General features: G+C 35.1%; 1 pseudogene; it reads left to right on the top strand.

Annotated features, from left to right (window-relative positions):
* Window positions 1-2,960: 2,960 nt before the first annotated feature.
* LOC114610967 lies at window positions 2,961-7,848 on the top strand (annotated as a pseudogene).
* The last annotated feature ends 54,975 nt before the right edge of the window (window positions 7,849-62,823 follow it).

The raw sequence follows: 62,823 nt of genomic DNA, 5'->3' as shown, positions 1-62,823 counted from the left end.
CCCCTCCCCTCCCCTCCCCTCCTCTCCCCTCCCCTCCCCTCCCCTTCTCTCCCCTTCTCTCCCCTCCTCTCCCCTCCTCTCCCCTTCCCTCCTCTCTTCTCCTCTCTTCTCCTTTCTTTTCCTCTTCTCTGCCTCTCTCTCTCTCTCTCTCTCTCTCTCTCTCTCTCTCTCCCCCCCCCTTTCTCTCTCTGCCTTTCGCTGCCTCTACTATCCTCTTGACTCCACTCCCCATTTATTATCTATAAATAGATGATAGTTTATCTATTTATAGAATAGATAAGCTCTATTCTGTATTACACCATCATGTGGCTGGTCCCTCAGAGCTAAGGGATGGATGGGCTCACCGAGTCACCCCCTTTCCTACACCTCACTACACATCTACCAAACCATATTCCCCCTCTCTTTATTTTCTATAAACACCCACAACAGCATTTCCATTCCAATTTATAAAAAGACTTCATTTTTAGCACAAAGGAATAATAGTATAATTTCAGGAAACTTCAAATCTGACGAAGGCACTAGCTACTCCATCCTTTGCTATTATTTCCAAGAAAAAATATAACATCTACATATACATACATACATACATACATACACACACATAAGGGCATGATCCTCGTATTCTCTCTTTCTCTCTCAAATATAGCTAATAGAAGCCTTGATCTCAAAGCAGTCTTATACACAAATCAAGCATTTCCTTGCTTAAGGATCAGTACCCAGAATAATTCTCCAGTGAAAATAATGTAAAAGGAAAATGTTATTCATAGTTGCTCTCTTTGAATAAGGGCCATTTAAGAATATTGAACTTTCAACTAAATGTTTCTGTCGTAGATTTACCCATAGAGTAAGAGTGAAATGCTATAGCTTGTGAGGATTGTGAGAAAGTTCAGAGGGATGCAGCCATTCCTGGGCACTAGGTCAGACAATAATCACTGTTAAGCACTGTCAAATGTTATTAAGTACTGTTAAATGCTATTAGGATTGTTAGTTTCCCATTGAGCTTTCATGAAACCTTTAATGAACATAATTCTAATGCTTTCCTTGATTAAGTGTCAAGAGTAGGCACTTTGATAAGCCCTTCTCTTATGCCTGGCAGCCTGGAGCGGGAAACTTACAGCTAAGCAGTTCCTTTATAGAAAACCAGTTGAGCTTTCTCAACAGCAGTCCTGCTACAATGAATATTTTTCAATCATTTTGAGAACACTCTAGCAGCTCCGGGAACCCTTACAATCACAATCAAAATCTGTTGCAGTTACGACTTCTCTGGCTACTCATTCCCAACTTGGAGAACAGCATCACATTAACACAAGTATGTAGATGACCTCCCATTTATTTCACTCTTCAGAGACTTTCCTGCTCAACCTCAAACCAAAGGAATGGCTGAAGCCGACTACATCACTTCATTTGCAGAAGAGCTTTGTTATTACTGGTTTCTGTGAGGCCTCTGATTGAAGTGTAAGTTACAATCACCACATCTGCACACTCTACCCATGCCACACTTCCCTCTGGCAATAAATTAAACCACCGTGTTTTCAAGCCCGCTGAGTCACATCTTCCCATGCTGAGGGTCCAGTGCAACACCAGATCATTACAAAGTCTATCTGAGGTGGTTTGTCCTTGTTTGCTTTTGGCTTTATTTTACAGAAGAGAAGGCTGAACAAGAAATACAAAGATCATCTCTAAGAAGTAACAGAACTATAGCAGTGATGAAGAGAACTACCTCTGTCCTGGTACTCACATAACAGCAGGGATGGCAGCAATGTTTTTTTGTTGTTGTTTTTCTTTTTTTGTGTTTTTTTTTTGGTTTTTTTTGGTTTTCTTTTTTGGTTTTTTGTTTGTTTGCTTGCTTTTGTTTTTTTCAGGACAACTGAAGACTCCCAGAGGGCTGGAGGGCCAAAGCAGCAGAGAAAGGAGTAGAAGAGTCAAATACTTGGAGTATAAATATAGTGGAGTAGAGAGAATAGAGTTACAAGATATAGAAATGTAGAAGGCTAGCAACTGCCAGAGATGAGAAAATGCAATCCTTGTTCACAGGAAATGTTCAGCCATCGTTTGAGCCTTCAATCCAAGGGACCTGACACTCTATTTCTGACCTCTTATCTTTGTTCTGGGAAGAAAGGTTACAACATTCAGCATTTACTCAGCAACTGCCTAGTTTGGACACTTACTGTTACTTGAAGTTACAGATTCCAATAGCATCCAAAATCTAGAGTCACTGGTGGCTAAATTCAATGAAATAGACCATCAGTTGAAGGGTTAATAGAATTTCCACTGGTACTTTCCAGCCCCCCCCCCCATTACTCCCCCTGGCTTGTGTTTTTTTTTCTCTTAAATACCCTACTCTCCCTGAGTTGGGGGTCGAGCTCCTCTGCACCTTCGTGGGTTATGAGTCTCAGTCACAGCACACTGATTTCCTGAAATATACCTCTTGCTGACTGCATCAAGAATGGTGTCTCGTGAGTCATTGGGTGGCTGTGATCCTCTGAGACTTGAGGGAGGGTCTCCTCTCTCGGGGTGTCTTTCATTAGGTGCATTGGCCAGTAAATTAGGACCACTTTAGTCTCCGAGAACCCACTTGGAGGTAGGATTTCACTTGCTTTGCCCTGTTCTGTTACTGTGTGACTGTCCAATTATCTTACTGTTCAGTTTCTGAAAAGTGCACTTTTGGTTTACAACTATGTTTGTTTCATGAGGAATTGAAAGAGGTGATCGGCAGACATACTGGAGGATCACCGGCTGTATCCCTGGGAGACATCCCAGGAGGTCAGGGACCCCAGGGAGGCCAGGATGACTCCAATCTTGATGCTGAGGAAGATACGGTGGTTCTGGTAGAGTGGAGGAACTTGGTAAATTTCCAGCTGTCTGTTTTACTGGAGTGGTGTTGGCACTCGCAATTGAGACGGGTCTTTATTAGTCTCTTCATGTGTTTGTTTTGTCTGTGTTTATTGTTATTTGTGACAATGGGACAAACTATACTGACCCCTTTGAGCTTGACTCTGGACCACTGGACTGAAGTAAGAACTAGGGCTCATAATTTGTCAGTTGAGGTTAAGAAAGGACCATGGCAGACCTTCTGTGCTTCTGTGGCCAACATTTGAGGTGGGATGGCCACCAGAGGGCACTTTTGACATGACCCTCATTCTTGAAATTAAAGCTGTTGTTTGTTTTTCAGGAAGGACCAAGGTCTCACCCTGACCAGCAGCCCTACATCTCTGTTTGGCAAGACCTGGTCCAAAATCCCCCTCCATGGGTAAAGCGATAGATTTGGAGACAAAAACCAGGCTCCGGAATCCTGGCTCTCTGAGAATCGTAACATAAACTGAAAACAAACCCTGCACCTGAGTGTAAACATTCGGCCCCTCTGGTTCCTCTTAAGATTCACCCCCGATGTCAAGCCAATGTCGAGGAGCCTCCCGAGTGGTCGAGTTTTCCTCCTCCCTACCAACAACCTCCTCAGGCACCACCAGCTCCGGCCCCCCCCCCCAGGTTGTGGAGGGGGGAGGGCCATTCTCAGGGACCAGAAGCAGAAGAGAAACGGGTCTTGAGGGACCGGACTTGACTGTAGCATTGCCGCTGCGTACCTTTGGGCTTCCGGTGGACCCACCAGCTCTTCAACTCATGTAGTATTGGCCTTTTTCCTCTGCTGATTTATATAATTTGAAAACTAACCATCCCCCTTTTTCTGAGAATCTGGACAGCCTAACAGGCCTGGTGGAGTCTTTGTTTTCCAACCAGCCCACCTGGGATGATTGCCAGCAACTTTTACAGGTTCTTTTCACTACAGAAGAGCAAGAGAGGATCCTTTTAGAAGCCTGTAAAAACATTCCTGGCATGAACGGGCAACCTACACAGCTCCCTAATGAAATAGATACTGGATTCCCCGTCAACCAACAAGACTGGTATTACAATGCCACTGCAGGTAGGGAGAGGTTGATGATCTACCTCTGGGTTCTAGTAGCGGGTCTCTGAGGGGCAGCCAGATGTCTCACCAATTTGGCCAAGGTGAGAGAAGAACTACAGGGGCCCAATGAGCCACCATCTGTATTTCTTGAGCGATTAATCGAAGCTTATAGACACTATAATCCTTTTGATCCAACTTCTGAGGCCCAGGGGGCAGCGGTGGCTATGGCCTTTATAGGACAGTCAGCACCTGATATTAGAAAGAAACTACAATGTATAGAAAGATTGCAGGATTACACCCTTCAGGACGTAGTCAAAGAGGCAGAGTAAGTGTACCATAAAAGGGAAACTGAGGAAGAGAAGCAAGAAAGAGAGAAGAGAGGGAGAGAAGAAAGAGAAGACAGGCAACATTGTAGGCAAGAAAATCCTACAGTACAGGACAGGTTTAGATAGACAGGTAACCTGGGCAATAGAGGGCCAAAGCTGGACGAAGAAAAAGGGATACAGTGACACCTACTGGACAAGGATCAGTGTGCCTACTGTACAGAGTAAGAACATTGAGTCCGAGACTGCCCCAAGAAAAAGAAGCAGGACCCCTAAGGTCCTGGCACTCGAAGCAGATGACTAGAGGAGACGGAGCTCAGACACCCTCCCCGAGCCTAGGGTAACCCTGAGAGTGAAGGGGACCCCTACAAATTTTCTGGTGGATACCGGAGCAGAATATTCAGTTCTGAAACAACTACTGGGAAAATTAAAAAAAAAAAAAGGCCATAGTTATAGGGGCCACTGGGCAGAAACCATATCCTTGGACCACATCATAAACTGTTGACCTAGAAAAGGGACAATTATCCCATTCCTTCCTGGTTATTCCCGAATGCCTTATGCTTTTGTTGGGAAGAGACTTACTGGCAAAGTGGAAGGCACAGATTAAGTTTGCTCAGACAGGACCAGAGGTGATCTGGGGAACCCTCACCTCTATGATACTAGCCTTGAAACTAGAAGAAGAGTACCGGCTTCATGAGCTTCAAAAGCAGCAGGAAGCCCCAGATATCAGTGAATGGCTAGCAGAATTTCCAAAAGCATGGGCTGAAACTGGAGGTATGGAGATGGCAGAAATAGTTCCCCCCATTGTGGAGGGACTGAAAGCCAGCCCCTCCCCTATTGGGATATGATAGTACCCAATGAGTCACAAAGCCAGGGAAGGAATTAGACCTCACATTCAAAGACTGTTGCAACAAGGCATCCTGGTTCCCTGACAGTCACCGTGGAATACTCCTGTATTGTCTGTAAAAAAGCCTGGTACTAGTGACTATAGGGCTAGTACAAGAACTGAAAGAAATCAATAAGAGAATACAAGATATTCATCCAACTGGACCAAACCCATATAACCTCCTCAGTTCACTCCCCAGAAAGGAACTGGTATACCATCCTAGATTTGATAGATGCTTTCTTTTGCCTAAAATTACATCCTAACAGCCAGCCTATCTTTGCCTTTGAATGGAGAGATCCTGACACTGGATTGGTGAGAAAATTGACTTGGACCAGGTTGCCTCAAGCATTTAAAAATTCACCTACTCTCTTTGATGAAGCTCTCCACAGGAATCTAGTCCCCTTCAGGACTGAAACCCTCAAATAACCTTGTTACAGTATGTAGATGATTTACTTTTGGCAACATCAACTAAGCCTGAGTGCCTCCAAGGGACCAAGAGACTGCGGGCAGAACTGGGTGAATTGGGGTATCAAGCTTCTGCTAAAAAGCTCAGTTGTGCAAAACTGAGGTCACTTATCTGGGATATACCCTGAAAGATGGGAAACGATGGCTGACAGAAGACAGAAAAAAGACTGTCACCCAGATCCCTGTCCCAACCACCCTGCACCAGGTGAGAGAATTTCTAGGCACCACCGGCTTTTGCAGGCTATGGATTCCAGGGTTTGCTACATTAGCAGCTCCTCTATATCCCCTCATGAAGGAGGTATGGGAGTTTATCTGGACCCTTGAACACCAGAAAGCCTTTGACATCAAAAAGGCCCTGCTAATGGCACCAGCATTAGCCCTACCAGACTTGACCAAGCCCTTCAGTGTATACGTGGATGAGAGGGCAGGGGTCACTCGAGGGGTCCTGACCCAAACCTTGGGGCCATGGAGGATACCAGTGGCATATTTATCAAAGAAACTGGACCCAGTTGCCAGTGGGTGGCCTACTTGCCTAAAAACCATCACTTCTGTGGCCTTACTTGTCAAAGATGCTGACAAATTTACTCTGGGACAACAAATAACTGTTGTGGTGCCTCACTCTCTTGAGAGCATTATCCAGCATCCCCCTGACTGATGGATGACTAATGCTCGCGTGACACACTATTAGAGCCTGTTGCTGACTGAAAGGGTGACCTTTGCACCCCCCCCAGCCATCCTAAATCCTTCCACCTTTCTGCCCGAGACTGATGACTTCTCTTCTGTCCCTCGCTGTATTGACATCCTGGCAGAAGAAACAGGTACTCAAGGTGACCTGAAGGACCAGCCTTGGCCAGGGAGTCCGAACTGGTATATGGATGGCAGTAGCTTTGTGGCTGAAGGTTAAGAGATGGCAGGAGCTGTGGTGGTAGATGGAAAACAAGTAATCTGGGCCAGCAGTCTGCCAGAAGGAACTTCTGCTCAAAAAGCAGAACTTATTGCTCTGACACAAGCTTTGTGGATGGCGGAAGGGAAGTCCATTAACATTTACACTGACAGAAGATACGCTTTTGCTACTGCTCATGTACATGATACAATCTATAGACAAAGGGGACTGCTGACATCTGCAGGCAGAGACATCAAAAATAAAGAAGAAATATTGAGGCTATCCATTTACCTAAGAGAGTGACCATTATCCATTTTCCTGGACACCAGAAAGCCCAGGATGTCATAGGTAAAGGAAATCAGATGGCAGATTTAACTGCCAAAAAGGCTGCCCAGGGAACAATGATATTGGCTACCAAAAGTTTTAAAGGTTATTTTGACACCAGAGATACTAGCTTTATATACACTGCTGAAAATTATCAAGTGATGAATAAGTGAGGTATAAGACAAGAAAATCCATATGGGATCTGAGATACAGAAGAAGGCAAGCTGGTTTTGCCACAATAGGAAGGTAAGAAATATGTCACTAATCTACACTATCTGACCCATCTGGGAGCCAAGAAGTTAAAGGATGTGATAAGATCCTCTGAATATTTTGTTATAGGACTGTCTAACTTGCCAGAAGCCATGATCAAAAACTGTAGAACTTGTGCCTTAACCAATGCAAGACCTTCTATATATACCATGGGAAAGAGATTGATAGACGACCATCCTGGAGTTTACTGGGAGGTGGATTTTATGGAAGTCAAGCCTACAAAATATGGAAATAAGTATCTTTTAATTTTTATAGACACCTTTTCAGGATGAGTTGAAGCCTTCCCCACTAAAAATGAAACTGTCAAGCTGGTGGCTAAGAAGATCCTGGAAGAGACCTTTCCAAGGTTTGGAGTACCCAAGGTAATTGGGTCTGATAATGGCCCTACCTTTGTTACCCAGGTGAGTCAGAGACTGGCCATCCAGCTGGGGATTAATTGAAAGATACATTGTGCTTACAGACCCCAGAGCTCAGGACAGGTAGAAAGGATGAACAGAACCACTAAAGAGACCTTAACTAAATTAGTGTTTGAGACTGGTGGTAATGATTGGAGAGCCCTCCTTCCTTTTCCTTGTTCCGAGTTCAGAACACTCCAGGGCGATTTAAGCTTACACCCTTTGAGATTCTGTGTGGGGGACCACTGCTGCTTACTGAGGCAGACGGAGTGTACGATCCTGATGTTGTTCTTTCTAAATCCTTGTTTGCCCGCATGAAAGCACTTGAGGTGGTCCAGCGCAAGGTCTGGGAACAGCTGAAAGGGGCCTATGAGACTGGAGACCCAAGTGTGCTGCACTAGTTCCAAGTGGGAGTCCTAGTCCAGTCTCACCAAGCTGGTAACTCTGAGCCACATTGGAAAGGACCATACCTGGTGCTCCTGACCACTCCCACAGCAGTAAAACTAGAAGGCATTTCTGCTTGGGTTCATGCTTCCCATATGAAGAGAGCTCCTGAACACTGTCACTTGGCAGTGGGAATTAGTGAATGGAATGTCCCAGAGTCATGGCATAATGACTTCAGATTACAAGACCTAGGATGCTCTAACAAATGGACCCAATGTTCTCTTCGAACAACAGATTCTTATGCCTGCCCTAGCCATATGACCAAGAGTGAAAAAATAAGGCGTGGAGAGATAGAAGATTATTTTTGTAAAGCCTGGGGTTGTGAGACCACCAGTCAAACATTTTGACATCCCTCCTCAAGCTGGGACTTGATAACTGTAGCTTGCTATAATTGGACCTACACTGGGTGGATTGATTGTGTCACCCCAGTGTCCAATCTATAACAGTCTGCCTGTGAGACATCTATGTGTAACTTGCTTAATATTATTTTCACTAAACATGGAAAAAATAAGAGAGAGGGGTAGATTAGAGGATTCCAATGGGGGCTCCGGTTTTATATCAGTGGATATGATCCAAGCTTGGTATTCACTGTCAGACTCAGAATAGAAAGTCCCCCTTCCCAACCAATAGGCCACTACAAAATGTTACCTGAACAAGACTCCCTGTATTAGTGACACCCCCAAAGCCACAAGATAGAAGAACCCCTCCCACTATGGTCCCTGCAAGGTCACCTTTGACCTCACCCCACTCTTCCCAAATATTAGACAGAGACTGTTAAATCTGATTCAGCGAACATTTACTATGCTTAATGGGACTAATCCTAATATGACAGAATCTTGGCTTTTCCTTGCCTCAGGGCCCCCTTATTATGAAGGTATTGCAATATCTAGAACCTTCAATAATACCACTAGTCATGATGCTTGTGCCTGGAACAATAAGAAAAAGCTGACACTTACTGAGGTCTCAGGGAATGAAACCTGCCTTGGAAACCCACCAGATGCCTATAAACATCTATGTACTGAAACTCTTAGGAGCCTGAGACCCTCTGATACCAGGTATTTACTGCCTGAGATTGATAAGTGGTGGTCTTGTAGTTCAGGACTAACCCCTTTTGTGTCAACTTCTGTTTTTGATGATGCCAAAGACTATTGTGTACTTATACAACCAGTCCCCCAGGTCTATTATCATCCAGCTAATACTACTGAAGATGAATTTGTTGTTCATCTGAGGTATTTTCGGAGAGAACCTATCTCCTTGACCTTAGCCGTGACTCTGGGACTGGGGGTGGCAGCTGGTGTTGGGACAGGTAACACCGCCCTAGTACAGACCTCTCAGTAGTTTTATAAATTAAGATCAGCTATGGATGAATAATTAAGGGCTCTAGAACTGTCCGTATCCAAGCTTGAAGAATCCTTAACTCCTTATCAGAGATAGTCTTACAAAATAGATGGTGACTAGATTTGCTGTTTTTGAAAGATAGAGGGTTATGTGCTGCCCTCAGAGAAGAGTGTTGCTTTTATGTCGACCATTCAGATGTAATTAAACACTCCCTGGATCAGCTAAGAGAGAGAATAGACAAAAGACAAAGAGACAGAGAAGCACAAAAAAAGATGCTTTGAAAGCTGGTTTAGTAAATCACCATGGATGATTACTCTAATATCTTCCCTTATGGGGCCTCTTTTGATTTTGCTTCTGCTTCTAACTATAGGTCCTTGTGTTTTAAATAGAATAGTTACCTTTATTAGAGAAAGAATAAGCACTGTTCAGATTTTGATGCTATGCAAACAGTATCAAGCCTTACAGGGTGTAGAAAATTAATAGAAATTTAATTCTATGATTACAACTATGTACTAGAAGAAGTGGCTAATGAAAGGTTTATAGAATTTTTACCCCTAGTAGACTAGCAGATAGACCAGAGCCAAGAGAGCAGGTCAGCTACTTCTGGGACTTTGTGTTCCAAGAACTTGGCTGACCACAAAGCAGATGATATGGTTGAATAAGATTGAGTTCTTGAGTAGAAAACCTGTACTTCCCCATGATTGTTCATTGAACCTGTCACACAGTGAATAATAGGCTGGGATTTCCACTGGTACTTTCCAGCATCCCCCCCCCCACTTCCCCTGGTTTGTGTTTTTTTCCTTTAAATACCCTACTCTCCCTGTGATGGGGGTTGAGCTCATCTGCCCCTGCGTGAGGTATGAGTCTCGGCCTCAGTGTACTGATTTCCTGAAATATACCTCTAGCTGATTGCATCAAGAATTGTGTCTCATGAGTCATTGGGTGGCCATGATTTTCTGAGACTTGAGGGAGGGTCTCCCCTCTCGGGGGGTCTTTCACACTCTTATTAACTACAGCCATAAATCTGTGGTTTCTAAGATTATGTAAAGTCACAGCATTTAGGACCTGTAGATGAAGACTCTGGATCTTCCAGTCCCATCCATGGACACTCCATACAAGAGCCTGATAACTACTGTCTCAGAATTTCTGCTCTTTCCAAATCCATTGTGTCTACCCTGTGCAACAAAAGATCCCCAATTAACTGGTTGGTAGAATATTTTATCAACTAAGTAAAGATTTAATTATTTACAGACTACCATTTATGTAAACAAAATTCTTTTTTTCTATTTCTTTTGTCAATAAAACAACTTGAATATTTATCATGGCATTGGGGAACCTGGCTTTAATCCCATTACTCAAGAGGTAGGAAACACCAGTGTCTAAATTTGAGACTAGCCTGATCTGCATAGTGAGTTTTCAGAACAGACAGAAAATCCTAGGAATAGTGCCTAGAGCCTTGAGCGTGGGACTACAAAGTGCTTTAGAACTCATGGAATGAGGCCTACCAAATACAGAGGCATGACCCCAAGAACCATGCGTCTTAACAACTTCATCGTATTATAGAATTCTGTTCTGCTTGTCACCCTGACATCCCTCTTAATCTAAGAATTATATGAAAACTCTAAGGGGGCTTCCAGGACCTCACTGGCACTTATAATAATACTGCTAGATCTCTCTCAGGCATTGGGGCTAGAATAGATTAATGATTCATCACACCTAGGAAAGAACTTAGAAATGAAGAGTGTCAACTATGGCCACAACCCTTAGAAAACATGTGGAAAAGCAAGATTGTTATTAGTTAAGACTCTTATTAGTTAAGGTATGGACCTTTTATGGTCAGGGAACAAGAACATTGGCAGCACTGGCTGACATGACTCTGACTGAGGCTGGATTGGTGATAATTAATTCCTTGTATTCATTTTTCCTCTCAGCTTCCTGTTACGATTTATAAAAATTGCTGATGAGTGTGGGACTGCTTAAGGGTATTCTGGCTCATGGCTGGGCATGGGCTTAGAACAGCAAGACTCTATGTGAGAACCAGCAGGCATTCACCACGCCCCCAGAACCCAGAGTCCTGACATGCAGTCTCATCTCCATAGACATACACTGTTCAGTCAAGTAGGCCATTACTGCTCCTCCTAAAGTGCACAGGTAGAGGCGCCTAACTAGAGGCCTCAGGGCCTAGGGATTTACATACTAATGAAGGCCAGAAGGCAGAGCAAATTAAGCATGCCTCCCCAGATCCTCCCCCATTCTCCCTCCCTATTTAACTCTGGACTGCCCTGAGTTTTACAGGGATATGCCGAGATCCATCCACCATACTCCATGACAATAAACCTTTTGGAACCAAGGACTTCCTTGTGTCATTGGGTCCTGCCGCCGCCAAAGCCTCCCGGCCACCAGAACCCTAGACCTCCTCCTGCATGTGGGACCCACAGGTGTGGAAGGCCTCTGGGCCTCCACCGCAGCAGCTATGTTTTTTCCCACAGATGAGTGTATATGCATACTGAGGATTTAAAACTGAAATGATTGCTTTTCATATAGAATTTGAAATTTGTGATTCTTTTTAGATTCTTATAAGATTATCTTAAAGATAAACAATAATCAATCCTTTCTTTGTAATAACAAACTATTTCCTGCCAGTAAGAGAAGCTGGCTGAGAAAACCACCTTACTTTCTCACAATTTGCCAGTATGTAACAAGTTGCTTAGTTCTGAATGTACGTGGGTCCTTGGAAGTATTTTTTTCTTTACCTGTACTACTTAATGTTATATATTTTAAAGGTATTTGGGAAAATACTGTATTTTTGTAGTAATTCACTAGAAGAAAAGTAGAATATGATTACATTGTAGTTTTATGCTGCATGAAAGGTTCTGTTATATGAAAGCTTTGGGAGAAAAAATAAAGCTGTTGGAACTGTTTTCCATCTGTCACATATATATGTATATGTATGTGTGTTTGTGTGTGTGTGTAAAATTTGTGTGAGATTGAAACCTTGTTCTGTTCACCAAATCTGTATGCGTGTGTATATATATATATATATATATATATATATGTATATGTATGTGTGTGTATGTGTGTTTGTGTGTGTGTGTAAAACTTGTTTGAGTGCTACTGGAACTTTCTCTATCCACCAATGGATATCTGCATATCTGTATCAAATATTCATATATGTGAATATATACATATATATATACATATATTTGTATATATGTATGTGTGTATGTGTTTATATGTATATGTGTGTATGAGGATATATGCGTATATGTATTTGTGTGAAGATATATGTATATATGTATGTATATATATATATATGTGTGTGTGTGTGTGTGTGTGTGTGTATGAATATGTGTGTGTGTGTTTGAGAAATGTTTGGAGCCTGCTTGCTGGAGCCATAATTGCAGTCTTATTATAAAAGACTTAATAATGACAAATATAATTTTACGAATTCTTGTAGGATCATTATTAAGAAATAAGAAATCATCTGTTTGTATAGCATCACTACAGTATAGTGCATCTTCATTAATCTGAAGAAAATCTGACCATTAGGGTGGGCTAATGGTCAGGAATTATATATTAATTTAATTTAATAATGACAGGAAAGGCATATCAATAGCAGAAATCAAATCCTGAAAATGTCTTGCCTTCAACCTTGCCTGCAAGGGCTCATCTATTGCAGTTCACAAAGATTACTTTCTAGCTTTTAGCTTCTCCTTCAGGGCTCCTGCAAAAGTTCAAATAGGATAATGACAAAGTCAAATACTGTTTCTTGCTCAATTGCTTTAAGACTTTGTTGGTATCGGTGGTATTCTTTTGAAAGACAGCTTAAAAAGCAATAGATTCCACTTAGTGAAATGAGGTCCAGAACTGTTTGAAGGACCAGTTTCTCTTGTGTATGAAGGCTAAAGTGTGGTAGTTAGTAGTATAAATGTAGGTTTTTAATCCATAAACTCATATGATTGAAGCACTTTCCTAGATATTAGTATATACAATTTAATTGTATACTGTAAAACAGAAAATAGTAAAGCTAGAAAGTTAGTAAAATTCATGTATTTGCTTCAACCATTAATTTAACAAGTGTTATGGATCATATATTATGTAGTAAAATATTATTTAAGTAATAGTATTAAATTTTTCTTAATATTACTTAAATTATTTAATGATATTTCTCTATTTTAAACCTTAACATTTTAGGGCCATAAGAACTATTGACATTTTATTACAGGAATGAATTGTTTGTGTTGCAACTGTATTTGTAAATATATAAAGTTTAATTTTATTCATACACACTAGAAATGCTTTCTGCTTTGCTTTTCCTATTAGCTTATTTTTTTTCATTTTATTCATATTACTCATAGCTCTTCTGTGGACTGAGGAAATGATTCTAAAACATCCCATAATTAGTTATCATGAACTTGAACTTCTCCAGTGATGGCTTTTTATTCAGTGTTGGACAGAGGTACAAAATTTAAAGATTTATTTAAGTAATTGTTTATATCTTTATTACTTTTTATCTTGATGCCACATTTTCATAATTATTTGAAAGATAGAGCAGCAGTACCAGATACTGGAAATTAATATCCTTTACATAATCTTCCTATAGTGTCAAATCTGTCCATTGTCATTGCAAAATGTAGATATAGCTTTATTTCATGTTGCTGATTATACAAAATTAAATGTTTAATAAAAATAGAGAAACTTCATCACCACAAACATCTCCCTCATTTTAAATCATTAAAGTCATCCCTTTGCATAACATCTTGCATGGAATCCCCAAGAATATCCACAGCTGATATGCATTCTATATCATTTATTTTGTCCTCTCAAGAATGTCATCTTCATTGAATAAAATAGTTTGTAACTTCGGGATATTCTGACTTTGACACTCAAATCAAAGATGGAACTAATAAAAGCGAAGTAGACAAATAGTGGGAATGGATCTGAGTGTCCATGGTTCTCCAACAAGAATGGCAGAGGGTAGCTGCCAGCATAAGCTGAAGTAGATAGATTAGTAGGACTAAAGACTGTGCAGAGGATAGCCACTAGTGTTAATCTTAAAGTGATTCTGACATTGTCAGCCTTCGGGATCTGTGGTGTAGTCCCTTGAGTTCCGTAGACATTTTATCCCATCCTTTGGAACATGAGTATCCCCTTGAAACTCGTCATAATCTTAATCATCTTTCTTCATTTCTAACAGCATTTTGACCATGGGTAAATAACCTTTGTCTGAATGACCTTGTAGTGGGAAGTATTTGAAAAAAGGAGCATCCAGCTTGCTCCCAGCCTGGCCGCTGTGTTCCCACTCTAAGCCCATTTTGTCTAGGCAAGCTCTCCATCAGCGCCAGAGCTACCAAGCTGGTTCCATCGGGCTGTCCTCTATAACTTGCCCCGGTAGCAACCAGCCTCTGTGCTTTCAGCTCTGGTTCACTTATCCCTGGAGCCACTAGCTCCTTTACAGCCATAACCACCCAGTTGTTGGTGGACCCACCTTCCAGTAACACAGTAAATCAAAACTCTAAAGCTTAAGATTAAGGTAATAGATTTATATATCAGCAAATACTCAATGCACAAGAAGCCCACACAATTGGATTTGTTATCCCAATTATCTAATATTTTTATGAATAACTGTGATTGGTAGAGACATCTTGCTTCTCCTCTCTCCTTTTCTCTCTTGTTCTTCTCTCCTCCCCTGTCCAATGACAAGGCTCTCTGTGCAGATACATTGGGCATGAAATTTCTGCCACATGACCTATATTGGATTTGTTCTCTGGTTTATACTTCATTGTTAACACCATCAAATAGCAATAATGAAAAGGAACTATCAAAACAAAATAGTATACATATGTACAGATTCCATTACTGAAAATAACACTGATAAGGAAGCTAAGTTCTACTGATAGTCTATTCTTTGTAGGATATTTTATACACTTTCCTTCCAATTTATACATAAGCAATAATAAAAACAAAGGAGACGAATGTTTATATTAGCTTCCATCATTTCAATTGTAGACAGGCAATTTCCGTGTAAATATGATTGGGAAACAAGTAAGTAAATGCATCCATTATTTTAAAGTTTTCTATCCATGAGACAGCTAACACTGGAGTCCAAAGATCATCCTATTGCCAATATCTTTAAGCCCTTGATGTTTAAAGATAGAAGAAGACCATGCTGCCCATGCAACACTTCATTGATGTAGCAGTGATACTGTAATATAACTCTCTATTGCATGCTAGGGCCAATTCAATATTCTTACACTCATGAAATACTTGCACCATTACATTTTCTGTTTATTGAAACGTCACTTTCACTAAAAATATCTCAGTGTTACCATTGGAAGCCCTGGACAGCTGGGGACTTTTGTTTCATTCACAGCGTAGATTGACAATGACAGTGCCCTGACTTAATAATTGACTGATTTTTTTACTGGGACTAGTTACATGATTTGAAAAGCTGTCATTAAAGGGGATATAAATGTATCAAAGACCTAAAATTTTTAAGAAAAGACAACCTTCTGCTTATCTGAAAAAAGGTAAATGTCCCTTTTAACAAATTGTAGTTGTTTAAATTTTATTGATGTATTGTTACTGCATGCTAATTGACTCTTTCACACCATTTTGTCTTTGAAATGGCTTAATTCCTAGGAATGTAAAAGGTCTGCATTTCATATTTTATGTATGAATGTTCCTTAGGCAATCTTTAGAATATTAATACTTATGTATAAAAATCCATATATTAATAAAATGAACAAAATTATAAGCGAGTTAACGCTTTGTTGGTTGATTGTTAATTTTAAAAGGATTTTCTCTTTAATTAGAGATATGGAATATCAGCCCAGAGAAAACTTCTATTTTGTTTCAGAACACTGTTTGTTTAGTGGTTAAGACATTAGAACTCTATAGAAAATAATCAACACAGTGTAATTCCAAATGTAGACAACATTAATATGCTGAATTGTCTAAAACCTTGAATAAATGAATTTCAACATTAAAAATATAATGAAGCTAGTACTTACCTGGAACCTCCATCTCTATTGGGTCATTTATATAGTAGTTTGTATAACACCAGGGGAGAAATGCGGTCATCAATCTTATCCAAATGTAAACCTTGTTAGCTACAATAATGACTGACCTGACAAGGCATGCCTGTTTTCAATAATAATATAATCCTCAGGGAGATAACCAGTTACTTTCAGATTGAATATAATGTCTGATACATAAGATGAAACCCAGACTTGATGCCATTTTAGTAGCAAGAACTTATGTCTGAATAGGTCATAGGATCTATTAAAGAACCTGATAACATTATTTTGCTTAATATACATGGTATTAAGTCTTCTAATGACTCTTCATTATATTTATAAATTAATATATCCTCAATTCTTATCACAAAAAAATTCTAATTGCAGTATGACTAACACAGAGACTCAATTTTGGACAAGTTTCAAAAAAAAAGAAAATTAATTGCAGAATGAGCCATATATAGCATACCATCTTTATAAGGCTATGAGGTCTTTGAGTAGATGAGAAAACAGAATGTAAGAGGCAGATGTGGTAGGTGACTATAAGAAAAACATCATCATATGGATGTGTCAAGACCTTCACACATATAAATGCACAGCAGTTGCATAAGGCCTGTATAAACACAAGCCATATCTAATGCCAGCACAGAAAAAGGAGTTGATCACAAAGTCTCACCCTTTTCAAGGAGCTATTGGAGAAACTTTTAATAGCTGGAAAAAGGGAAAGTCAGTTTTCTCTAAAAATATAGTGCTTGCTAAGTGGAAAATGATTCAGTAGAAGATCACACATCCCAGAATATTTGGTCAGCACAAATGATTTGGATGAATTAAAAAAAAAGAGAAAGAAAGAGAGAAAGAGAGAAAGAGAGAAAGAAAGAAAGAGAGAAAGAGAGAAAGAGAGAAAGAAAGAAAGAGAGAAAGGAAGGAAGGAAGGAAGGAAGGAAGGAAGGAAGGAAGGAAGGAAGTAATTTTGATTGTGTAGAGTCAGAGAGAGGTTCTGGGAAGTTTTTAAGGTTGCACAAAATACAATGTAAGAATCTCCAAAAAATCTAAAAACATAAAGGTTTTGAGCAGATAGGTAGAGTTAGCCTTCCTTAAAAGTTTCACAAAGTATATTTATATTTATATCTAAACAGGATATGGGACCTAACTATCACATCTAATTTTTTAAACACTATAGTCATGGTAAATTCAATTAAACACCTGTTTTTTAGTTTATATAATGAAAAAATGTAGAAATGTATGAAATGACTCCTAACATAATACACTGGAGGTAAGAACAAGCTTGATGCTAGGAAATGAGGGGTACTCACAGTTCTACTTGCTTATGGTATTTACTTTATTTGTTTGGTTTGAAAATTAGACGTGGGCATTGGATTTTATCCCAAGATTAATGAGAAGATCATGCTGTTATGAACATGTCAATACTTTTACTAGATTTAAATTGATGGTAGTGAGTGTTGTACTTTTGCGGGAAAAAAAATGGGTTGTAGATGAAAGAAGGAAAGCAGCCTTCAATCCAGAGCCTGGCAAAGAAAAAAATAATTGATTTAATGGTTATAAGAAAATTATATTTCCCCATAATGGATCTGTTAAACAGATTAAAATAGTTACTGGTCATTTGAAATAGGGATTTGAGAGTGGAAATGAATACTTTCAGTTAAAAAAAAATGTGAAATGTTGTCAACATTATTAAGAAAATTATATATTTCATCTAGTAACTCAAATATTTTAAGCCGGTTTTCGCTTATTGAGAATAGTATATTTTATATATCCTAATTATAATTTGCTCTGACCTTACTTCTCCCAGTTCTTCCCAGTTCCTGTCCCCTACCCCTAGACCTACTCCCTTTATGTCTCTTATTAGAGAAGAACAGGCTTCTAAGAGATAACAACCAAAAATGACAAAATAAAATATAATATGGTGAAGCAAAAGGAATCACATTGACATTACACAAGACAACTTCCCAACAGGAGAATGAGAGTCCCACAAGTGGTTAGAGGATCTGGTGTAGAGCATTTAGGCCCTCCATTTGTTATGTCAGTCTCTATAGGCTCAAATGCTCTTTACTTCATAGATTCAAAAGGCCTTCTTCTCTTGCTGTCCTCCATCTGCTCTAGAACATTCAGTCTTTCTGACTCCTCTTCAACAGTTTTCCCTGAGCTCTGAGGGAGGGACATAATGGAGACCTCCAATCTAGACTTTCTCAGAATAATATCTAGCTGTGGGTGTCTGCATCTTTTTCCATCTTCTGCAGGGGGAAGCTTTTCTATAATGACTGGATAATGTGCTGATCAGAATAGTGGAATATTATTAGAAATCATTTTATTGATTTGCTTTTAACCAGTAAGAAGGAGTGTTTGGTTTTACTCTAGGTCTCTGTGCTATCTAGTCTCTTTTGCTTGGTTAGCCAAGCAATGTCAAGTGAGGGTTTCTTCAGGTTGAGTGACCCTTAATCAGACACTAATTGGCTACTTTTACAAGTTATGTGTCATCATTGCTCTAAAATATTATACAGGCTGTACAGACTGTAGGTCAAAGTTTTTAATGGCTTGGTAAGTATCTACATTACTCTTTCAGTAGCCTGCAGAGTAATTTCTTGTACCAAAGTCACTAGAACATATAAGAGAGGCCTACATATAGGTACCAGCTTAACTTCTCAATGAATCAATCTTTTGTTATTCTAGACAATCAGGACCACATTATCAGTTTGCAGAGAGTAACCTTTTTTCTTCCAAAAATCCTGTACTTATTGGGTATTTCCATGGAAGCCCGTTGACCAACAATTCAGCTAAATGCAATGTAGTTCCTCCACTGGAAGACTTGCCTAGATACAAGAACTGGTCAGTTGAGACTCTGTATCTCTCACTGCTAGGTGTCCTTGTTAGAATCACCTTCATATTTTACATAATTTTTTCCTCTCACTACCTAGGTAAAACAATATTCCTTACTGTACTGTGTTGATAATTTCATTGACTGGTAGGAAGATTAAATGAATGTCTTAAGATCATGTTAAGCACATATTTACTCTAAAAATTTAACTTTATTATTTCCTTGCATAATATAATACTCAATCAACCAAGTGTGAAAGCTTTGTAAGTTTTAATTGCTTTCTTTACGTGAAGCTCAAGAAGGAATTGGCAAAATGCAATGTTTAATAGATACTAATATCCCTGTATTCTCAGCATCCTTAAGATGTGTTTCAAGGTAAAAATTGAGAAAAGGTATGAGATAACAACTGTACTTTCATATGAATCTCTTAAAGAAGAGTGGACTCAATTAGCCTGATGCACTGAATTCTAGAACTGGTATATCTTCTTTGGAGACAGCACTAACCTTTTATCTGAGTAAGGTCAGGTAGAGTAGTAAGTGAGGATTTTAATAAAAGTTATAAATAACCAGAGAATTGGAACTCAAGAAGTCTCAAATATAAAATTGAACAATTAATTTTGTCTCTGACCTCACGAATGTTGCCTATTGTTAGTATGGGTGAATGGCAATTGTAAAAATCAACAAGATAGGATTGGCATAATCTGGTCCAATGTGTGCAAACAGTATCTCATTCAAAAAGTGTCTGAAATCAAAGAGATCAGTTTCTCAAGAAGCAAAGCTTCTTGCTAGTCAGAGGCACAGCACACAGACACAGATCAGTAACACCAGACAAGAGACAAGTCAGTAATCACAGACTACAGTTAGATGGAAGACATGAGGGGTGGGGAGGAAGAATTGAAATTTGTGTTTGCTTTTGGTGAAACTACCTTGCATGACTTTTATTTTTTAATGCAATGTGGACAGATTTTTTTTTCATACTCTGATGTTTTCAAAAGTTAAGAACTCTTTTAAATTCACAGTGCATTTATGTAATTTATACCATGGAGAAGACAATATTCAGAGTGACAAAACATGATAGGCAAGACAAACAGGATCCCCAGGAATGTTGAGCTCAGGACAAAGGCAACCTCTGTCACAGCTGGTTGAGGCACTGCTTCTCCATTTGGCCTTATATTTTAGATCTGTTAACATGTGTTGGAACACTGGATGCTTAGAAAACAGCATCAAAACAGATTTTACACACAATCTTATAACTGACATCTTTAATTTAAACTTTAATGTAGATATACTGTTTATTTTTAAAAATAACTATATTAAATATATATAGAACAAAATTTTTCAAATCAATCAAAAAGGATATTTAAATGTTTTAATGTAGCTTTCTAATGAAACACAGACTAAATATAAATAGAGACATGAATTATAATGATTTGCCATCTACATTATAGTGGTTATAGGTTTTCAGTGCTTACTGGTAAGCCTTTGGTCACCCACAGTTACAAAATTATGTGACTCTTCTTTAAAAAATTAAGGATCTACCATTAATGAGATATCTTCATGATTTTTTATAAAAATTGCATAATAAATTGATCCATCACTTATATAACTAATTTACAAATATGCATATATTTCCAGATCAAAACCTACAGAAACACACCCATATCAGTATGATATAGAAAGAGACATGTTCTGTTTAATTTTTCACAAAGAGTCTAATCACTCAATCAAATTTTCCACATCTAGCGTATATATGGAAAGCCTAATAACACTTTTTTTTGGCTAATATCCACTTATAAGTGAGTATATCCAATGTATGTTTTTTAAGGACTGGGTTTCTCCACTCAGGATGATATTTTCAAGATTCAACAATTCACCTGGAGTGAAGGAGCTGAAGGGGATTGTAACCCCATAAGAAGAACAACAATGTCGACTAACTGGACCCCCAGAGCTCCCACTGACTAAACCACCAACCAAAAAGTGTACATGGAGAGACCCATTACTCCAGGTACATGTGTAGTAGAGGATGGACTTATCTGACTTCAATGGGAGGGGAGGCCCTTGATCCTGATGAGACTCTATGTCCCCAGCATAGGGTAATGCAAAGGTAGTGAGGAAGGAGTGGAAGTGGGGGGGAGAACCCTCACAAAGGCATGGGGAGGGGAGATAGGATAGGAGGTTTGCAGAGGGGAAACCAGGAAAGCAGACAACATTTGAACTGTAATAAAATAAAGTAAAATAAAATAAAAAAATAAAATAAATAACTGATGCTTCCTTCATTTCTTTGCTAGCCAGTTTATCAGTTGTATAAAGGAAGCCTACTATTTGCTTTGAGTTTCTTTTGTATCCATTGACTTTGATGAAGCTGTTTAGCAGCTTTAGGAGTTCTCTGGTAGAAATTTCAGAGTCCCTTATGTATATTATATTACCTTCTGCAAATAGCAATATTTTGAATTCCTCTCTTCTAATTTGTAGCCCTTTGATCTCCTTTTGTTGTCTTATTCCTCTGGCTATAACTTTAAGTACTATATTGAATAGGAAGGGAGTGAGTGGGAAGCCTTGTCTTGTCCCTGATGTTATTGCTTTGATTTAACTTTCTCTCCATTTAATTTGATGTTGGCTACTGTCTTGCTGTATATTGCTATGATTATATTTTGGTATGTGCTTTATATCCTTGATCTTTTTAACACTTTTAATAGGAAGATGTGTTAGACTTTGTCAAAGGCTTTTTGGGCATCTAATGAGATGATCATGTGATTTTCTTCTGTCAGTTTGTTTATATGGAAGATTATGTTGGTGGATTTTTGAATATTGAACCATCCTTGCATCCCTGGAATTAAGCATACTTAATCATGATGGGTGATATTTTGGATGTGTTCCTGGATTCAGTTTACAGTGAGTACTTTTCCCTGCACATATATAGCAGAAGTGAAGCTTGGTCTTCATGTGAGTCCAGGACAACTTGAGTGGGGGGCTATTCCAAAAGCTACTGCCTGTACATGGGATACGTTCTTCTAACTGGTTTGCCTTGCCTGACATCAGTGGGAAAGGATGTGCCTAGCCTTACACAGACTTTGTGTGCCAGGGATGAGTATAGCATATACCCAGAGGGCCTGCGCCTGCTCAGAGGAAAAGGGGATGGGGAAGAATTGTAGGAGGGGGTGACTGGGAGGGTGGCAGTGAGTGAGATATAAAGTAAATAAGTAAAATGATAATTACAAAAAAATTTAAGCACTTTCTGATATTTAAAACAAATATTTCTTATTATTTTTAAAAAATGATTATAAAGCTATATATCACGGAGCATTCTTAGCAAAGTGAAACTAAATATACCCTTTTAGGGTAGGGGGAATATCTTATCTTACAGAGTACGTTCATTCCTTGAGGGAAATAAAAACAGTCACTCAAGAAGCCTGGAATTTCAGTAGGGCGAGAAATTGAAGCAGAAACCACAGAACTCTGTGTGCTGGTTTGCTCTCAAGCTCAGGTTCAGACTTTCTTATACTTTATAGTCTAATATGTACAGAGGTTGACTCAATGCCCTAGACCCACTACATCAAGTCTCATTCAATATTATGCTCACAAATGTATGTCTTCAAGTTAATCTGATGATGATATTTTTAATTAACATTTCTAGTTCAAATTAATGTTTCAAGCTATTTCATGTTGACATCCAAGACTAGCCATCACATATACACTACAAAAACCGTCAAAACATATTAAAACTTTTGACTCTAAAGGCATGTTATATTCAAGTTTTATTCAATGTATCTATACTTACCATTGCGTTCATTGTTGTTGTTGCTGAAGAAAATGTTATAAGCAATTAGAAAATTGTCATCATGTTGATGTGACCTAAAACATGAGTTCACATTTCTTAGAACAGTATGCTTCATATTATAGATGTAGAAAATATGCTTCATTCATTTTCATTAATTCTTTTAAAACATTTACAAGCAAAATGTTTTGAAACTATTTTTCTCTTCTACTAAATCTTTTCATAAAGGAAACATTCCACTAGTGACAATAATCTGATAGTTTAAATAAAAGCACATTTTGAAATCAGTAAGAAAAAGTGAATAAAATAATGTAGAGTTTTTTTATTTGTCCTATCAGAACCTTCCTTACATAACATATGCATCCTATAAACATACAATTAATCACTGATTAATTAATAATTGATCATACAATTAATCACAATACATGTTTTCATTTAAAAACACATTAAAAAGAACACAAGTAGGCAGAAGTAATGTCAAAATAATGACAAAGGATATGATTAATTTTCAAATATCCAGGGTAAAAATGATGTAAAAGGATCACTGATTTATTCTAGTTTTTAAAAAGTAGACCAATAATTTTAATTTAATCCAAAATAATTCACTATAATTTCTTCAATTTTTTTCAACATCAATACATGTAATCATAAACTTTGAATTCACTCACCATGCATGCATACATATTCTTGGTGGTCTTATGATCAAATTAAAAGTAGATTGATTAACAAATAATAAATGAACAAAGACCTCATAATGAACAGTCTGTGCAAGGTCTTTCACTAACAAAAGATATTTTGTTATCTTTTGTTCCTATTTAAGGTTTCATGTGTCACAGTTATTCCTGACACTCACTTTTACATTTTCCCTTAACACGTAAATACTGTTGCTTAAAGAACAGACATGAAGTACTTTCTTTGCTCCTTCATTGCTAGCACAGTTCTTAATGCATTGTATCATAGAGCACCAAATATTTGTTACATTTCATGGTAGATATTGTTTAGTATCAATGGCAGGAGACTCATTTATACTTATTTAAATGTCTGTTACTCATTTTATTTTAAAGGTAAATATTTGAAATCAGACAGTGAGCACCAACTAAGCATTCCAAGGAATTTGATCAGACTAATCAAGTAGATACTAAAACGATCTATGTTCCTTCAGAGAATCTCCCATAGCAACACATGCAGCAAATCTAGTATTCTTTGAATTCACAAATACTAATATTTTTGTAATGTCTTCATTTAGTTAATAGATATTCAGATAATATGAAAGAGCATCTTGTTTTTTTTTCTATCATCTCTGCTTATGATAAAGCAGTGTTTAAAGAAATGGTTATCTGTTGTGGCTGCTATTAAGGAGCTAAAAACTGAGAGAGTGATTTAAAAACAAGTGTCTGAATTTTCTGCCTGTAAAATGACATTAAAAAAATAAGCTTAGAAGGTGAATTTTTGTATATAACTAAAAACAAAATATAATAAAATGGTTTGAGTTTTACAATAAATAATTCAAATTATTCGTGGTATGCACTTCATCAGTAATCATCTTATTTGAGAAACAATGTTAACATTTGGATAGTATATATCTGAAGTTCTTAAAATTAGAAAGATTTGTGATATTATATTTTTCCTGTATTTCATACTATCATCATCTGTGTGTCATAAGCTATCTTGTGGATGAGGTCAAAGATTTATGAAAAAAGCCCAGATCTTATTTCATATACACAAGGCCTGAAATCAGCTTTATACAGTATTTTCAGTACTTGTTTTTTAAATTCAATTCATCTCCTAAAATAATGTATGATTCTATCCCACAGGTGGCATCAGTTTGAGGCCAAAATAATTTCTTATTTTGAAGAATTTTCAGACTTAAGATTTTTCAATTGTAATGTTATTAAATGAATTTATTGACAAAAATGAGTATAAAAACATTTCTGGTTTCTCCTGTTATAAACATTTTGATAGATAAATTATGTGCTTTTTAAAAACAGTTGCAAATTATTTTGCTATGTTTAATTTTTATCAGTTTTTTCCCAATTTTTCCCAATTCAGCATTTTTTCAAAGACACAGATTACATTTGGTTATCCTGTTTCTTTAGGTTATTTCTGGCTGTGATAGCTACCCATATTTCTTTTATTTTTAATGCCCTTGAGAGTTTTCAGAAGGGCTAGATAGGCATTTGTTGATTGCAACTTAATTAAGATCTGTGTGGTGGCTATCTCATTATTATCCTATTATCCTAGAATTATGTGTTTTTCAGGAAGAAAGTGGTGTTAAAGATGAAAAAGGACAAATATATATATGCACACACACACATATGGAGACCCAAACTTAGCACAGGAAAGACAAGTTGATACAGAAATGGGGAAGTTGAAGTGAGGATAAAGGACACTGAGGAGATTTGCAAAAGCTACAAGGAACCATATTACTTTGCCTTCACCTAATGTTATATAACACAAATAAAGTTATGTATATGCATAGGTATATTCTAAATAAATTGTTCCACTTGGGTCACAATGCTTCCATACCATAAAGTATCTTTCAGAACCACAAAACCCTAGTGTCATGAGGGAAAAAAATCTCTTTTCAATTTGTTGACAAGGGTGTCCAAGAAACTCTTCAAACAATGTAGACTATAGGTTGAAGATGAGTCCTGTTGCTGAAAACATAACACACACAAACACAGGCATTGAGGTGTAAAGGAGACCAAAGTCTCCTACCTGAGTACTAGCTTCCATAATACTGGAAAGTTCAATGTAAACTTTCAAGACAGAAAATCATTCAATAGTTAATTCTACCTAGCTATGATACCTATAAACCATAAAAATTTTCAGTGTAGACAAATATGACTGGTAGTATATAGTGGCCCACAAATCTATGTGGTAGCCAACAGATTTTGGACTTAAAGCCTGCTAAATAGAAGGACAGTTGTGTGTAGTATTCTAAATCTATCCAGTTATTTGTGACAACTGATGTCATGAACCCCAGATGAAAACCTACTATGACAATTTCCTAAGCACCTATAAATTCTAACTACATTCAAAATACTACTCTTATACACATGGGTAAATGAAGCTCTCACCTCTTATCAGAGAAGTACAGACAATTACAGGAAGACACAACTAGTCAAAATAGAGAGCAACTGACCATGTTAACTGTATTAGAATGACTTACAGGCTATGATAGGCATGCTCCAAAACTAGCTGTCATCTGAAAGAAAAGCCAGTGTGTCAATAAATGTGTACTGGTTGTCTCAGCAGTCTCGATCTGGTGCTGGAATCCTGAAGGATTCCTAGAAAGCTGCTGATCATCATTCTACTTTATATTGACAAAGTAGATTCTAATACCTGTGACGAAATGACAGGGTAAATCAGGATAGATGAACCTGCTAGTGAGAGTAAAGGAAAACAAATAAGCAAACAGTGAGAACTTCCTTTATGTCTCTTTATGGGTACTGTCATAAGAATGTATGGCTCAGGTGATGTTATTCCATCTCAAATGATCCAATTGAGAAAAACTGCTCATTGGTATGCCCAGTTGCTTATGTTTTAATTCATTACAGTTGTACTCAAGTTGAAAATCAAGAATAGCCACCACAGATGCTCAAGCCAAGCTGATACATATTAGCATAATTTGTAAACCTAGGGCTCAGGGAACATTAGAGAAGAGTGAAGAGGAAATATTATAAACACCATAGGATCATTAAATGTGACAGATTTTGTCTTCTAGATACAACAGGGAAGTAGCACCTATGAACTCTAATGAATGAAATTCTTTAAATAGACATGAGTAATACCAGCACCATTGGCATGCCAGCATGGATCGGTCCAACCGTTGATGAAGGACTATAAGCAATCAGAAACTGTGGAAAATGGAACCATTTGCTATCTTCTGACACAAGCCTCCTAAATAATTATTCAATTCCAGATGGTCAGCCATAAATATAACTGTTTTCTTTTTATTTAATTTTCACAGTAAGAAAATCCACAGCTAATTTTTCACTTTTGATTCTCCCTGAAGTACTTTTTATAAAGAAGAATTCTTAAATGTTAATAATGTACAACATACTACTATCATTCAGTGATCTTTTTTTCTTGCTTATTTAAAACTAATTACTGTTCTTAGTATCACATAGATTTTCCTTCTAAGTCATTTTCTAGAAACTCTACAGATCATTATTTTACACCTAGGCTTATTATTAATATGTGAACTAATATGTATCATCTGTGAAATTCGGCAAGAAAAACACATGCAATTACCCATCTTTCCCTACGATTTGCTGAAATGTTAAAAAGTTAAGGCCTCTTTTCCTTTAAATATTATTGCTAATAAATTTATAAAGACAACCAGCTAAGTCAGTTTAGTATTGTTTAATGTATATAGATTTTATCATATTAAATATGATTTTAAGTTATATTGTCAATATATTTATTAACAATTTTTCAAAGATGTTCACATTTACTGCTAAGTGAACAGTGATAAATATTAAAACTCACATATTGTTAATACATACAATGATTTTATTTTCCTTTTGGTGCCAATTTTTTCTTTGTTTACTGAAAATATTTTTTCTTTTCATACAGTATATTCTGAACACAATTTCCCTTCTCTCTTTTCCTCCTGAAATCTCCCTACTTCTTCAAGCATCTATTTCTACACATTTCTTTAGAAATCAATAATGCTAAAAAATAAAAATTAAAATTAAAGAGAAAAGAAAAAAGCAAACAGTAACAGAGAAGACAACACACACACACACACACACACACACACACACACACACACCTGTGCCCTCTCCTTCCATAGAAACACAAACTAGGAAAAAGGAAGAGTTAACCTTCCTTTAACCTAAGTAACCTAAGAACAAAGTAACCTAAGAACAAGTAACCTAAGAACTGCTCAAACAAAGCACTAATGGAGTGGTTCTCAACCCTCCTAATGTTGTGAACCTTTAATACAGTTCCTCATGTTGTGGTGACCCCCAACCATAACATTATTTTCATTGCGACTTCATAACTGTAATTTTGCTATTGTTTATAAATCACAATGTAAAGATTTTGGAGACAGAGGTTTGCCAAAGGTGTCCTTACCCATTAGGAGATAAATAGCATAAAATTACTTTTATGTTGGCTATTAACTCTTCCATTGGAAAAAAAAAACCTAATATTTCTGTGCAAGTGGTTAGCATCAGAGATGGCTGCTGGTTTATGTTTGGGGCTTACGTCCACTTCTTCTCTCAGTAGTAGGACTCTGTCTAGTTTGAACCTGAACAGCCTTGTACATGCTGCCTCAGTCTCTTTGTGTTCATATGCATGCTTGTCCATTTTTGACTGTGATTCTTCATTTGTTTTGTTTTGTTGTCTGGAAGACACTGTTTTCTTTGTGTTTCCCATTCCACTTGCTTTTACAGTCTTTCTGCCTCCTCTTTCCCCTGAGAGTCTTCTCACTTAGTCATGAATGGAAGGATTGGATGAATATATATTCTTAAAAACTTAGTGATCTAAGCTCTCTCTCTCTATATATATATATATACATTGTCCAGTTATGGCTTCCTGTATTAGTTTCCATTCACAGAAGGAGGGAGCTTCTATGACCACAGTGGTTGCACAATGCATACAGAAGAATGTCATTAGAACTCATTTGATTATTATGTTTCTTTAGCTAACAGAGCATTTGGTTTTTTTCTAGGGCTGTGGCCTATTTAGTTAGTTTCATGTTCTTGGCCATATGATTATTGCTAGAGATTCATTATCAATAAGTGTCTTGGCTTTTATGAATTATCATGATTTGCACCAAATGTATAGTATATTGTTGAAATTAAATATAATATTAAAATTAAAAATTGAAATATTACCCAGGCACATATGATACCTAAGGGTAGCATGGAAATATAGGGAGATTTCTGAACAAACAACATTTTCTTTCTTCCAAAGTATATAAGTAATAACTATACTACTTACCTACTGCAGACTATCAAGTTGTCTTGAACCTATTTCTCCTTTTCAGTGGAGGTGAAGATAACTTTCATTCTTCACCTGATGAAGAGAGATATTGTTATGAGTAACACAGAGTGATACACATGGAGACAGATTATACATTCTTCTAGACCAACCATATACTGGCATTATAATTTATAACAAGTTTTCTTTATTCAGTAGCTGAAAAGGAATATTAATACTTTCTGTAGGATTTCAGTACCTGGAAGAATCCTAATGACTTAGCACATTCATTTTTCTCAGAATTTATTTTGTTTTAAAGATAGAATAGCTTAAATCATGTTTTCTTCATAGATTACAACTGCATTTTATCAGGGATATGTTTTGGAGCTTTATGTTTTCAACGAATTCTACTTGGTGCACGGTGACCTCTTTGTTACTTTAAATCAAGCTGTTCCTTACTTGGAACAATTATTACCTATTTTTGGACTTATTCTTATGTTCCATTAATTACATTATTTTGTTCAGAAGTAACAATTAGTCAGAAAATATTGCTTTTATAAAATCTATTCTTTATGGGCTTCAGGGTCAGGTTGACCTGCATTTAACTCAACCATTCAGTAACTGAGCCATCTTGGTCAAGTCACTTAACCCTTTTTAACATCCGTTTACACAGCTATAAGCCCCTTACTTTTAGAATTGTAGTGAAGAAAACTATCATTAAGTTTTGATTAAAAACATGTCTAATATAATGCCTCACGTATTTTAATCAGCTTTCAAGATGACTGTGAGATATTTTTAGGTTTCTGTACGGAACAATCACTTTCTAGCTTGATAATATGCTCCTACATATTCTGTCCTACTATAGCCAGATTCATCTATTTGTGTGTTATTTCATTTTAATAAGTCATCTAAATGTCTTCTTTATAAAGAGATCTTTGCCGACCAACTTGCTGAGTGAAAGCCTCCATTTATTGTTTCTTCTGTTATGCATTCAGTTTCTCATTTCGTAAAACTTACCCTCCAGGAACTTTGTTACCAAAATCAATCTAAAAGTGTTTTTATTTTTAAAAAAAATGAAGTTTTATGAACAAAATAATCTTACTATTTCCCTGTTTGCTTTCCTTGTTAATCTGCTCTTTTTCTTTCTCACAACAAGAATCTTCATGAGATAAAGCAATTGAAAAACAAGATTTCAGGAGATAGCTATATCAGGCTCCTGTCAGCATGCACTTCTTGACATCCACAAAAGTGTTTGGGTTTGGTGACTGTATGTATATTGGATGGATCCCCACGTGGGGCAGTCTTTGGATGGCCTTTCTTTCAGTCTCTGCTTCACACTTTGTCTACATATTTGATCCCATGATTATTTTGTTTCCCTTTCTAAGAAGGATGGAAGCACCCATGCTTTGGTCTTCCTTCTTCTTGAGATTCATGTGATCTGTGAAGAAGTTTTCAACCCCATAGGAAGAACAATAATATCAAACAACCAGATGCCTCAGAGCTCCCAGGGACTAAACCACCAATCAAGGAGTACAAATGGAGGGACCCATGGCTCCAGCTGCATATGTAGTAGAGGGTGGCCTTGTTGGTAATCAATGGGAGGAGAGTCCCTTGGTCCTGTGATGGCTTGATGCCCCAGTGTAGGGGAATGACAAGGTAGGGAAGCAGGAGTGGTTGGGTGGGTAAGGGAACACTCTCATAGAAGCAGGGGAGGGGGGTTAGATAGGGGGTTTTGAGGGAGGACTGGGAAAGGGGATAACATTTGAAATGTAAATAAAGAAAATATCCAATAAAAAATTAAAACAAGGTTTCCAGTTAATAAACCTGTGAACTACTTAACTGTAATATTGTGTGTAATAAACCTGTGAATTAGAAACTGCAATATTTTGTGTATTTTAAAACATCAATGGCAATATGATAGGACATAATCCATTGGTATGTCATCACTATTTGTGTGTATGGTGCTAAAGTCTTCAGATGTTCGTATGCAGATTTAATATATATATATATATATATATATATATATATATATATATATATATATTCAAGTGAATTCTATCTGTTCTAGTCTTTACATAACCCCTTCATTCATGTATGCATGAAGTCATCTACCTACCCTGAAATAGTCTCATCACAAGGCTCTCTGAATTAAGAAAACGGGTTGTCAAATAGTTAACAAAGAACACGCTGAATTTTCTCTAAGATTTTTTTCAATCTGGTATAACAGGGATACAATACAATTTTCTTCTGTATACTTCAATTAAGTATCTTGGTAAGTTCACAGATTGTCTGTCTGCAGGTGGTATAAAATACATCCAAAAATTAAAAACAAGCACAAAGTAATTGTCAACAAATATTCAATATTTCAGGTTGGAAACAGTTTGAGGAGAATGAAGACTATTCTAATTGTTTTATAAAAAACACTTTTCTTTTGTATCCTGCTCTTCTCCTTTCCCCATTATCTTTCTTTGAGGCTTGTATGAATGAATTTTAAAATACCACCCACTAGCTCACCAAGTCCTCAGATTTCCATTTGAAATTCCAAAGGAGTATCTAGAAAAATTTAGATGCAAAGAGAAGAATGTACCTTAGGGAATTCCCCTGAGCCATTCCTGTTGAATTCCCTGTGCTTACAGGGTTTTATCTTCATGTGTAAGGGTCTGTGATTCACTGAAGAATGACACCTGGGACTCAAACAGTATGTAATGCAAGAGTGTTTTATTGTGCAGAAGTCCAGCATTCTGGGGTCTCCCATTAGTAAGATAGAAAGACAATCAAATGAGCTCACAGGCCTGATTTAAAGCACTTGAGGGGATTCTGGGGTAGGTGACCTTTATTTTACTCCATCTGTAGGGACATTATATTATTGTGGCATGGGGGCTGGAAACTGTTGTCGAGGAGGTCTGGAAACTGTTGCTGACCCCTTGCTTCAGGCCAGGTAGCTGGTCAGCTTCTGATGACAGGATAGTTTCTGAAGCGTAGGATTTTTTCTTGTAACTAACTTCCCTGGACATGCCCAGTTCTTAGGCCTAGTCTCCTGGATTGCTAATTTGAATCCTGCCATGGAGTCAGCCTGTCTCACTGAATGATCCTACACAGACTATCTTCTGACTTCAGAGAACACATTCAGAATGTAGATGCCATTGAAGTACCAATTCTCTTAATGGTAATTTGTGGTCCTTTACTTGCTTATATTCAATCTGTTGCCCACAACTTCAGATGGCAAAACCTGGAATCTGATCTGACATCAAGATGCTGAGTGTCAATTGTATCTCAACTTCCCTGATACAAATTCATCCTCCAACTTGGCTTCTTCTGTTTGGCAGATTCTTCTGAGTTTCAACCATTTTCTATCTAATCCACAGCTGAGGATGTACATCACATAGTTTGCTATAAGTGATCCTTAGCCAGAGTAGCTATTTGCATGCCTGTTTCCTGCCAATGATGTCTGTACTCATTTGTGATGCTATATAGAATATTATATATATACAGAGTCAGAATTGTTGCAAGTGCCATAGTTGATGTAGAACTGTGAGGGCCCAGTGGGGGTGGTTAGTAAAGGAGCACTTGAGAAGTTATGCCAATTTCAACCATAGGCAATCTACCAAGGGAGAAGAGCTTCTTCGCTTCAGTTCCAGAATGATTGCTGACTTTTCTATAGGGATTAAACATTTCTGATATTCACTGGCTCAGTATGGATTTTGCAGAAGGTGGTCTAGACTCTCCATTCAACCCATGTCTGAGATTATCCTAGTAAGAATTTTTAATGAACTATAGATTTATAATAGAGAAAATTTACACTATCACTGCTTTTATGTGTTTGATTTTGTTGATATAACAAATAAATATTGTTTTTCTTTCTGTATAATTTCCTTAACAATTTTCCAACATATATTTAAATTAGAGCTTTCTCTTTAAAATGAGGTTTTATTTTTCATTTAGGATACTTCCTACCAAGTTACTTACAGTAAGTACATTAGAAAAAAATTATGTAAGGGGAGATCCCTTGCCTGCATGCCATTGCTATAATTTCCCACTCATTTTTTTGTGCTCCTATTTTCTCTGGTTCATAGGAATAAAATGTCTCCTAGAGCATACATGTTTAGGTTTTCAACATTACAAAATCAAAATACCCATCTATTGCATTTAAGTATTTTATTTTAAATTAGGATGGTTCTTACTGAAGCCTTGTTATGTCAAGCCATTGTTGGGAAAGCAATAGGACTAAGCACAAGATACTCACACAATTTGATTAATTTATTGTTGTTGTTTTAGGGTTTTGATATTTCACCACAATATATGGGCTTCTGATGTGATGATACAGAGATAACAATAAAATACCATCACCACAAACTTCATCCTGTTAACTTCCCTGTCACCTGATCTTAAAGATCTTAAAGTGAATTCCATCCTTTTTTCACATAATGATGAAATGAATATATATATATATGTGTATATATATATATATATATATATATATATATATATATATATATAGTGTTAGAACTCAAAGACTTGCTTCATCATGATCCTGAGAATACATTCCATGCAGTGATATATTTTTGCTGTTGTCTAATTGCTATGATAAATATGTCTTTATATTATTCATATACACTTGAGGTATTCAGAATTTCAAGACAATGATTCTGAGCTCTACACTTTCCAATTCAATAATTATGGAAGTTATTTGGAATATTTTGAATGAAAATTAAGGGGTTAGGCAGAAGCATGAATGATTCTAGAAAAACGTACACAAACATATATATGATCACTAAGTGGTATGTTATATGTAATGTTTCCAACATACTTTAGAAATCTATACATGATTTAAATAACAAGAAGTCATACAATTTAAGAAACTTAAAATAATTGACTAGTTTACATTCTGTGCAGTCAAATAGTGATATATTATACAATAATAGATTTTCCTATGGGCTTTTGTTTATAAAATTATAAAACACTTTAAAAATTGAATTTGAATCTATAGACAATAAACAATCATTTCATCCTAATTTATGGAATATTACCATTTAAGAATTACCTCACTAAAGATTAAATAATAGTGATGTAAGGCAATGGAAAGGGTAGCATTGCAATGTGTAATATTTAAAGTGCATTTGCATACAAATCAGGCAGTTTGTCACCTAAGCATGTTCAGCTTGTACACAATTTCCCCTGTCCAATCCCCCAGGAGAATCCTGAGTTAAATTTACACTATGGAAGTGTGCATTTCATTCTGAGTAACTATATTGTTTGAAATACTATTTTTAAGTTTTAAAGGTGGTAAATTTCTTTTTAAGTCTCAGATCACTGCATAGGGACTGTTCCAGAATGTTCGTTAAACCATTATTATTCTACATTTCACAATGGAGCCTTGACTTCAATTTTTTTCTTTCTATTTCTCAACCTTCACATTTATCAGCCTCCTCTCTATTTTACTCCATTACCAGGCTCATCAATATTTGAGAAAATAATAGAGATGCTGTTGTTTCATGTGTGCAGCTTAGAATACAGCATCATTCATTATTGTTGGTTTCTTTGGGGGTTTCATTTTATATTTGTATACATTTTTAAGAAGTATAACAAAACGTCACTTGCTGCTCAAGGAAAGGCCACATATTTCACAGTTAGAAATTTGAGGTAAACGACAGTCTTTATTTTATTAGAAGTGTTTACGCTGATAATTACCACTTATAGTGATGTTCTCACCATTTATCACAGCCCCATGACTCCACCATACTAGTTGTGCCAATTTTCTGATAAGAGATTCGAAACAAAACCAAACTATATAAATCTTTCAAATTGTCCATGAAGATACTTTACATGAAACTATAGGGATCATTAAATTGACGATGACTATACTGTATGCCTAGACATAGCTTAAATCCATGGATCTATATCACGTAAGAACAGGAATTAAATATGCTACAAAAATGGTAAGCACTGTGCAATATTCTCCATTGTCAAGGAGGAGAAACAAAGTGCCTGGAACGCTGAGCAGCCTCCATCAGGAAAAAGTTTTTCTGACAGAAATATGTTTGTAATAGGCAGAATTGTAACAAAATGAATTGATAAGTACTGTGGCATGGATAGAATTGCCAACTAAAAGCTATAGCCATGGTCATACATTTCTATATATGTGACATTTTGAATTTCATTTTCAAAGATAGACATACATCATTAGATTGTAACCATTCTGCATTTTACTAACTTCAAAGCTCAATCTAATATGTAGCCTATGTAAAATTTATATTATATTAATTCCTAAAAGGCCAAAATTCTTTCTAGTTCTATTACTTGCATATAACATATACTTTTTGACAATTTAAATAGATGATGTTTTCATAATGCCTTAATTTTATGCACTGACGTTTAGGACATTTCTACCAGATAAGAAAGGCGCTTAACCTCTTTTCTAGGTCTTTAATTTTAAAGTTCTTATATTGACGGGTTACAATATGCTTAAGTATAAGTTGGTATAGGTAAGAGAGTTCCAGGGAATTTATATATCTTTGTTATATGATTCTGTTTTCACAATTATTTTCTTCCACCTCTATGAGTATTGCCTTATCCAGTTTGCTAGGCTATATACACTACATCTTGTATTTACTTCTTTAAAATGTTGAAAATCTCAGCGTAAGTCTCCTTGGAATCTAGGGCCTTTTGCAGACATCTTTCCTTTTATATTTTTCTTCTACTGATTAAAGTTTGATTTATTCATGAAGATACACAAATTCTGTCTAAATTTAATTTACCACAGCAGTACTAGTATACGATTCATTTCTAAGGGATATTATGATAATCAAACACTCTTTCTCAAGCAAATGGTTTCCTCCTGACCATAAGCTCAAGCTAAAGTATAATACTGGTCAATGAATTTAAACAATATCTTACTTATAGGGGTAGAGGAGGTAGCCCCATGGTTAAGAATTCATACTACTCTTAGAGAGAAATAGTACAAATCCAGCACCTAAATCAGGGTTCACAATCACTATTTCTGTAGCTTAAACACAAAACTATTGTCAACTGAGGATTTATGAGTATAAAAAATTGTATTCTTCAGAGAAGAACATATCAGTTGGTTATCCAAAACCAGATGATCAGCCCTGAAAACATGCATTAAGTAACATTATACAGGCTGAGCAGTGAATACTTATGTATTTAGGGAACATGTAAATGTATGTATTTAAATACAGACACACATACACACACACATACACACACAAATGTATATACATATACATAAATGTATATACATATACATTTTTGTATACATATACAAAAATGGTTATATATATATATAACCATTTTTCTACAAACACTGGCAATTCCATTACTCACAGAATTCTCTACACTGATCAGCTTACTTGAAAAGCTATATTTCTCAAAAAGAGCCAAGTTATTGTCACTGCAGTTGCTAGTGATTTCTGTTTTGTCACACACACACACACACACACACACACACACGCACACACACTACCATTAATGAAAAAGGAGGCCATATATTTAATAAAGAGTAAGGAGACGCATGTGAGAGGATTTGGATGAAAGAAAGGAGACTACAAAATGATGGTATTATGAATCCCAAATAAAACAAATAATTTAAAATACTAAGTTAAAAAATAGGTGATGAATATTAATATTCTCAAATACTTCAGTGAAGACATAGTAAAGAATGAAGTGAAATTTAACAAAACTCTCACATATATTTGGAATTAGAGAAGATGTTCTCATTGATGCAACTGGTATTAGCTGATTGTAATAATTTCAAATTAATTTGATATAAGATATCAAACTAATATTAAATTAATTTGGTAGCTGAAAATTTTACCGAGTATGTTTTCAATAATTTAGCAACTAAAAATTCAAATATCTGAGTTAAAATGTAGGATCAAGTCAACAATAGCAGTTCTTAGTTGTGAGTTCAACTGAGAGTTCACTTCATGTTACTGAGAGCCATATGAATCATTCTGCTGCAGACAGGCGATCCCAAGGTCTCATCTGGGCCTGAGTTGTGAAGTGCATCTTCAGAGTGGGTTGCTCAGTAACAATGACTCCCAAACTGCCAGTAAAAGGAGAGTTCTAAAAGGAGACAAAATGGAGGTCACTAGCAGTTGCAAAGAGAATAACTTGGCTCTTTTGTGAGAAATATAGTTTTTCAGGTTAAACTGATCGATGTGGAGAATTCTATGAGTTATGTGAATGGCAGTGTTTGTAGAGAAGTGACAAAAGATTTGAAATCTTCATCATCTCTGCCATCCTGAGAGTCCAGCACTTACTGCCTGTTTTCTCTGGGTTCCAATCATCTAATATATGGCCGGTATATCTGAGTGCTCCTGTGAATGAGGACGCTGGGTCACTGAGTTGGTATTTGCCATGGCAGATAGGTACAGAAACTCTTCTGTGTATCACAAGTGTCGATGAGGTTTTGTTGTTATTGTTCTTACTGTTTTAAGTGGTATAAAAGAAATTCTGAAAATTCAGGCTTCTTACATCTCTTCTGTTCACTATAGAGAAAAACTACAATTTTAGAAAACATAATCAGGTAGCTGTTAAGAGTAGATGTAAAAAATACGACTGAATTATTATACTTCAAATATGAGTTTGCTAAAATAAGTTGAAATAAAAATGTATTTCTTTCTTTTTACAGTTATTAAACATTATTGAAGGAAATGGGATTTTTCATTCTCACTCCCATTAAAAAGACAAAATTATTAGAGGCCTAATAAGGATCAAGATTGTGTCTCTGTGTGAACATCTGCAGAAATTCCACCGTTTGCCTCTTTGGATAGTAAAACTGAAATTCTTAAGATAACCTGCACTATTTCAGTCATTAACTTATATGCTATATGTACAAAGCATCAAATAAGATTTAAAAATTTCTGAATAGAAAAAATTTACAGAAAACTTTTAGGTATTCAGTTAAATATGTCTCAAACAAGTTGCACTTATTTTTGCATGATCTGTGTGAATACCTTTAATAGATAACATAACTTTTCTGCAGAAATTAAATAAGGTATTTATATACTTATATGTCTATAGTTTATTGAAAAGATTCCAAATTCATCACCAGGCTAGCTTTGAATTCTAGGTAATCTTTCTGTCTCAGGTTGCTTAGACTATAGACATGTCTGACTCTATTCTGAATTTTACATTTTTGCTTTTAAATATGCTAAGTGCTAACTAATAAAGGTGAAAAGGAGTGTTCATTTATGTGTTCTATTTGTCTTAGTAAAAGTGATTATATTTGAACAGTAATATAGTAAAAGTCACACTAGCTGTAAAATAAAATGATGACCAAGTAAATCTAAATTTTATTTAAAAACAAATCAATTTGAGTATAATAAGTCCAAAGTGATAAAAATAAATATAGTTTCTTATCTGAAGTTCAATTGTCACAGAAATTTCAGACTGTGTTTGATAATTTTTGTCTAGGACGTCAGTGTACCAGATTGGGAGTTGCTACAGTGCAGAGGCGAGCAGGAATAGGTGAAGGGTGATTAAGCTGCTTACGTTTATCAAATTTGCCTTGGGCTGGACTGCAGTTGAAAACTTACAACAGAGACATTTTTTATGTCTAACATTAGCTTACGATTATATTTTTAAATGGACAGAATATCAATTAGCCATTTAGCCTCAATCTTTATCCACAGTTATTAATACCTTCATAATACTACTTACATTCTGAAACAACTCATTCCTACCAAGTTAAATCAAGAGAGACTTTCTTTACATTACACTTTAAATTCTAAGGAGCTAGTCTATTTGATCATTATCAAAATATTTTGTAACTTTTATTTTATAAAACTTTTAAAAATTTGTTATAAAGTGAAGAACATAGTAAGATATACTTTACTTTTTTGTCATTTAGCTTATTTTTAGAAGAAGTTATTCCTTTATGTTTATTTCCAGATGTTCAATTTTCTCAAATATAAGCCTTAATTGTTTAACATTAATATCACATGTGATTCAAACTATCACTTAATACTTTGCTTAAAACCCTTTACAGAATTTACTTTGGTATCTTTATTATACAAAAATCAATGTACATGTATAAACTAGTTACATTTATTAATTTATTAATCAAGTGATACATTAATTAAATAGTCATAAGTATGGATTATAATCTATAAATAAAATGTCTATCATACTTTTTAATCAGTTGAGCAGCTCTCCTTGACACCATCAATATAGCATTAAAAGGATCAGGATATTACATTGGAGAAGGTATGTTTTTAAAGTGGATATCACTTTATGAATAATGTCAGTGAACAAATGAAGCATATATATACATATTAATTTAGATAGCATTCTATTAAAACAAAACATGAGCCAAGAATAGATCATAGGAATATATGTATGAGTTACCTTTAATTTTATATTGGAATAAAAACAACTCACTTAAAGATAACCAGTAAACAAAAACAAAATTGGAGTCAGGACTTTAAGAAAATCTGTGGGGAACTTTTCAAATTGTAATGATTTCCATTGTGTGACTATGTTTTGCTTCCTAATCCAAAATAGGTCAACAAGTCTCAACTGTAGAAAGTTGGAATAGAGTAATAGAAGATACTAGAATAAAGCAAGCCATGAGTCTGGCTATGAAGACAGTAGTGGACATTGAAACCACTGTGGCAGATGAAGTCAGTGCTAATGGATAGTCACTAGGAATATTGGAAAGTACCTAACTTTTGTTAGAAGACTCAGGAATGATGTTAGTCTAGATGGATTTAACCATTAATTTTTTTCTTAGAGTTGAATATGTGTGAATTTTCTCAAAAGAGAAGAAAAATCTGGAAATTTAATGATTTATACAGGCAGACTGGAAGTTTGAAAAATTGAAACAGGGAAAGAACTGAGACAAACAGGCAAGAATGGAGAGGATGTCAGATTATTTACACAAGAAAAACCATCATGTGTCAGGTTTTCTTGAGTATGAATAACAGATTAAAAACAAAAAGACAAGACAATCACATTTGTATAGACTGAATCAAATCATATGATTTTCATAAATCTACTAGTGTTTAGGCAAATGAAGCATTGTCAATTGTGAGTTTCTCCTATAGGGACTGTGATGAAAAGATGACTGTAGACCCCTCTGCAGGCTATAGTTAGACTCTCGCATGGAAATCTTTCCTATAGCAAACACCCCTATGGGAGACACTGTTATTGCCCAAGAAAATGAAATTGATGATGTTCATATAGTTCCCCTTTTCACTTTGAACTTTTGTTCAACTGTGGATAGTTTCGTGCTATTTAAAAATGAACCTATCTTAGTATATTTATTCTGGCATCATCCAGCAGAGGAAAGACTTTACTATTTTAATTACACAGAAGAAGATAAATGTGAGAAGTATTTCTGAGGATACACATGTATGTTTGTATTTTCATGTGTTTGTAAATATCTACAGAACAATTTCATTTTAGAAGTTACATAGACATTGCTATATAAATGGTTGAAATGGACATACTTATAAATTTATGCTATATAAAGATATGATTGGTAGATACACAGACTTACATAAAATTATAGGTAAAATAAACTATAATGGGTAAAGTATGGAGAAAAATTATCCAGGAATTCATAAGTATTTGTCTTTTTATAAAAATCACCAGAAACTTTTTTTTTATCTTTTGTAAAACCTAAGATTTTCATAACTCAGAAACAAAAATTCCAAATACACACTCCAGAGGTTTTTGGGGCACTATAAATTTTGTTAGATGTGATATGCATGGAGGTAATATATTATTTCCTCTTGTGGTTAATAAGTTTATCTTAAAAATAGTATAACTAGCTTGATACTGAGCTGTAACATTAACTATTTTATGTAGAAATTATGTAGTTTATATAACAGACTCTTTAAATTGTTTGCAGAAACAATTATTACCTAGAGCTTCTCTAATAGCAAAATAGGATGTTCTGCACTGAAAACATGGATCCTTTTCAGTCTCTAGAATGCCAAGTAGTGTAATGAAATATGTGCAATAGTAGAAGTAGAAAGTCTATTGTAAGGTTTGAGAGACACTTAGCTTTATGAGTTTCAGCTGGAACGTGATTACTAGAAATCACTTACAGAGTCCTAATCTTGTTTTTACCAATAACTTGCTTGGAACTACAATTTTTCATAACCTTTATGCTTCAAAAGAATTAACTGCAAGTTATTTTAGTGGCCTTTAAAGAAGCCAGAGTTTTCTCCTTTAGTACTATGCTTTAAACAAAGAAAAATTGTAACAAGATTGCTACATGTCTTATTTCATAGGTTTCTATAACCCTTGGCAATAGAGTATTAACAGTCTGCCAGAAGTCTTCAAGTTGAAGATATTAAAACATGATTGACATAAATCTGTTCTGAAGTAAACAATAAATATGTAGCTTCTGAATGAGACCAATGTATGTAACAACAAAATTCATGACCAGTAGGATTTGAAATTCTAAATTTCTTCTTCTGGCCAACTGGAAATTAATTATCATTCAGTTGATTATTTTTTAAAGAAATTGTATTTTATTTTTAAATATGTCTATCTTTTCTGTGTAGGGGAAATAGTATGGGTGTGCAAGAGCAGGCACTGGTGAGGTCAGAAGAGGCATAGTACTCCATGAAGGTAGATATACAGACAATTGTGTGTGCTTACCCGCTTCCACCCCATTCTAGAATGCTGAATGATTTGATCATAAACAGGCCTTGGGCAGGGAACTAGAGTTTCTTTGAATTCATGAATACAGCTGTTTATCATGTCTAGAAGACACTGTTCTCTCCTGTCTTCTCTAACCTTTGCCTCTTAACAATCTTTTCATTCTTTTTTTTCCAATTTCTTCTTCAGATTTGAATAAAGAGTGTGATATATATGCCGTTATGGTAGGTGGGAATTCCACAGTCACTTGTCTTTGAACTTCAACTAACTTGGAATTTGTCTACGTTAACCACCATACTCTACATGAAAACAGTTCTCTGTTGAGGGCTGAGATCTGCACTAATTAATGGAGGGATTATTTAGAGAACTGAGAATTGTACATCACACTGAACTATACTATTAACATATCAAAATATATATTTACTCTTATGCTTACATCATAACATATTAGGATTTGGATATATATGTATGTACATATATATGCTATTTTATTGATACATATATACACACATATATATACACACATATATATACTATTTTATTGATATATATATATTTAATATATATGTATATATTTAAAATAGTATACATATACTATTTTATTGGTATATACATATATGTATATATGTATATATATGTATATATGTATATACCAATGAAATGGCTTTAAATTAGTTTGCACTAATGTGGACATCAATATATCAAAATTCTATAAAAAAAATCAAAACAGAAATAGAACAATTAACACTATTAAAATTTAAATTTGAAATAATTATCAGTAACAATAATGAGGAAAAAATAGTAATTTAGTAATAAGTAAAGGCTTTTCTAGACCACTTGCCAATTCTAGGAAACAGAGAAGACACTGGCAATATATAACTGAAAATTAAAATCAACATTGATTCAAACAGTGATATGAGTTCCTTTTGATTTTGATAAATACAGTAAGAAGATGTTTTACTGTTTCCCTGCCCAAGAACTAAAGGTTACAAAGTAGATAAAACTCTTTAGTTAACAAATGCCCTGATTCACAATATTTTTGTATTGTAAAACTACACAAAGAAGGGCAATACATAACTTAAATACCTATCAATATCATTTTAATTCTACTGCCAGTCAAAATATCACTAGATATACAGATTAGAAAGCTTACATGAAGCAGGTGGTGAAATGGCTCCACAATTAAGAGCTCTCCTTGCTCTTACAGAAGACTAAAATTTGATTTCTAGCATAGTGGTTCAGAAACATTTGTAACTACAGTCTCTGGGTATCTGACACCCACTTCTGATCTGATATCTATGTACAGAAAATTTAGCAGTTTATATTTAGTGGTGAGTTCTTTACCCTTTTTCTTTTCTAGCTTGACAATGTGAGACACACATTTTGTACCCAGAATGATGCCTCCACATTGGCAGCTGATCTCATCTTATCTATCCATGTAATTTGTCCTAATAGCTTCCACCAGCTTAACTAGAGCACCCTTATCTTCTGAATTAACCTGTGTGAGAAGTCAACAGTGGTACACATCTTCCTGTAAACCAGCCGTCCCAGCCTGGTCCTTCCCTTGATGATACAATAGGGAACTCTTGTGTTTCACACAGTGCATGTAGGAAAACCACCAGCTCAGTGGGGTCTGCACCATGGGCAATCACCACCAGCTGACCAGACTTGTTCTCCACTAAGGTATTGACTGTATTAATTCCTGCCTGAAGGACAGGCAGTCCCCAAGTTGGGACATTACCTTGATTAGCAGCTGTTTTTTCAGTATGGACCATTTACTTTTATTTCTCCTGCTATGTCATTGGCCTGTACTGTTTTGAACTTAAGTAGCTGAGTGGTGCTTGCCAGTCCATACTAGATTTAAATATAGATATCTTTGATTTTGTTTTGCAGATGAACCTAAAATAATTCTCAATCCAAAAGATATTGCAAGTTATTTTATGTAAATTAATGTAATGTCCTCCATAAAACATTTCCAAAACCATTTCATTTAAAAGAAGATGAAAATATAAACATCTACTTTAGAAATCATATCAGTTCTTAAAAGATACCTGTTCAAGAGGACTCTTTAAATACATATAGCTTCAATGGTAACTCTGGCAACACTTCAAAAGAAAAACAATGTCAAGTTTATACTCCTCTTCTTCAGCTTCTCCTGGGAAATATAATGAAAGTTTAAACAATCTAAGAACAAAGTGAGGATCTATTTTCAGCATTTTCTTTGTTTTATAAGCAGCAATAAATCTTTTATGTAAAAGAAAAGCATAATTCTCAACCCCTTGGCTGAGATCAAGTGTAAAGAAGAGAGCATAATTTCTTTGATGGAAAATTGTACACAAAACTTTGATAAAAGGATACGAATAGAAACAAAAGAGAACATATGAAAACTGTGCTTTATCTCTGTTATTCAATGTTACTTTAATGTATGAAATTCAAACATTTAATTCTTATACTATTCTGCATTTATTAAACATGTAAGGAAGAAGAAATCATGTGATCATTCCAATATATGGAAGGGTGAATTAATTTAATACATTTTGACGTAGATAAATTTTTAATATGGCCATAGGCTTCTCAGACTCTGATGTATGTGTTCAAACAAACCTTAAACTTGATGATGCTATAGAGAGTTTTGAAACAAGTAAACTATGAATACAATTTCATCTATCAGAGATAGATGAAAGCAGTAGTTGAACAAAAATGATTAGATGACTAATGAAGATAGGAAAGAAGAGACTAGATAAGTCTTTGGGACTATAGAACAGTTTGAGGCTTATACCAGAAGCAGGAAAGAAAGTTCAATTCATTTCTGAAAACAGCCAAATATTGCCAATGAATTGCAAGTGAAAGTAGTGTGACTTTTCCTAATGTTTTAAGACAAAACCCCACTAAAGCTGAAAATTAAAAATCAGGTTTCTGACACCCTGTGAAGAAAACCTATATCCTCCATGTCAGGTTTTTATTACATGTATTAGATATATTACATGTCCTACAAAGGAGAGTGCAAATACAGCCCATCCTACAATGAGCTATGCGATAAGTTTCCCCACACTTCTGGAAGTTAAACAGAACAGCACATATTGAAGGCAATGGAGTTGTCACACTCTGAGAAAACTGCCTTTTGGATCATAGTATCTTACCTGAGATACACAAACTATATCAGCTATTAAGTTCAACAGAGTTATAAGTTACTGAGGGACTGCTTCTTAAGACTATAAGTGTTATGATAATTGATCATTCAGCAAGAAAAATAGGGTAAAATTTAATCTATATAGCAAATTTTCACCATAGCCTAAATTTTAGAGGCTTTTGAAACTATGTTAAACGAATTTTTCAGCTACAATTTTAAGTCAAGTTTATATTAAAAGCTTTGAAACTTCTTTAATTAGTTCTGAAAATAAAACTATTACTCTTTGTGTTTATTATTGTAGTGGAGTACCTAGATAAAGTAACACAATAAGAAAATATGAGTTAATTTGAAAAGAAATAGGCATGTCATCATATTAAATGATACATATAAAACATTCAGAAGGTTGAACACTAATAGAAACACTAATATAAAAATATAACTTATCTCTTAAAATAATCATCCTGTTTTATATATACCAGCAAAAATGTTATATTAGCCTAAACAATTCTCAATTATAGTATGCATTTACTAGGGAAAATGTTTAATTATATAGAGAATATTTCTCTACTATTTGGAGAAGTCAAAAGTCAAATAAATTCAGTAGGATATGTGACAATCACAACATTGAAATGTTAAAATTCTAACACTAACAGTTCCATGCAAGCTGACCTATTAAAACAAGACAAGTCCAACAGCAAAGCTCTCATTAAAAGTTTCAGGAAACCAGCTTAACCTAAAAATTTTTATACAAGAGGGATATTTATTACTAATGAAGCATTCATGACAAAGTGTGATAATGCAGATGAACTCTCATCAGAGATGCCAATGTAATATTTGCAATATGCACTACTTGTTTGAATATAAACTTAGTTGATCATTATAAATATGAGGGAAAAATATAACAGTAGGCTAAAATGTTTTTCAATAAAAGGCCAAAACATTTAATATGACAAAATACATAACACTTGATTCATGTAAAATTGGCAAGTATATGCTACATGGAAAATTTGATATTTTCAGAAAAATAGCACTAAACTGAATATACATGTATACTATTTGTAAAATATAATTTCATCATAGGACAAAATGTACATTATGAAATAATAAAATAAATAAATATAATAATTTTTTGGAAATAAACATCCACAACTAACTCATACTATAAAATTTCATGATAATATGTATTTAGGATAAATCATGAAATATTCATTATTTATAATAAGGTTACTCTTTTTTGATACTATTCAGTATCTTTTATTCTCCTAACAGAAACATATGGCCCAAACTATGATTTCTTATGTGTAATAGTGATTAGAACACAGGGAGATGGTTTATATATTAAGGCAGCATGTCACTGTTCTATGCTTATCCTATGAGTTATGTCTAGTCTGTAGAACGAATTGAATTTATGATTTATGAGTTTTTCATTCAATTAACAATGGTTAGAATTCCAAAGTCATGTCTAATTTTATCTTTTTATTTTAGTTACATGTATTTTTTAAGACATTGTTTGGTGAAGTAAAAACATCAGATTTGGAAAACAACATGAATGAGTAGATATTGCCATGAGAATTAGTTAACATGTTTTGAAATACTGTTTAACTTTCAGAGTTATAGAACATAAAATGAGAAAAATGGAGCAATTTTAGGCATGATGGAAATATATAGCTTCATGTATATATGTTTTACCTAAGCATAACTTATTGAATTATTGTTAATTACCTACTTGTCATTTCACACATTCTTTATTTAAGTTATATCATAAACAACATTTCAAACAAACATTGAAATTAGTTAATATATTTGATCCTGTTTTAGTTCTGCCCCAACCCCCACAGGCTATGATGAAATATCCAACAATAAATATGGAGAGAAAGTGCTTATTTAACCTCAATCATGATGGATAAATCACAGCAGCAGACCCTCAGGCAACAGGTCACTGTGTTAACAGTCTAGCTGAAAGCCAAGAATACTGTAATCAGCTGATGGTCTCCTGCAAAGGAGAAATAATACTAAAGTATTATCCAGAATATTAGGCCTGGGAATAGTTTCACCCACAGTGTGCAGATTTCTCATCTCAATTAATTGAGAAAGACAATCTTTGAGGAATATTCCAACAGGCTTGTTTGCAAGAAGTTTCTAGATCTTATCAACATCTGAGATTAACAATCATAATTCCCTTCACCAGTTTTTGTCAGCTGGCATTCTTGTCCTTTCACCATATGTAGAGTAAATGAAACAATTTTTTCATGATTTTTATATATATCTATATATCTATATTTGATGTATATATGACTCATGTGTATATATGTATATATATTTTCAGTTTTGATTGGTTCTGCTCTAGATGACTGTGCTATTCAGTCTCCAGATTCTGGACATCCAGGCAGTGTAGGGAATGGCCTGTCTTTCGTGGTGAGGGCCCCAAGTTAAACCAAACATTGTTTGGACTCCCATAAATCCTGAGTCATCATTGTCCCCTGACACATCATACAAGCCAGACAGATTGTAGGTCAAGGGCTTTGTGGCTGGTTTGATTTCCAAGTTTCTCTTTATGTAGGCTGCAAAGTACCTTCTCATTAATGACTAGCCTCTCACTCCAAAAGATTATGTCTATCTAACTGGGCATTAAAATATTTCAAAACCAAGGGATACAGCAACAATATACCACCATTGGTGTTTCACAATGCATTCTGGGTAAATTTGTATATCAAACTTGGAATACTGATGAGTTTAATGTACTGAGTAACTGAAATCGATATGTTGAATATAAAGAGACAAATGGAATAGAAAAGAAATAATAACAAACACGAACTATAGATGAGTATAATTAATAGAAATAGAATGTTGAAATTTATGAAGACTTGATTTATAAAATAATTATTTACATAATCTAAAATGTATTAATAAATATAGAAAGGAAAACATCAACAGTAGTATAGAAAGACCAGCAGGACACTACCTTAGTCATGTGACCAGAATTCTCATTTTTCCTAGGAGTAAAAACCATAATGTGACATACTTTCCAAGTTGAATCAATCTTTGATAAACCTTGTCTTGACCAGCACATAAAGCACATATGACTTGTTCAGCACATAAAGGAACCTGTCACCAAGCTTGATGTTCTGAATGTATTCATAAGACTTACAAGTTGGAAAGATAAAACTTACATGTTTAAATTCACATTGGACCTCCACAGGCATGTGTGTGTGTGTGCGTGTGTGTGCGCACGCATGTGTGTATTTGTATATGTGTGTATACATGCTTATACACATGAATGCTAACACACACACACACACACACACACACACACACACACACATACCACAAATAAGTAATGAACTGCAATGAAAACAGTTTAAAGACCTTAAGAGAGTACCCCAAAAGAAGATAATATAGTCCTAAATTGAAGTGTACACTATTAAGGTAATGAATTGCCAAGATTAAATGTGGGATTTAGAACAACAGATCAATGTTAATTTTGGTCTTGATAATTATAATTTAGGTTTTACATAAAATGTTAAGAATAGTCTTTACATTTAAAGCAGCACATATTGTACTAATTAAAAATAAGTGGCATATGTCTGATGTATTTCAAAACTTATGTCTGCCCATCTCTTTGAGAATTTCCTGTAGCAAACTTGAGTATCAAACAAATCTCTTATTAAGAAAGAGCTAAACAATGCCATCCTCTGCTACATATACACTGACTGGCACCATCGGTAGGAGAGGCCCTTGGTCCTGTGAAGGCTCTGTTTCCCAGTGGAGGGGAATGCTAGAGAAGTTTTGTGGAGGGGGCTGGGTGGGTAGAGGAGCACCCTCATAAAAGCAGGGGGAGGGGATGGAATAAGGGGGTTCTGGAGGGGAAATTGGGAAGGGAATGACATTTGAAATGTAAATACATAAATATCTCATAAAAAATAAATGAATGAGCTGGATATTGAACATAGCTGTTCATGACAAATGGGTTTTGTATACATGGCACAAGTCTAGGCATAGCTGAAAAGAGGATGCAGTAGAAACTATTTAAAATCCAGAGCCCAGAGCTTCTTCCCTGCCATTTATGTTCCTAAATGAAAATCACACTCACAGCCCTTAATTTTTAATATGACATAAGTAGTACTATAGCTGGGTAGCTACCTACCCTCCATGCTGTTAGAATCTACCTACCTAATGATGAACCCAAATTATAAATTACTAGGTACTATTTTTCATCTGGGATGCTAATATTTCAAATTAGGCAGCTCACATGACCACGTTTTCATTATTCCTACCACATGGAGACTCTCTTTCTCCCTCCTGAATGCTCTTCTTTCTCCACCACAGCTCCCTTCTCTTGCCTCCTCATCTTGGTCACTTTTCTAAGCCCACTCAAACCTTAATCCCACCTTTGTCTCTTCCTCTCAGATATATAGGCTGTAAGCATCTTTAGTCACCAATCAAAATTAAATTGTGAGCAGGGTCCCAGGAGCTATGTGCAGACTCCAAGTCTTGAGGATTCACACTTAGCATTACAATAAATAGTAAAAGGCAAAACGTCAACAGAGGGGAATACACTTGAAGATATGTTCCCCATATCTTGAAAATAAACAACAGTTTGTTCTATATTCTTAAATAGTGTTGGACGTGGGATTTCCCAGCCTACTCTGAGTGGTATCACTTCAAGGTGGTTCTGGGGGACATTGAAAATAATACTAAGCAACCATAAGGAGTAAGCCAGTTAGAGATGTTCCAGGGATCTGCTTCAGTTTCTTCTTCCAGGTTCCCAACTTGAGTTCCTGTCTTGAGTTTCCTTCATTATAAACAAAGACAAAATAAATCCTTTCCTCTCCAAGTTGCTTTTCATTGTGGTGTTTATAACAACATTGAAGGACTAATAAGAAAACTATCTAATTATGGGGGCTTTTCAGAACCCTACTAAATTAGATTTAGAAATCTTTCTGCATTAATTTCCTCAGTATGCATTGTGACATCAAATCTTTAGATCGAGATAAGTATAAGCAAACACATGCTTAAATCACTTAGCAAAAATGACATAGTGACATGACCATATGTGTATGTGTCAATATCCATGTACTTTGCATATGATTTATGTTAGAGAAAGTCACCGATTTTATTGACTATCCTCTGAAGTTGCAAAAAGTGTATGGCTACTTCAGAAAGATCCTGTCTGGATAAGAGAAAACAATTTCTTTTATTGCCTGCCAGATATGTAAGTTAAATTCCATGTACTCATTTTCCCCCTCAAGAGAAAGTGATAAATGGCCTCTTTGGCAAATTAAGAAAGATCAAGGAATGGCACTTTGTAAAGCATTATCCTGCTGTTTCGACTCAAGCTCTGGTGCTCATATTTGTAATCAGATTCAAGTATACAATTGGACAGAGCTTTGACTGGATGCATAGCCCTACTTCATATCAAGAGGTTTTGTTTTGATGGATCATGTACTGTCAGCAAGCCCATCTGGTGGCATATGGAAATAGGGTAAAAAAAATTAAAACAGCCACATAAGTTACAAATCAATGACTAAACTGCTTTATCTTTCATTGGCATAATAAGAACATTGAACTCATTGCTAGAAGATAAAAATGATGGGTGATTTCTTTCTCTTTCACCTGCCGAGAAATGATAATGTGATTAGCAAGGGGGGTGATATCAGCTCTCACACAACTCCTCTGTATAGTCAAGTCTATTGCTATTAAAATGATGACATTTTGAGGAAAAAACAACAGTGTATCCATCTTCCCTATTTTTATTGTCACTGATAAAAAATGACAGTATAAGTTTGCAAAATTATACTACTCCTTTAAATCTCAAATTAAAACCTCTATTTAAAAGTTATTAATAAGATCTTTTAAAATTCAGAGCTGTGTTTAAAATTTGTGGTAAATATATTGTTGCTCAAGTATCAATATTGCACATAGTAAAGCACATTTTATTTGATGCCAATTTAGTAGCTAAAGCATGTGATTACAGTAATGTATCTGTATTTGTACTGTCATAACTGTATGGGTATATGGATAGTGCATAGGAAACTACAACATCATTGGTAAACTGTACATTTTAAACTCTATAATATGTAGATGAAACTCTTCCCAAGGGGCTTGGATAAAAGTAGTAATAATACTTTAACTAAGGTGATTCACTATTCATGAAAGTCTAATCAATTAAATAACCATTTACTCATCAATATCTTTGAAATTTCATTGTATACTTACCATAATATAGCTAGAAGTAGAAGAATCTTTTTTTAGGGATGATATCTAACTGTAGAAATAAAGCATAATTAAAACTATCATCACTACATTATTAAACTATTTTTAAAAACAACAATCCAAGACATGATATCGTCACTGAATTTTGAAATTTGTCAAACTGTTTATGCATGTAACTAATGTTCAGAAAATGATGGTCATACTACGACATCATGACATGATTCAATTAGAAAGAATTCACAGTAGTTTACATGGACCCAAAATACAAGAAGAATTTTAATACAGAGAAAGAGAAGCAATTATTAACTAAGATCAAAATAATCAAACATCTTTAATAATTATAAAAAATAAAACAAACTTGAAATTTAACTTTGTAATTATAGTTATCTTGCAAGAGGCAACAGTCAAAACAGAAAAGAATTCCAAACATTTGGCAAGTATCTACTCAATAAGAAAAAAAGTTTAAAATAGCCTACCCATGTAAAACAAAATCAGCACCCTTTTTCCATAGAGGATGAAAACAGAGTATTAAAATTGTCCTCCCTACACCTCTATGATAAGAGGTGATGGCAAACTGTGTACATGGAATTTCTGTTACAGCTCCTGAGAGCTTTGAAGGATTCCAGACCTTAGCTTAACTAAGGACATGATGGAAATACCATTCAAGCCATAAATCTCAGCTTGTACATAATACCACCTGCCAAAATGAAAACAAAAACCTGTTATATCAAAGTCTATAGATCTGGGAAGTCTCTAAACGTACTTATTAATCTTATTTTTTAAATTTTAGGGGCTTTTATTTCATGTTAAATGTTCATGTTAACTGAAGTATGCCAACCTACAATATGGTCTTTGTACTTAAAAGGAAAGCATCTGTGGTTTTACTATATTTTTATCTGGTAAGTTTGTCAACTCTGTGATTATGAAAGTGAGTTTTTGGTTCTCAGAATGGAAATGCATTCTGAGAAATGAATTGTGAGGCAGTTTCATCATTAGGTACACATCATAGAGTGGCTATAATATCATTTTGTGAGGAAAATCTTATGAAACCACTATTACATAGGCAGTCCTCTTTTGACACAAATGTGACATTATACATAATTGTATACTATAATAAGTATGTGTATGCATTTTTGTTATGCCACATGTATATATCAGTTATATGTGTTATATATATTTATAGTTGTGTCATTGTGTCAGTAAGTTTTCCATCACTATGACAAAATGCCTAAAATAAATCAACATAATAGAAAAGAAAAAAAAGCTCACCCTGAGAAAGGATCCATGCTAAATTGGGATCCTGAACACCAAGTGTAGTGATCAGCTGGCTAGTAAAGACTATTATTGGCTTGAACACATGTTTAGCAATCTCCTCTGGTTACTGTCCCAACAACATTTAAGAACAATCTTGTATCTTTTAGAAATAAAAAAGCTTTACAAAGTAATTTATTTTAAAAATGGTAAGAAAATATACTCCATGCGGTGTATGACTACCTGATGGCTACTAAAATCATCAGTTATGATATAGACTATAATAATGCTTAATTTTTAATTTATAATTTTTATAACATAAAGTTCATAACAACTATATATACTGTAGTTTTAAAATGTGAGATATATACATTTAAGATATATATGAGAGATATATACATTTAAGTATGATTAAAAGAAAAAGCTTAATTTCATAGTCTTCTATAGTATAGGCTTTAAAGTCCTGAAAAACATTTAAATTAGAGTCTAATGGAATATTTTAATTAATGTTTCCCCTTTTTCTGATAGCTAAAGCTATAAAACTGAATCATAAGAAAATATACCAAAATTTATTATGTTTCACAACTGATCAGTAAATTAAGGGAACACTGAATATTTTCAAATATTTTACTGGCTCCCTCACAGAAGTGGTATACAGGCATGTCTTCCATACACAGCTACAATTAATGAAGTCCCAATTTGTGTTTGCTTGCCAAGACTGCATATGTTTAGATAAAAGCTTACCTACTGATGTGGTAAGTATGTATCCTGAACTCAGCATGGGTCTGTGACACAGTGGTAGCATCTACAAACTGCTGGGTAAATGAACCTATTTGTGACATTCCACACGAAAAACAGAAGGAAGGAAAATGAAATTCAAATAACTGTTCACAAACAGAAAATGCTACTGTCTGAGGCACTGACTTCTCTCTGAAATTTTCGTACAGAGATTTCAAACAAAATATATTCAAGCTAAATTACACTGAATATGCAAAATAAATTGTGATTTAAAATGAAGATTGACTGTCACTTTGTTTTTTACAATGTGTCTTGTTTTAACATCAGAAACAGTGATATAGTTGAAATATCATAAGAATATTTTATTTAAACTGATGAGGAGTGTGGAGTAAGAGGATAAAAATGCAGAAAGGGGAAGTAGAAGACGAAAGAACAAAACACAGGGAGGAACACTTAAAGGTAAAGCCCATCAAATGGGTCACAAGGAATCATAGGAGAAGATACTAAGTCTATAAATGTACATAAAATATATACATATATGAAAGAAAGCTAAATTGGAATTTTCCAATAATAAGGAAGACAAAGGCCCAATTAGATATTTCTTGTCACCAAATCTCCAGTTTGGTGAGTGGGTTACATCTAATCAAGATGTTGGTCAAAGGTGTCCCCATTAAACCCAAAACAAACCACACGAATGCCAAGGTAATATGTTTCCCTCTCAAAACTGATGCTAAGTCCCTATTGCTGAAAATAACATCCACATACCTCACCAAAGAGTCAAGCTGGTGTCTAAGAAGAGGTTCTACAGAGCGATTGTCATTCACGGTACTGGAAAGGACTCTACACACTACAAGAGGAGGAAAGTAAACAGCAACCCAGCTATTAACATTATAGATATTGGTGTCCTGCCTGCAAAATAGCTAGTGCAAAAGTATCATGCAAGGTGAGGGAGTAACCAACCACTAAATCTCTGGAATTAAGGCTCACTGCATGAGATGAAACTCAAACACTGCCTGGGTAGCTAGGAAGTTGAGACTAGATAGGCCATGGGTCTAGAGGAAACCCAAATACTATTGTTTCTCTGAAGATATGTAGCAATAAAATATCTCCTAGCGATATGTTGCTATACTCATAGACTAATGTCATTCTCAGATGTTATCACAGAAGCTTCCTCTTGTAGATGGGAACAAATATGGAGACCCACAACTGAATAATGGGCAGAGATTTAGTCTTTAGAAAGTTCAGTCCTAAATGGGATGGTTCTATCAATTTCCTCACCATCAAGACTGAGAATTCTGTGGAAAAGGACATAGAAAGATGGTAAGAGCCAGTGGGAATAAATAGCACCAACAAAATTAGGCCTTCTGAACGCAACAGGACTGATACATATATGAACTCTCAGAGACTGTGGCAATCTTAACAGGACCTTCACTGGTCTTCTCCAGATGAGATCATGTCACCGAAAGAAGTAAATACAATGTTGCATTTATAAATCAAATCATTTATAGAGTTTCAAAGGAAAAAAAATGATTTTCTCCAATGAAATCTCAATGAGTATACAAACCAGACTTAAGAACAGGTTCTATGTCAGCAGTAGACGGACATGAGAATTTGCTCAATGTTATTTTAGGATGATTTTTATCTTATTGAGCTTTACCTGGGCTTTTCAATTTTTCTTCCTTACAAATATTTAGCTCATATATTATGGCTTCTAACTTTGCTTTTATGGGTCTTCTGTGTGTACAAATGTGTATGTGTTTGTTGTACTTTTACTTTGGCATTTTTTCCTGTTTGTTTGTTTTGTTCTTTTTTTCTTTGGTTTTATTTTATATTATTTTATTATCATTACTTTTATGTATGTTTGTATTCTACTCAGAAAAAAAATTAAAGCGTGTGAATTTACATAGTTAGTGAAGTGGAGAGGATCTGGGAGATGCTTGGAAAGAAGAAATTGTAATAAAAGTTACTGTATGAAACTAATTTGTTTCAAAAAACAATAAATGACAAGCTTTAAAACTAAAAATTAGGGGAGAGGTACTAATGAAAAGCAAGGTGACCAGCAAACAGAACAGAGTAGGGGACAAGGACATTCAAGAACAAAGTATTTATAGGAATTTTAATTCTTTGACTTTAGATAATTATCAAGATATTTAACTTTTACTGTAATTTAGTTCTTACTGAGTTGTGAGCAAGGATTCTGTGTTTGTTTACTTTATTCTTTTGGCTGTTGAATTAGAATGAGTAAAACTTTTTATTTTTAATTTAAATGTCTCTCCTACTCAAACATCTTCAATGTCTGGCATATTCATGTGTTTCTCAAGAAGACCAGTTCTTGATCTTCCAAATACACTTTAGGTTTGAATTAACAAAGTAAAACAATGTGTTATTCACAAAGAAGAGTAATAGAAAGATAATAAAATTGGTAAGCTCATCTTCAAGCAAAGGTGATTTTAAATTTGTTCTCTTTAATTTGTTTTAATTCTACAAAATGACAAACATATGATCATGAACAAAATGTCCAATAAGATAAACCTTTGGTGCCAATCATTTAATATTCATGATTGAGAACTGAAATTTTTAGTGTTTTAATGTACCTGTTTTATATAGTCATTGTTCAAGTGACAGAGAGCACACTACCTAACACAGAAACATGGAGAAAAGGGAAAACCTGAAATCATCTGTACTTTCATAATTTTTTTAATAATTTTTCCCTTTATAAATGTATATTTAGTTTATATTCCAAAAAAATACTTGATTGTTACATATGTAGTGAGATGGCATGCATAATCCAATGAGCAGATTTTAGTGTCCTAGCCTATCGAATATATTTTTCAATTAAACTTCGACTCTAAACATATTTTGAGTAATTCTCAAGTTTTATGTTTTTGTAGCTAAAAATTTTACAGAAAGCATTTAAAATGTGTTTTTGTTTTCTGCTTTTATATTAATAAAAATTTTAAGCTAACTTCCACATTGACACAATATAATAATTTTTAATATATGTTCCACATAATAAGGAGAGAATTGACAAATAATTTATATAATCTCTCTATACTCCACAATAAATAAGTGATAGTCCTAAACTCTGCATTCCAGTCATTTCATTATAGCAAAATGTAATTATGGATACAATCAAGAGTACTAATATTTCCCAAATTCTTTTGTAAATCTATTAATGAAATCAACTTTAATTACTAATAAGTATTGTATTAATAACCCTATTTTCTTTTACTAATCTTATATTTTCTGCCTCTGTGTATGCATGTATGTAAACTTACATGTTTTTATGTCTCTGTGTGTGTGCGTGCATGCATGTGTGTTTGTGTGTGTGTGTGTGTGTGCGCGCATGTGTGTAAATGTGTGAAGTAGATGCCCATGAAAGCTAGGATAGGCTGTCAGCAATTGTGAGCTGCCTGGTATAGGGTTCTGAGAACCAAACTTCAATCATTGCAGTTTCAGTATCCTTTTCAGATGCAACAGTAAGTAGGAGGGGCCTCCAAGGCCACACCCACTAGCTGAGAAACTATTGGCAGTTAATGGTATCTTGAGAAGGATAGTCTTTTCTTGGTAAGGGCACAGTTGTAGATTCCTCATGACTTCACTGATGACCTCATAAACATGGGCTTATCAGCAGTATTAATGTCTCTTATGAGTTACAATCATAAATAAACAAACAAACAAGATACTTAAAATAACATAATATTAGAATAGAACATTACTAACAGTAAGTATATAAAGTGACGAATTATGCAATAAATTGAGACATAACATTCTAGTCTTGAATGTTTTAGTAGAATGAATTTGAAAAGGAAGGTAAGATAAGAAAAGTAATTTTGGAATGTTTATAAAAAACAAAAAATACTCAATAATTATTGTTGGAATTACAAACACACTGCACTAAATATTGTTTAATGAAGGTGAATACTTGGTTTAAGTATTAGGAATGTTCTTGTAGTCATTTGTATGAGGATGTCTTCAATGTTGGACTTCAGCGCGCAGCTTAGAGCAGACAACACCAGACCACACGGAGTAAGAAATTAAGAGATTAACAGAGAGAGGAGAGTTCTCTACTCACTGAGGCCTCAAATCTCTCGAGAGTTAGGGTCATCTTCTCTCATCAAGACCAGACCAGGCAGTCTTCTGCTGTATATGTGTCAGAGGCCCTCAGACGAGCTAGTGTATGCTGCCTAGTTGCTGGCTCAGTAGGAAGGTAGAAAGGTGGGGGACAGAGGTGGGGACATCCTCTTGGAAGCAGGAGGGAGGAGGAAGGGGGAGGAACTGTGGCGGGGTGGACCAGGAGGGGGTAAAAACTGGACTGTACAAAAATAAAAGTAATAAAAATAATAAAATTTAAAAAAGAGGGGAGAGAGGCAAGAGGAGATGGGGGGAGAGAGAGAGAGAGAGAGAGAGAGAGAGAGGGAGAGGGAGAGAGAGAGACAGAGAAGGGGAGGGGAGGGGAGGAGAGGGGAGGGCAGAGGAGAGGAGAGGAGGGGGGGAGGAGGAGGGGACAAGCAGCCCCTTTTATAGTGGGCAGGCCTACCTAGCTGTTGCCAGGTAACTGTGGAGGAGTTTAGACAGAATACTAACACTCAATAGGCTACAGTTTTGAACACATTTTCCAGTTGGTAGTATTTGGTGAGATTTAGAGATTTAACTCTGCTGGAGGAATTGCTTCATTTGAGCAAGGCTTTAAGAGTTTACAATCTTGCCCTACATCCAGTTTTATGTCTCTGCTTACTGCTTGCATTTGAAGACTAGCTTCCTGTCCCCTGCATCATGATGCCATTTATTGTTGTGTTTCTGTGCCATGATGCACTCTTTTTTCTCTAAAACCTTATGCCAAACAAAACTCATCTTTACATATATTTCCTAGTGCATGATATTTTATCACAGTAATAGGCAGTACCTAACATAGCCATTTACTTTACAGCTCCCCAAGGAACATATTCTTCTAGTAGGTGGCAGTGCTTTACACTGCTTCTTAAAGCAAGTAAGTAACATACTGACATGTGGGTGACTGAGTCACATTCATTTCGAAGACTAAGGAAACTATCAGCACTTTGCCAATCCTGCCACCTTGAGTGATGTTTCATTACACTTTGATGAAGGAAAGCTTCTTAACTCAGAGTCAACTTTTCAAACCTAATTGTTTTTTCAGTTCGGTGTTACATACCTTTGAGACACTTGTCATTCAAAGTGTGCTACATGATGAACACATGGCATTTTATTGTGTTTACTTCACATTTCATTTAGAATGTTGTTTTATGTAGTGCTTTGATGTTTCTCCTCAGCCTCTCATTGACTAATGTGAGAATTTCCTCCCTGCTTACCTAGGTTTGCTTTCTGTAGCTATGGAAAGAAAACTGGATTTTAAGTTAATTAAAATCCACAGAAATCTATTGGCTCACAGATATGCACACAGAGATGCAGTAATAGCCTCCATGTTCCTTTACCACATGGCAGAAAGCCAAAGATTAAGAAAGATCAACCAAGATAAAAATTAACAGTTTACAAGAACAATCCCATGAGACCTGATTACTTCTAATAAGTGCTATTCAAAAAAAAAATCCAATGGAAATTCACTTAAACATGTTTTAAAGGGAGCAAGCATTCAAAATCGAATAAAAGAGAAAGACTGACTGTGAATCCTAAGTTTATAATATACTACCTGAACAATCTTGTACCAAAGTCTGATGCCAGTATAAATATCCCAGCAAACTCAGGCTTTCTGGGAAAAATCTTAAGTTTAAACATGTCTTTCTGTGTGTTTGTGTGTGTGTGTGTGTGTGTGTGTGTGTGTGTGTACATGTGTGAAGTAGATGCCCATGAAAGCCAGGAAAGCCATCCATTTCTTCCTAATATTATGCTTTATGTGCTGTTCAATAAATACAGACCAAAGGTATTTGTTATGGATAAGACACAGCCAATAGGGAGAGACCAGACGTATAATAGGCCTACTACAGAAATTACACATTATAAACAGACTGAAGTCAAAAAGAAAGAAGTAAAGAATTCAAAATTGGTTCACCCTTGATTAAACTATTACCAAGAGAAATACTGAGTCATCCTTTAGGATGACTGACTCACATTGTTGCCTCTTAAGCTGTGTTTAATGGGCTTAAAATAACCTTCTTTAGTCCAGTATCTCAATGATGAAACATTTCCAAATGATATTAATTTTAATTGAACTTGTATACCCAAGTGACAGTCATATCATTCAGTTCTACTAAAATAAGGCAAGAATTGATTTTTGACATTCCCATAATACCAAGATCATATAGTTATTTAAGGTAGAATTCTAAGTTGAAGCATGCATATTGTTAGGGACAAGTTTTGCAACATATTTTAAACCATGTTGAATTATATCACTGAAGTGCGTGCATGGAAGGGGACCCATTATAGATTATAATCTTAACTGAGGATATATATCTTAACAGAGATTATATTATATTAAAACCCAGATTATATCATAACTGAGAATAAATGTGGAAATCAATAATTGGATTTGTAATTTTTTATAATCATGCAACCTCTATTTCAGGATGCTTCATTTTCTGGCACTAATAAATATAACCAATGCTACTGAATAGGACTCCTATTGGAGCATATGTCATCATTAAAACATTCTCAGGTGAAAACATAGATTTTTAGTCATTTATTTAGGTTATCAAACTTTGCTTTGTTTAATATATGAAATGGATTCTTCCAGAAATTGAGTCAAAATTTAATTTTATAAAGAAAATTTATAAAAAAACTGAAATCAATAAATTTCAATTGTTTGGAAGCCGTTATTTTAAGTCAATCAGTTGAGACACTCCAAGTTTAATAGCTCAATACCCTCTATACATTTTTTTTTATTTGTTTTAATACATTGAGAATCCTTTTGTTGGCAGCAAAGTTTTGTCAACACCCAATTCTCAGATTTGTTTCTTAGAGATTATTTTTTACATTTAACCTACCCCAGAGAAACTATAGTCTTATAGTTTTTCATAATATTTATCACATTTTATCCTACAAATAACTATCAGATCTAGGGAGATGACAAAACTTTAAAATTTTTGTTTTGATGCACTGTTCTTTAAAAAGAAAATACAATTCAAAGACTGTTACATACTCTTGTATTATTAGCTTTGGAGAGTCAAACTTGGGTGACGTGTTTAAGCTTAAGATTTTCCCCAGAAAGCCTGAGTATGCTGGGATATTTATACTGGCATCAGGCTTTGGTACAAGATTTTCAGGTAGTTTATTATAAACTTAGGATTCACAGTCAGTCTTTCCCTTTTATTCAAAAATTGGTATTCATTGGCTGATGGTAAAACTGGTGTTCTAAAGCAGAAAACCTGTGAAGTGCTTAAAAGGAATAGCTAAGAGTAAATATTAATTTGAGTATAGAAAAAAAAGCTCAATTTTTGCACAGTCTGTGTTAAAGAAGATGTCAGTGAAAAAAGAGTAATAGAAAGATAATTCAAAATTATAAAATTTGTGAAAGTTTCTGAGGGAAAGAATAAGGTATGTGGCTATCATGTAAATAAATCAAAATAATCCTTATATCTTGTCTTTAATTTTCCTTACAAGATATCTAAGTAGCCACAGGTTGCCAATGAGTGAGCTTTTAATTTGATCACAAAAAAGTATCTAATTAATGGATCCAGTAATAGCAGTATGCTAGATATGCAATGACAGCAGACAGAGAGCTGTGACATTCCACAACTTTCTGTTGACGAGATACTCTCTCACTTTCATCTTTTTCATCTTGATGCTTTTACAGTTTTAAGGGCCAATAAAACTGTAACACATTGAGACCATCATTTGTGATATATAATTTAGGATGGTTTCAATTTCTTGGATTAATTTTCAAAGAAAGAAAGAAAGCAGAAAAACAGAACAATTAGAAATTACTTAAAGAATAACATAAGGACTATTTGTTAGGCAGGGATGGCTATCTCTGACAAATCCAGTAGCTCAGGGCTGACAGTGGACATTCATGTAATTGTGGGAAAAGGTCTTAAGTCCATCTATTCCTTCTAAACCTACTACCATAAAATGCAGCATAGAACTAAATGAAGGAATGATCATTATGAATTATTTATTCATACACTACAAAATCAAGGATGTGCACATTAGAGTGAACTGAATAATGTGTAAGTTCTGTGAGCCACACAGGGTAGGGTATATAGTTCAATATGTGCCATAATGAATCTGGGGCTGATATATGTGATACAACTCTTGATCTAGTTACTGCTTTACAGTGTAACTTTGCTTTTTCTATTTATTGAAGAGAAACAATAAAACAAAATAGTGAAAATATGAGAGATGGACCTATAGCCAACATATAATTTTAAAATTTTAGAAAGAGTATATTTATTTATTTATTTTACAAAATGGGTTAAAATCATATAAATAATTTTAACAGCCTCACAATCTAATTAATATATCTGTTCTTCTTCATAGAGCAACAAATTTCTCTCTGTCTTCCCATCAGTTAGCTGGAATCTTTCAGTAATCTAATTTTAGCTCTGAGTCACTTTTAGAAAAAAACTGACCAGCACTTCCCTTGATCTGATCAACTCAGCAGGCCAGTGCAGATGGGCCTCCATCACCTCCTGTCATTGTGCCTATTAGTCCTGTCAGCCCTCAGATCCAATTACAAGACTGCTGCCTGGCCAAACACCACAGACCTTCCTGTTTGTGTAGTGTCTCATTTCTACATGGTGTATGACATTGTTTTGCCTCCTGGAGCTCAAAGTAGCATTCTGCATAATATATTACAGTAGAAAAAATATGGTGATCCACACAAATGCTAGTAGGTGCTTGGTATTACAACCGCAATGTTCAAGTATTGAATCATTTCTCATATATATATATATATATATATATATATATATATATATATATATATATACACACTTTAAAATAAAGCAACGCAAGTGGTATGTACTTGACAATTAATCCTTAATGCTTTCAGAGTCTGTTTCTTATTTATAATCAGTGGCATCATATATCAGCCATATCCTACAAGACTAAACTACAGCTTTCATTACATAAATGATTCTAATGATTTCCTACCATTGGCATAGCTATAAGCCTTTTCTCTAGTAGAATTTTCATTTATTTCTTAATAATAGTTAAGGCTGTAATTAATTATTTGGCTCATTTAATAAGGTGATAGTTGTTCCTTCCCTTCAAGTCTGTGACTTTACTAACCCTGGATAGTGAACTAGGTTTCTAGTAGCAGGTATGATTTCCATCTTGCTGTGCTAGCCCTCAGTCAAATTATAAATTTTATGCTTACTGCTGAGTTATGCATTCCATTCTTGCACCCTTAGCATTATCTTGCCATACTGGTGATTGTAGTGGGTCATAATTGTCAGAGTTGCATAAAACTACTGTTTGCTTCAGTCCTTTATAAGCTTGTGCCATGCCTTCTTGTTCTTGTATTCTAAATATTTATTTTTATACTCTCAAAGAACTATAGTTTTTAGCACTTAGTAATAAAAAAACCTCTTTGCCTAGAAATGCCATTACAGAAATCTTCAGTCCATCAAAAATATAGAACTGCAGATCCCCATCTTACCTGATATGTCTACTAAACCACTTTTCCTCTAAGGTCTCAGGGATGATTATGGAAGATTGTGCAGAAAAAAATGTAACAGCCAGAATAGGAATTTTCTATGATATGATATCTACTAGAAATGTCATAGTGGTATCTCAAATATAGGTGCCTGAATGTTACTGGAAAAATAACAAAGCTATGCATATTCAAACATGGTAGAAAGAAAATACATGAGGCCTTAATACTAGACAAAGAACTAAAGTCAACTAAGAAATGATAAGAGTAAGAGAGATAGTTTTTCCCATGGAAGAGCATACTATTTATATTTAATACCAAGTATTGGTTAGCCCAGAAAGCATTAACATGTTTTCAATTTTCTTAGACTAGAACAATGCTTGGCTTTCTTTCTCTGGTAGGTAGAGTCTATTGACATATGTCGTCTAAATAATAAGGTTTGTCAGTCAATATTACTCATAGATCTATGTGATTTAAGGAGATGTTGTATATAAAATGAA

Source organism: Grammomys surdaster, unplaced genomic scaffold, assembly GCF_004785775.1.
Source record: "Grammomys surdaster isolate TR1022 unplaced genomic scaffold, NIH_TR_1.0 126066, whole genome shotgun sequence".
Lineage (NCBI taxonomy): Eukaryota > Metazoa > Chordata > Mammalia > Rodentia > Muridae > Grammomys > Grammomys surdaster.
This window is presented reverse-complemented; position numbering and strand designations above follow the sequence as displayed.